Source organism: Microchirus variegatus (genome assembly GCF_963457635.1).
Source record: "Microchirus variegatus genome assembly, chromosome: 11".
NCBI lineage: Eukaryota > Metazoa > Chordata > Actinopteri > Pleuronectiformes > Soleidae > Microchirus > Microchirus variegatus.
The window spans coordinates 14,161,023-14,233,111 of record NC_139812.1 but is presented as its reverse complement, the minus strand read 5'-3'; the positions used below and the strand labels follow the sequence as shown (position 1 = coordinate 14,233,111).

The 72,089-nt window shown below is 43.0% G+C and overlaps 2 protein-coding genes across 2 annotated transcripts in view; both read left to right on the top strand.

The window, feature by feature from the left end:
* Positions 1 to 3,149, top strand: part of ate1 (arginyltransferase 1) — a 46,939-nt gene extending 43,790 nt beyond the window's left edge. The window contains exon 12 of the mRNA XM_083898194.1: positions 2,619 to 3,149. Within this exon, the coding sequence (XP_083754320.1) occupies positions 2,619 to 2,797 (179 nt within the window). The 3' untranslated portion in view covers positions 2,798 to 3,149. The remainder of the gene's footprint in view (positions 1 to 2,618) is intronic.
* Positions 3,150 to 31,829: 28,680 nt separating this feature from the next.
* fgfr2 (fibroblast growth factor receptor 2) lies at positions 31,830 to 69,081 on the top strand. The gene is made up of 18 exons (XM_083897527.1): positions 31,830 to 32,323; positions 34,122 to 34,378; positions 41,618 to 41,875; positions 42,110 to 42,184; positions 46,050 to 46,219; positions 48,627 to 48,750; positions 51,914 to 52,104; positions 52,406 to 52,544; positions 55,012 to 55,205; positions 55,936 to 56,075; positions 58,192 to 58,313; positions 59,146 to 59,256; positions 59,457 to 59,647; positions 60,204 to 60,326; positions 61,092 to 61,162; positions 64,621 to 64,758; positions 66,024 to 66,129; positions 67,393 to 69,081. The coding sequence occupies exons 2-18, from the start codon at positions 34,198 to 34,200 to the stop codon at positions 67,555 to 67,557; spliced, it is 2,499 nt and encodes an 832-aa protein (XP_083753653.1). The 5' UTR covers positions 31,830 to 32,323; positions 34,122 to 34,197; the 3' UTR covers positions 67,558 to 69,081.
* The last annotated feature ends 3,008 nt before the right edge of the window (positions 69,082 to 72,089 follow it).

Sequence of the window (72,089 nt, the reverse complement as noted above, 5' to 3'; positions counted from 1 at the left end):
CCCTCAGCGCTCCTCTTCCCCCTGATCCTTGAACCCTCGACCCAGAGGAGCTGTGACCTCAGAGAGGTGTGTCACTGAATGTCCGGTGGGCCTGACGGAAACGGGGTCTGGAGCTGCTCAAAACTGAGGAGGGAGCATGGATGGAGAACAGAGTGAATGGAGAAGAAAAGGAAAGTTGTTTATGTGACGAACGGATGTTTGGATTGACTGGAGTAAGAGAAGGAGAGAGAGCCAGAGAAAGGCTCTGCTTGGTTTTCGTGATAAGATTAATAGACCATCTTAAACCTACATGCTGCTATTTACTTTGCTCTGTACAACAGGCTGTGATGCTTTAGTGCAGTGTCACTTACTGGAGTGGACAGATTTGAAATACTGTTATAGTGGGCTGACACACTGATAAAAAACATGAGGAAGCAAATAGTGCTTAGAAAGACAATACTGACGGAAGCTCGAGTTATTTTAAGAAGCATTTAGCATTTAAATATTTCCACTTTCATCCCTTCCAGACACATTCATTCTTCGTGGACCAAAACTATGGTCAAGTCTTGTGGTGGTGGGAGGAACAAAACATGTGTATGTGTTTTAAAAGCCATTTCTCCACAGGCTGAGACTTAACATTCTGCTGGTTTTCTTCATTTAAATGTTTGCGTCGAGCATTCTTCAATTGTGTGACTCAGCAGAGAGTAGGTGGAGACATGGTGGTTAGGGCATTACTGCGGGGAGTGCAATACATAAAACATGAATTCACAGTGTATTTTGAAAATCTTGGTTGAAATAGAAAAAATGTCTTGATGTAGATGAGGGTTTTGAGGTCTATGGAGCCTCAGGGCTTTATGTTTGTCTCAGCTCGCTCTCTTTCCTTGAGCTTGCTCGAGGAGGTACATGTGATAACATCTGGTGGAAGAGAAAACACCATTTTACAGCTTTTCTCATCCATGTTTTTTTCTTCTTCTGTGATCACCAGGGATTTTGCACCACCCGGGTATTTTAGGAAATAGTAGAAAAATGTGCCTTTTCATTGGTAAGATTTCGTAGACGCTCACTTTTGAGAAACTCTGTTTTATTAATAATGACTTCACTCACTCTATAAGGAATGGCATTACTATCAAAAAAGCTATGTGAATATTCAACATTATTATCCATCATCAGACATAACTTTATCAGATGTAAATTCTTCACTCCAAGTAAACTAAGAAAAATAAACAGCAACATACAAGCTTGTGAAAGTAATGCAGGGCTCACATCATTTTGTGCTAAGAGGAGCAGTAAAAGAGATGCATTCATAGACCCTGGCAAAATGTCATCACTTCTTCGGGGGGGGGGGGGATCCTCATTATGTTCCGCTTACAGTAGAGTAGCTGCTACAAGATGCATTCCGGGAACCTCGTAAAATTCCACAATTTCTCCTCGCATACATGCAGTCCATTAACTAAATGATTGCTGCTGCTGCTGCTGCCACCTTGAAGGAACAGCTTGACCACAAATGAGGTAGTTATCAATGCAGTCTTTTGAATATTTTAAATACAATCATGCACAGTCACATTAACCGGTCAATGTTTTTTTACGATCAAATGAATAATTGTATAAATTCATGCCCGTTCCTGTTCAGTAAATGGCGAGTTTGGCGGGGTGAAGTTTGCCACAGTCTGGCCTGAAATGTATTTTCATCTGCTTCCCTTCATCTACTCCTGGATTGCCTCATGTAGAACAGTCTAAATGGATGAAATACTGTGTGTTTGTTAGTAGGTAATGTGTATTTTAGATGACACATGTTTTAAACATTTTGCAAAGGCTAAATGACAGACCAGACACCAGCTTTTGAATGCATTTTCAAGTATTTTTGTGGCGTATGTTTGTTAAGTTGGCTTAGGGCTGTGCAATAGCTGAATAACAGTTTATATTGCTGTATAATTTTCTTCAAAATCAATGGAATTATTTTATACTTTACAAACCTATTATGAAACATAACACATAATTGCAGTAAGTGTTTTTTTGTGAGATGTGTGAAATGTGTCTCTGTTTAAAAAGTTTTTTCTGTCTATGAAGAAATGTAAAACCACAGCTCACTGTGGTTTCACTCAGGAGCAAAACAGAATCTTTGGTTATCTGACATTTATCGCCAAGATGATCTGTTGGGTATCCTCGGCACCAACCGGGAGGGTTGTTTTAGGGTCATCATTTTTCATTTTTAGCCTTTTTTCCATCTCACTATTAAGAGGACCATTGTTTGGTTTCTAAACATGCACACTTTTGAGGTTAGCAGTGTTTTCAGTGGTCTGATGAGAGTTGGCAGTGTTTAACAAGATCTAAATGAGATGCTGATTTTTGAAAGCCAACAGGGAGCAAGACCCCATAAAGTAAGACCAGTAAACTGTTCTTGCACCACCGTGACTCCAGGTTTAGGGCGTCTTGGAATTGGTACAGTTTTTGTTTTTTTTGGGGGGGGGGGGGGGGCTTTCTGCTTCTCCAGCAGCTTCTCGGAATAATGGCGTACCACTGCCAAGTCACTCAGAGATTAACCCAAATGAGTGAGGGAAAATAAGGACAGTGTTTATTGTGCTTGACGTGTCTATTCTGGTCTTTATTATGTTCTCATGTGTGTGCCTGACTGTGTCCAGGAGATGCCCGAGGGCTGAAGGACGTCGGCAGAGCGCTGACGCTGTACAAGCGAGTCGTCATGCCCTACGCTGTCTACTCCCGCAAACGCAAGGGCTCCAGCGACGAGACGGAGGTACAGAAATATGCCAGCTTGGTTGGCCAGGACTGCGCTGAAAGAATCCTGCTTTACCGCTCTTAAACATACAAACTTCACACCACTGATACCTTTTTAATCCACAGCTCCCTCCCAGCATTTATCTGTGCGTCTCTCTTTCTGTACGTCTGTACATCCTTCTGATTGTCTGTGAAAAGTGCTTTCTGGTAGTCTCACCATGCATTACTCCTCATACATTACTCGTGTATCTTTGAGGAGTTCAAAGGAGTTCTTTCATTCGCTTACATCTTCAACATTTACATTGACACTCACCTGATTTACTTACCATGTTTGGATTTTTACCACATGATTTATGTAAAGCTGTTATATTTATATATCTTTTTTTTCTTTGAATATCGGCAGTTATTTTTTTGTTGAACCAAATAAAGGTGGTTGTATATTCCCTGCTTGGAGTTTGTGGCTTTCCTTTCACGTTTTCACAGCACCTACATTTGGACAGGTGAGTTACATTATCATTACTTAAAATGAGATATGCACACTCTAAATTGCATGTGTTGAATACACAAGCTTCAGAGGTTAAAAAGCTTGATCCCTGCTTTTCTGTGAAGAAGTGGCTGCTGTTTTCAGTGCTTTTAACACTCTTTAGATTCATTCTGCAAATGTTTATTTGTAACGAGCAGTGATGACTTCTCGCTCACTCATCTTCTGCCACTTTATCCTCCACATGAGGGCCACATATAGAGAGACAAACAACTACAACCACTCTCACACCTACGGCCAATTTGCCTCATCCCCAAATCTGTATGTTTTTGGACTGTGGGAGACAACTAGAGAACACATAGAAAACCCCATGCTTACACAGGTAGAATATGTAAACTCCATGTAAGTGTGCTAACCACTATGTGATGGTTTCTTTTCATCACAAATCAAACTTTTTTTGCACCCAAGCATGTAACTCGCATCACGCACATCGTGTAGTATAGCCCATTTTCACATAACATAACATGATGTAACCTGTACATTATTTCTCAAATAAAATTCACATGTAATGACTTGATTCATAATTAAATTGTCTTGCATGGATGCTTTTTTAAAAATATAAAAAGAACCCATGTGGGATTTGTGACTGCAATTTACTGTTCTGTTTGCTCTCATGCATGTACTTGTCGCCACATAATGATTTCACACTATTTGACTCATTTGCAGGTGGCGGTAAGAGGCAAAAGTAAATAATAAATAAATAAAAAATCACTTGTATTATCAGTTCAGTTTATACTGGGATATGATATGATAGCATCACTGGAAACTTCAACCATATAGTTGTATTTGTGGCCATTTCTGGAGTCCAGCAGCACTGGTTCAGGTAGAAAACAATCTTATGCATTATATTATGAGGATTTAAGTTGCATTCTTAAATTCCATCCTTGTATTTTTCAGTTGGGAGCCCCGGTGCTATTTGTTTTTCTGAGGCCCTGAAACTTTGTCCTGAGTGTTGGTCCTCCTTTTTAGGATTTCGCACACAGTGACCACGCGATGCAAGTAATCACGTAACTGCCGGTTGCACTGTGTGGCAATGTGGCAAAAGATCAGCAGCAGACTCAACAACAACAACAACAACAACAACAACAACAACATGACATTAGGGTGATCGTAATGGTGTGAAGATTTAAATAGCAGCCCTGCGTGTTCAAGTCTGCTCACGTTGACGTTATTTATTGGGTATTTAGCCAAGTTGAATGAACAGAGTAAACATCCTGCTCCTCAAGGTCCTTTTCTCTCAGTTGTTGGACAAATGCAGTCAGTGGTTAGAGTTACAGACTAACCACTGACCAGAAAGTGTCAGCTTGACCCGAGTCTAAGACTTGTATGCATGCAGCGTTCTGCTCTCCAGTGCCACACACTCAGCCGGCCCGCCTGTCCGATTGTGTGCCGACTGAGAGAGCCAGTCTCTCCAGTTTAAACTGAAGCTCGGTTTAAGAACAGCCCGTGTCCTCTGAAATAAGATAGATTGACAGGCTAATTCTCCAAGAAGGGAACACTGATGCTGGCTAGTGGCCCTGTTGGATTCACTGTCTCTCTCCCACATTAGGCATGCTTACCCTCTGACTTAATATGCACAAAGATAGACACTCACACACACATACACACCTGGCACTGTCACGACTAGTTAGTCTTGGTGGAGTAACGCTAAAGGACATGTGCCAGTACTGTGGTGGACCTCTTTCTGTCAAAAAGTACCCCCGGACCATTTTGGTTATTTTATGAGACCATAATACTGCAAAACACAGCATGGCACGGTTTGGACATTATGTCTCTGTGCTCGTAAATCGTATTAAATATGAGGTCTGCACTGACCATGCACTGCTGCCGAAGTACTGTTCAGCCAAATGTCAGCATGTAGAGGGATACAGGAGACCGGTGAGAAGGCTCTACTGTATGTTCATGTGGACATGAGACGCAGAAGTGGTTTAGATGCACGCTCTGGGTTTGTTTTTAGACCGAGTTGGTGCCAAAATGGGTGTGGTTTTGTCACACTGGAAAAATAAAGGGACTTCCAAAAAATGCCGTGAAAGGAGAGTATGACCCTGTAATAAGCATGGGATGGATCGCTGAATAGGCCGACCATGGCATCGGAAATGTTTGGAAAGTCGTAAAAGTCGTCGAGCGATGTAAAAAAAGACGAAAACAACCGCAACGAGACAGTCAACAAATAGATGTGAAATTACTATATAATACTATATAACAGAATGATGTTAAAGCAGTCTTCTATAAAGTACCTAAAAGGGATACTTGACTAAAAGTAGTAGTACAAAATATATTAAAGTATATCAAAAGTAATTTTCTGATCTAAAATGTACTTTAAGGTACGCACCAAGAAAAAGCAAAGGAAACACAATTTTTTTTGCATTTTTTATTATTTTATCTTATTTACTTAAGTGTGGTCGACCAAATGGTTGAGTAGTACCTTAAAGGGTTAAGTTTAAGTAAAAGTATTACAAATGGGAGGAGTTAGGATTGAGCCATGGTAGCTCAGTGGTAGGGTGAGTTGTCTTTCAAATGGAAGGCTGTTGGTTCAATTCCTGAGAGTCACAAAAGGGCTCAATGACCATTAAGAAATAAAGATTGGGTAAAGGGGGCCAAAACTGCTACACAGAGTGCAAACAAAAAATGTATGATAAAGAGACAAAATGGCAACAAAATTAGTGCAAATAATACTCACTGCATACTGCAAATAGTAATTAATGAACTATCCACTGGAAATCTTTGCGTCTCCGTTCAGTCACATACAGTACATGCCCCCACTCTTTCCTCCGCCTGCAATCCACCGCAGATGTATTGAGGCCAGATGAAAATGCCCAGGGACCCACACAGAGAAGAGGGCTTAGCGTGAAATACTGTGGGAAGGAAAAACACATCGGAACCTCAGGAAAAAAGGAACAAACATGGCGGCTGAGGTCCTCCACTTTTCCAGCAGAGATAATCTCTCTGCCTGTGGAATCATGTCAGGGAAATGTGGAATAACATCCCTCACTTGTTTACGTAATCCTCTCTGAATGTTAAATGCAGAGTAATATTTGCTTCTGGTGGTGAAAACGTGTGTAGAGGTAAAGCACGGCTGTGCAAGATTTGAGCTCCTTTAAGATGATTCATTTTCCCACATGGTCGTCAGAAATGGTGCCAGGGGGTTAAAATCTTTGCGTCATCCACCAGCATCCGCTAATCACATCTCCTGTATGTATGAGTGAGCTGAGACTCCACGTAGCATCTGATGAGGTTATTAACATGTCGCCGTCTTCCTGTTTGAAAAAAATAAAATAAAAAATGATATGGTTTGATCCCTGTCCTCTTGTGTCCTTCAGCGAGCTAATCTTTCTACAGTACATTCAAGCTTTGTTTCATTGTACTGGGGGACAGAATGTAAACACTGCCTCTGCCCACACTATGTGTGTGTGTGTGTGTGTGTGTATGTTTACTCTTGTATGCGTGGGCTGCTTGTTTGGATTGGCTTCCCCATAACAACAGTGTGAATTTATAAGTTTTTCTTTTTCTTTTTTTATTCAATGCTTATGCTCGTCTCTCCAGCGTGCATGTCTGTTGTTTGTTCCATCGTGATGTGGTTGTGTGTTATTGGTGCATGTTTGTACTGGCACCCACGCCAGGCCCCCCCCCCCCCCCCCCGGACCAGCGGAAGCTCCCAGGCCAGAGGAAGTGCCGGCCTCCTTTGTTAACTCGGTCCCCCCCCCCCGGATTAAATGTATCGTACCCTAAATGCAGGTCCTTTCTCCTGGGGATTATCTGAGAGACTGGGGGGGGGGGGTTTACTGGGACCCTGTCACCCAAATTCAACACGCCACCGCCAGACTGCTCCCTATCCGCCTTGCTAGGATACAGGACATTAGGGCAGGCTTTGTGCCTCTGGAGACAATACTAAAATGATTAGCCGGAGTTATTAAGGGAGCGTAGAAAATGCGTTTTGACATGGGGCTTCAAGTTGATCCAACTGGCTGTTGGACACGGTGAAAAGTATTAGGTTGTTGTGTACATACAGTGTGTTTAGTCCTTCTGAACTGGACTCACGTAGACAGTAGTTGATTTTTTTTTTCTTCCCCCCTTTCCCCAGATAGTTTCAATTCATTGCATTGTGTAATGCTGCTGTCAAAGTGGTGTACTGTATTCAAGGATATCTAGTGGCATAAATGTACTTTTCTTCACAGCTCTGGGGTTTGCACTGACGGTTGCTTTCTTTGCAACAAACAAACATCATTGTCTCCATCATGGAAGGCCCAGAGCCTGTTTACTGTGCAGTCTTAAATGTAAAGTCACTTTATACTACTGTCATTCAGAGGAAAACCTTTGTGACTATACACTATACCGTTCAAATGTTTGGGGTCACCGATACAACTTGTTTGTGTTTTCCGTTTAAAGTCACTCTTTTATTCATCAAAAGAGTTGCAAAATGAATAGAAAATATAGTCAACACATTGACAAGATTAGAAATAATGATTTTTATTCAAAATAATAAGACTTTTGACCCTTCAAACTTTGCTTTCATCAAAGAACCAGCTGTGCTAACATAATTGCACAAGGGTTTTCAAGGGTTTTCTAATCATCCAATAGCCTTCTAACGCGATTAGCAAACACAATGTACCATTAGAACACTGGAGAGAAATGGGCCTCTTTACACCTATGTACATATTCCATTAAAAACCAGACATTTAGAATAGCTACAATAGTTATTTGCCACATTAACAATGTATAGAGTGTATTTCTGATTCATTTAATGTTATATTCATTGAAAAAAAAAAAGTGTTTTTCCAGATGTAATTAAACTTTCATATAAGGACTTTAAAAATAAAAGTTTGACGCTCAATGTCATGACAACCGCGATACAGTATTTCATCAAAGATCAAAGATTTGGTAAAGTAAAAAACAAAAGTAAAAATAGGGCCCTTTCACTCCTCTAGCCTTTTTTTAGTGGCATGGAACTTTTTTCTTTCTTGTTTTCTGGTCACTCCAGCAAGTTACCAAAAATACTAATTCAAACCAGCTACAACAAAAAGGTCCCTTTTTTATTATTATTGCTGATGCGTTAGTGTTAATGACGTAATAACGCCATATAATATCACGTCTCTCACAGGGGGTAGTTTTCCACAGAACTGGCACGCTTTATGTCTGTAGTTGAACTCAGGTAAGGGTTTTATTGGGGGTGATTTTGTCACGTGAGAGAATGTTTACATGGGTTGTTAATGACAGCAGTGGGCTCATGGGGTTTAAACTGTAAAACGTGTTTTGTGGTAATTCGTCATTATAAATTCACAGTTTTCACCGTAAAGGTCAGTCGTATAAAAAAAACCCATCCCATGTCTCAGTGCTCCTCTGTCTCTCTCTCTCTCTCTCTCTCTCCTCTGTTTACCCTTCCCTGTGTTCCATTATCTCCTCTCCTGCTCCTCTGGCACAGGCTTGTTCATCTCTTTCTCCCGATGGCAGCCATACATATTCACTCTGGCATTAGAATACTAATGTGTCAGTGTGAATAGAGTAAAGCTGTCGGCTCGGTGGTGGGAGTTAGACCCACCTCTCAATATGTGCGCTGTCTCCTCTGGGGAATCTAAAGCTTTCTCCGCACGCTCTCACTCCTTCGCTCATGGAGCTCCTGCATGGAAACTTTCTCCTGTCCCCCTGTAGATTTGGATAATACATTTTTAGTTATGTTCAGATGTTCAGGTGGAGGTGGAGTCAATATCGAAAAACCACCTTAAATTTATATACATTTATGGCCTGGGAACGCGGCCAGAGTTCTAAATCGTCTGCCTGTTGAATGCTGCTGTTGTTGTCGAGGGGGGGGGAGTGCTTGGCATCGTCATGGCAACCTGCTGTTTTTAAGGTTTCAAAGGGGGGGAGAGGAGGGCTAACCTGTGGAGGAGAACAGAAAAAAATATGTCTCTATAATTAAGATTATAAAAATGCTGCATTCACTGCAGTGGGATGAGAGAAGCCGTGGCAGCAAAGCGGAGTCCTTTTCCACGCAGTTTTTCCACACCGTGTCATTAGTGGTGCTTTTCATTATGGGGTGTTGTACATGACACTAGTACACAGTGCAGTTTTTCATGCGTCCCGCATTTAAGTATTTTTATACATTTCCTTTGGAAATTCCTTGTAAATGTATATGGCGTTACTGTAATTGCCTTGGGCACGCAAGTATTCAGTCTTGTTTGGTTGCCCTTTGCACGATGCACCTCATCCCCCCCCACTTTTCTAACATTTCACCAGTGAAAAACATCGTCTTGTCTTCTACTTCATCATAACATATGGACGAGTATATTTTGAGCAACAAGTTATAGTGTAATTTGTGACTTAATTGCCCAAGTGTCTTAAAAGGGCTTTGTCGCTCTATATCACGAGGCGTAAAACACAGCGCGCTTGACACGCACATTAATATTTTCATTACGATATAGTGATGTGGAAAAGTTTTTCGAGAATATAAATATATAAATCATCCGTGGGCTGATTGCTCCACAGTTTGTTTGTTCCCCTTAAGTGTAATGCAGCTGTACCGCATCATTTTCTCCCCCATGCGTCTCCCAGAGTTAGAGAATCCTCCACACATGAGCAGCCATTCCTGATTAGCCACACATTTGAGAAATGTCTGAAATGCTTCATGCGCCTTGTCTCAGCTCAACTAGATGCCCGTACAGCGCTGATAAAGGCGCAGGGTCGGGGAGCTGAGGGTTTCAGAGGGGAGGCTCCGCATGCCGTGGGGGCCACTGTTTGTTTTTTTGGCGGCTGAAACCTTCAAATGCATGCCACTCTTTCTCCGAGAAATCAGATTGCACAACAAAAATAAGTCCAAGAAAGACCATCTGAACTCCTCTTGCTTGATAGTTGTTGCCTAATTCTGCTTTATACTGTAATGTGGAGCGGTTAGTGTGGATGGATGAAGAAAAGAAGGTCAGTCTGGCAAGAAGTTACGATTGGAGAAAAAGGTGTAGCAGCTTTTTTGGACTCCATATGCACTTTTTTACGAGCGCCTTTACGATGTTATTTAGTTTAAGTGGTTGTGTGCTCATAGCAGCCCCAGTTATGATGTAAATACACTGCAAAAGTAATATAACAACATGGTGATTAGATTTAAAAAAAAAAAAAAAAAACATTTTTTATGCTTTAACTTTCAGTTCCAAATGAACGCAGTAAAATGACGATGAAAATATAGGTGTGCTCTTAAAAAAACAAGGTCGAGAACGACGCGAAAATGCTGTGAGTTTGGGCAACACATGCCAACGCATCAGTATGAACCACAACTGTGTTAAATACTTTGGGTTGATGTGGTTTGCTTGGACAGTGTACGCGAAGGGGAGAATTTTACGTCTGGCTTTTGACTTTGTAGTCGCTGCATGGCGCCCGTAAATCGAACCAAATAAGGACCGTGGCCAGAAATCATGCTCGCTCCAAAAGCTGGAGTCTTTCAGCCATTATGGAGATAGAGGGAGAGATTCACTGATCCCAGAAATCCCTTGTGGAATACAGCCTGGCCTGCGCTCATTCAGCCACTGTGGACACTGGATCAGGGCCCACCAGTGGCTTGCAGGGATGATCAATCTCGCAGAACACAAACTGTTCCACACCAACACGGGTGTTGGATGTGCGTGAGTGTGCGGGCTTAAAGTCTTCTCTGAACATTTTATTGCTGACTATGCAAGATGCATGATTGGAAATTCACTGACAATTCCTTCATACCAGCACTCACCCAAGTCAAAATTTGGCCCCGGTAGATTTTTTTTACTGTTCTCGAAAGGCGTCTATAAGTCCAGGTCGCTGCGAAAACAAAGACATTGTAAACCAACACGTCTCTCAGCAGTGATTCAACAGGCGCTTGCTCAGGTCAGCATTTGAGGCCGCAGTGAAGAAAGTTGCTGGCAGACTGGATTTCTCAGAAAATATCCCCGTTGCTGGTTAGCAAGCCACACAATTCGGCTTTGGCCAGAGGACTTTGCTGAATGTGCAAGAAAAAGTAGGGGGATAGCAGATGAGAGAAATAGAAGAAAATACTGCGCTGCCATGCAAATTAAATGAAGAATGTGTATGTATGATTTTAATGTCACAAAAGGAAAGGATGAAAAATGGAGAGAAATAAACATCATCGGGCTGGCTGGGCCTCTTGTTTCATTTGGCGAATTGAGCCTCAGCACCATTACAGTCATTACCCAGGAATCCAGTCAGGGAAAAGAAAACCAGGCCTTTCCTTCCTATTTTTCCTCCACTTTTCATCTCTGTCACTGACTTTCTTGAACCTTAAACATTCTATATGTCTCTTTGCTCGTCTTTTGCGATTCTCTCCAGTCTGTTCCCTCTGTTGTCTGTTCCTCGAACTAACTCACTAAAAAACACCCGTACTGGACCCCAACAGGTTACAGAGCGACTCTTTTCTTCAGTCTGTTTGGGGTTAGAATAAATTCTGCATTTGGAAAGAACTTGAGATTCTTAAGTGCACCACTCTGAAAAAGCACCAGATAATTTTGGGTTAGTGTTTATGGTGTGTTCTGGAGGCCAATACTGTAATATGAAGAATAATATAACAAAAACCCGATCTCCAAGGCTGCAGGAAAGGAAGTGTTTCGGGCTCTGGTCACATTATTAGTGTTATTTTTCATTAAATGGGTTTCTTTCTGCTGGGAATGCGGAGCCCACATCGGTCTGTGGCCTCTGAGTTTTACTGTTCAATAAACAGAGCAGGGAAAGAAGATGGTCGACACCACACATGTCGAGAAACCAAGAAACTTCAGCACATGAATCAAAAAAACGTCCGGGCAGGAAAGCTCTCAAAAGCCTGGTGCCGCAGCTTTACCACACAGGATACAGCAGCTAGATGTTGACATGGGAGGATGATCATGGGTGATCGTGTTGGTGGTGTGAGGCTTTAATAATGACCTTTTGTGCCCCAAAGCTGGCAAAAATAAGATGTTCATTGTACACAAATGAAGCCAATAATAATTGGCTAGAAAGACACTAGATATAAAGACAGATAGAGACAGAGAAAGTCATGCATGACCCTGACCCTGTTCACCACACTGGAACCAGGTTGCTGTTGCAGCGGAAATTACCATCACAAACAAGACACTAAAAACTCACAAAGACATATTTATTATCCTTTCAAGATAACTCACCGTGTGACTCTTCCTTCTTCCAATGTGCATTTCTCCTGCTGTCTTTTTTCACTGTTTTAACCTGTGTGTGTGTGTGTGAGAGAGAAGCTGCCCCTTCATATCATCTTATCTCCTATATTCCTCCTAGTTATTTATTTCTTCGGTCAGGGTGAGCTGAATTCCTGGCCTACTAAAGTGACTTTCCATCATATGTGTAGAGAGACACTATACTGGACCCTTGCTGCTGGGTTAGTGCATCAGGGCAAATGGATCATTTCCTGAATTTCAAAAAATCATTAAAATTATTCCTTAAGAGGTTTGCAAATACTTTCGAGGGATCCTTGTTCAGGGCCTTGCCGACTATTATGATGGTAAATTTCAAGTCATACCGAGATACTTTTTGTTTTTGAGAAGAAAGTCAGATCACTGTCAAAGTGCATCAGGGCAAATGGAGAATTTCCTGAATTTCAAAAATTCATTAAAATTATTCCTTAAGAGATTTGCAAATATTTTCAACGGATCTTTGTTCAGGGCGATGCTGACAACTTTGATGGAAAATGTCAAGTCATTCCGAGATACTTTTTTTTTTGAGAAGAAAGCCAGCTCACTGTCAAAGTGCACTGAGTGACGTTACAGGACTACGGTCATTACGCTCCTGACAACAGCATCTGTGTCATTGTGCCAGGAGGAGGGTGGCATCAGTGTCCACTCTCCCTTGTGAGCACATTTAGCATGGTGCATTCTTCCCTTTTCAAAGAGTCTGAAGGACCATCGGTGAAGACAGAAAGAGACACTATTCATGACTGGATGAGGTGGAGTCACTGGGCGCCGTGCCCACTCTGTCTCTCCTACCCTCCTCTCCCACTGCTAAACTGACGAGAGGCAAGCGATGCTTTTGTCAGTGCTATTGATGAGTGGCAGGCCAGACTGACTTTTTTGTGGGGGAGGATGTAGTTGGAATGGGCGTGAGTATATCATGGTGTGGGGGTGATGGGTGTTGTCAGTCAGATGGACTGACAGGCAGACGGCCTTGTGGGAATGGCTGACACAGGCCATCCGGGGCCTTCACGGGCTAACATGGGGTCCTTTTATGGGTTTATCAAAACTGCTGACCCCCCATCACCCTGTGCACAGGAAACACTCTGACACATGAATGGAGAGATCATGTTAATAATGAGAGCGGGGCCTGGGACAAGAGTCAGGGTAGGGGTGAGTCGTGTGGAGCGGGGGGAGACGAGGACGCAGCGAGAAATTGTGCGTGAACTTTGTGGGGTTGAGATGGAGATTCTTTAAATATTCTATAATTCTACTGTTCATTTAACACAGTTTACAACCCTTCATGTAGTGAGTTAATGGCTTAGCAGCTACATTCTCACTCAAAAATCAGTGTTTATAGCTTGCACAGACACGGGAGATACTGCTGTTCTGCTGCCTAGTTTGGTAAATTACTGGATTTCAAACTCACAAAATAGCACATTTGAGCTCACTGATGGAGGCAACAGTGGATCAATAACTCTTCTGATGCCATGATGAAACACTGCTGATTTTCTCTTTGGACTCTGGTGCAGGGAGTAAGCAGTTCCCAAAGCGAAATAAACTTCAGTTTCCAGACACATAATGCTGGGTGGCATATATATTATTAAGATATTGTTGGGTGTGGGTTTTATTCGGCTGTTTTTTCTGTATTTTCAGTGAGGACAGCACGCACGGTGACATCAGAGCTTACATCATACAACCACACTTTAAAAATCCTGAAATTAAATAACATACTCCGAGGTGCTGCCAGTTTCACGAGTGAGAAGAGGTCCACTTCTTTTTCAGCGGCAATGGTGATTTGTTACAAGTCCAGTTTGAAGTTACTGTTACATAGCGTGATCTCCATTTTGAACCTTTAATCCAGCGGACAAACAAATGTTCCTGCTGTGTTGTTGTGATCTCCCTTGAAAACAGCCATTTATTGTTTCTTTCCTTCTTCCCAGCAGCGAAGTACAGTATTGGTAAACAGATCATGTAACACTGCAGCAGTAAAAGAAGCCGTCACAGACAGAACGGCTCAATGATAACAAGGATGGCAATAGTTAGTGAGAGGGAAGGGGAGATTTGCGAAGGGAACGCAAAGGGAGTGGGGGCATTTTGAAGCATTTCACAATAGTATGTGATGCTTGTTGTTGAGAAATTATGAGGTTACATGCGATGCATCTTGTCAAGCGGGGCCTGTGCTTGTCAAATTAAAAACCTCTGCAAATATTTATCGGGCAAAGATCTAATCTGTATCTGTCTTTGCGGTTAATTCCTCCAAAGATCTATGTACTTTAAATCCATTATTTATGGTAAACTCTCTCGCTTTTATCCACCTTCTATGTGGGCGTTTTACTAAACATATCTCACCCCTCAGACAGTTATGAGATTAACGTACGTCAAAGTCCGCATGGAGCTCAACATCAATCTCTCTTTCAAAGGTTTTGGGTCTGAACACATGTAGCTGACCTGTGACCACTGTGAGTGAAAGTGAGCTGCCATGGTTCTCTGCCCGTGTGTGTGTACACGTGTGTGTGTTTCTGGCTTCATTTAGTCTTGTCTGGATTTAAAGGCCAGGGCCCTTGTGTTCTGCGTTTGGGTGTCTGGGATTCAGCGTCGTCCTCTATCCAGGATGGTTTATTTATGACCTGAACCAAGCCTGGTCCGGCGGCCAGAGAGACAGAAGGAGAGAAGGGATCGTGTGCTGCATTAGCCTGGTGCATTCCTACGCACACACAAGACCTGACACACACACACACACACATACACATACACACACACACACACACACACAGTACAGATAAGGAGATGTGAATATTTCCCATGATCTCACATCAGAGACTGTGAGTACTAGGCTTTCCCTCCCGTCTAATATCTCCACTGTCTTAGAATGTGCTTTGAAGCTGCAATATAGTATTTACTATGGGATTCAACCTGCAGGTGGAATCGGAGCCATAATGTCTGATTTAGAGAACACTTGGGTCAGCATGATACATTACAGTGCTACCATTTTATGCACCGTTTGATTTGAACTTTGAGATGTTCTGATGGAGTTTCTGAGCCTTATCATACTTTCCACATCTGTCTGCGCGCTCACATGTCTGCAATGGTCCACGTGTCGTAAGTTTCATAATCCACCCATTTCTGCACTGGTCCGTTCAGACCCTACATGGACACCTCCGGTTTAAAGGAGACATATTATGCAAAATTAACTTTTTATTCATTTTATTACTTATATTTGGGGGACTATGAGCAAAGTGTGAAAAAAGATGACTCAGTCATGTTTTTGTCGTCCGCCTCAGCCTAAGTAAAGGAGATAAAACATGCGATGTTGACTTTGGCACGCAATCTGACGTCAGATTGTGCAAATTCCTGGAATTGTTGTCTGGCGGAGCTCCGCTTTGTCCCCTAAAAAACGCGAGAGAGCTGGCGAGGGCAACAGTATCAGGAAGAGCGGAAGTCCGCAAAGTGTTCTATGCTTGGCTGCACAGTGCAGCACAGAGTTCTACACAATATATATATATATATATATGATGGCAAATGATGACTTTTCCAAACTGCTGTTAGCTGCCGGGGCCTCAGTGACACTGACGTAATTTCCTGTGCCTCATTTGCATTTAAAGAGACAGGCACTCAAAACTGCATGTTCTGAACAGGGCTGTTTTGGCAGGGTGATTGAACTGCTTTGGTGCTTCATCTGACCAAAGCATGTCCATTAGGCCATTAGACATGTTCATTAGGACACCAGGGAACTAGGTTAACTTGTAGAAATAGGGTATAACATGAGTCCTTTGAGTTCTTGTGGACTGTACGTTCTGAGTCCAATTGGTAGTGCTCTCGCTTTGGTCAAAAGACACAACGAGGAAAAGGATAACCATGGACACTTGATTGAGGTTATGTGAGGAAGTCCGTCAGTACATACACACACACACAACTCACAAACAAATTAGGCTGATTTCCTGCCGAGAAGTAGCCGCTACTGAAATGGAATGTGATACTGAGCACATATGCGCGGAACGCTCTTTGATAACCAGTATGTACGCATTCGCGCAAATCCAAACCTGCTTTTCCAGGGATGCGTAATGCCTTCAGTATAACCTGACCCTTAGAGCTTTTTGTTAGATGCTGATGGTGCACAGATTTTCCTCAGTTGGTCTGAGGTTTCAGGCTCGTATGTCAAAGTCCTGCATTTTCTCATTGCTTTAACCTACCGAGGCCTCTTTATAGTCAGTTTGGATTAGAGAGCATACAGTTCAAAACCCGCCGTTCTTACGCTCTCTCTGTCTCTTCCCTCCCTGCTGTCTTTTCACCTTTTCCCCATTATGTGAAAGGCTCAGCTCCATCATACATCACTGCTCAAACATCCCTGTGTCAGTGAACTCCTTGAATACCAAAGACATCATATATAGTAGACACAGAAAAAAAAAAAAAAAAGAGTACGTTGTTGCTTTTGTGCAGTTTCAAAACGACACGGCAGCAAATCCGCGAGCTACTGCTGCTGGTTTTCCTGTGGTGGACATGTAACAGAGATGAGATGGGTAAGAGAGTGCTTCACTGCACCGCTCTCTTTTTTTTTTCACATTTTGCTCTTCCTTTTTTGTGGTTAAATGCTGCGGAAAATTGGACGGCCTGGCAAAGCAGAGGTAGATGTTTTTCCCCGAAGCAGAGTGCGGATGGAGCACATTCCAGAGGAAAGCTGTGTAAATCCCTCCATTGATTTGGTGCGAAACCTTCCTGACCTCTGGAATACATTAGCAGATTTTCCATGGAGGCCATGTGCACACAGCTCTTTTAGCTCAGCTGTCAGCCTATTCAGTCTCCGCACCAGCAACGGTCTGCCCGTGGCCCCCCACCCCCCCCCCCAAACACATCGCCCGGATATCAAAACCTAATTACGACTCTTCGCGTACCTGTGTACATGCAGTTCCCTTCATGAATATGCAGCACACATTTGACATTGTTACTCAATTTTTGAAAACCCACAAATGTTTCAAAAATGTCTTTAGGAACATGAAATACTCTTTAACCTTCACTTTCTTATAAAACCACATTGTCGAGCTCGATTTTAAACAAAAAAAGACAACTGCCTGTGATCAATTTTATGAATCCAGACCATATTTTTTTGTGTGATTCTAGAGATAAAAAGGATGTTTCATCTTCAATAAATTGAGTTTGATGGCTGGTTAACTGTATCTGCATCATTGTTTCTTTATTATATGTCTTAATAATTCCAATGTGTGTGTCTTTATGTGTTTGGAATGGAGGTCTGTGGCGGGTGTTGGTGCTTTCTTTACATCTTGCAGTCAGGAGGGGAATCGATTCATCCTTCCATCCCACTTGAAAAATGTAGGAGTTTCTATAGACTCTTTCACACTGAAATGACTAGGTATACTTGAGTTTTTTGCAAACTGCTAAAAATAAGGAAATTAAGACCGTTCCTGTTGCCAGTGTTTGGTCTATAGTGTGTTCACCCGTGCGTGAACTGTGACATCATGTATGCGCTGGAAACAGAATGAGTTGGAAGAGGAAAACACACCAACAACAAAGACCTCAGCTATAAAGTTATGTTGGTTTCTATTTTGCATCTTTTACTTTGGCCCCTTTTTAATCAGAAGATCTGATGATGAAATAAAAAAAATATCGAGTGCTGCTGCTGTGCCAAGTTTTAAAAACATTAGCTCCAAACATTAAAGGATAATGTGCGTCGCAGGATTGCACCGGAAATTGCGCTTTGCTTCCAAAAGTGAAACAAATCAAAAAGTTTTACCTTTCCACTAATGCTGGTCAGAGCTGAAGCCAGTTTCCCACTATGAAAAACGTGTTTTCTGACTCGTGGGAATGGTTTGTGTGTCAAGACTGGACCTATCGTGTAGTAAATATGTTTTAACGTAAGCTAAAACATCAAATAAAGCCGTAAATACAAAAATGAAACGTATTATTTTCACCCTGTTTAGTGGATGAATAATGTATTGGCATAACTGATAGTAAAAAACCAGTGTGGATGTGGACGCCAGGTTTTCCATTGTATCAGAGCCTTTGGACATGTGCTTTTCATAACATTGTAAGCTCATATAAAAGCTAACAGAGTGTTAATGGATTGAGCAAGTGGCCATTGACCTGGTATTGTGCTTATGTGTGTTTGGATGCATGCATCTTGTTTGGGGTGAGGGGTGCTGCTCTGGGTCAGGGGAACAGGCATCGTGGTCACAGGCCGCAAGGACTCACCAGGACCCCTGTGCCCCCCTCGGAGGAGGGGGGGGGTACACATGGTCCTTGACAGACTCCCTGACAGACCTCCGCACCACAGGCAAACACTTCACACACCAGCCTGGCAGCCTGACACCCAGATGGTAGCTGCTCGCTCGCTCGCTGTCTTGCCCTCCGCTTGCGTGAGGCAGATGAGATGAAATCAGCTCATCTGTCATCGGTGTGTTTTTCACTGATGAATGAGGACTCCGCAAAAAACCTCTGGGACTAATAATGTTATGGCTCGTTCTGCTCCTTTTATTCTTCTCCACTGTGTTCTGCACACCAGTATATTACTCTTCTCTATTTAACTGTAGCCTACTCTGGCTTATTTAACCAACCAATGACCTGATCTAATGAAGATATAGTGTTACTTCTGCCACGATCGGACTACTTCTTTGCAGGTTTTTGGTCCTCTTGTATCCAAGATTCTTCCTCTTGAGCGCATGCACTCTCATTTTCTGTGGGATGTTCATCGGCTGCTCTTGTCCATCCTTGCCGGCACAGCAACACATCATCATTGCCGACCCATTATCTCGCAGCTGACGTTTACACATGATGACCTCCCCCTGCTTTAATCAGTTCATGCTGATGTAAAGAGCGCGCTCCCCTGCGCCCCATATATTATCGTCGCATCCATCATTCTTTATCCTCCAAATCATCGACCACCATCACCTCTAGTGTCTCGACTCCAGGGGGATTTATTTAGCTGCTGCTCAGGCCAGAAGTCTTCAATCTCAATATCTCTTTGCTGTGTCTAAGTGCCAAGGATTTTATCAAGGCATTTAGTCTGAAGAATCTGTCAATAACTAATATTATAAATAACTCAGGGTATCCGCGGAGTCTTAAACAGTCCAATAATAAATCCAATAATTTGAATTTAAGGCCTTAAAATGTCTTAAATTCTCCTAAAATCTCATTAAAGGTCTTAAATACAGTTTTGAAAGGTCTAAAATTTTATTTAAAACATGCATAAACTTTAGTCTCGCTTTGAAATGTTTCTGTTTTTGAGATTGCGATAACATAACTACAACACGGAATTAAAGTAGGCCACCTGTGCTGCCTGGTGAGAATTTATCGATCACAACTTGCTAGTGTGCTATGCGCGCGCCGTGGCGTGTTACAGCTTAGCATAGCAGCGGAAAAAACTTAATGAAGCTAAACCGAATTGCAAGTTAAACCATTTGTGGCTCTAATTTTCCTTCATGTCATTTGTACTTTTTTGCCAGCATGGATTTGAAATGGTCTTGGTCTTCAAAAGTCTTAAATTTGACTTGTTGAAACCTGCAGAGACCTTGATTACTATTCTAGTCTATTGAGTTTATTATTGATCATGCTATAGGACAGGGGTCTCAATCTCAAATGACCTGGGGGTCAATGTGCATCTATTGTGGTCAAGAGTGGACCGGCATAGAGAACAAAAAAGTGGGGGAAAAAAAACAACTGTTCACAATATTGCATCATGATATCACATGTATACTTAATAACACTATTTATGATGCAAAATTAATGTATTAATATCAAAAATAGACATTTATTTTAAGTGACATAATAATAGTGTGGACAACTGTAATTAAAATTAAATAAGCCGTTTCGGCTGCTGCCATTCGTGGCTCGGGCCCTAACAAGTGTATCTATATATGTAATTGAATGTTGTTTATGATACATCTAATAATGGGATAATTATGACCAAATGTCTTTTTTATTACTGTAATAAAAAACATTGCTAGCAAACATATATTATATTCTATCACCTCGCTGGCAGCTGTGCCTCAGCTACACACTGCGTTTAAAATACGGTGAGGTCGTGGGCCATGTTTTCATTATAACTTGATATTAAGTGGGGGGCCGCATGTAATAGATTGGGGGGCCGCATGTGGCCCCCGGGCCGCCAGTTTGAGAACCCTGCTATAGGATATTCTTATCCTTATTCTTATGCTTTTTCTACTCATCTTTTTATATTCTGTCATACTGTTTCATTATACTTCATAGTACTGTACCGGCCTACTATAACCTTACATTAAGCTACAACTCAACAGCATACACACAGTATGTGACCAGTGCACTGATGCTATTCACACCTTTTTTTGCAGCTGTGTATAAACAGCGCCTCAGTCCAGATTAGCAAAATGGCTAACAACTGGGTTGAATACAGTGGACAGCAAGTAAAATACGCACAACTCCCACGCTGACACCACATGTGCAACTGATGTGAGAACATTATGAGGAGAATTTTTTTTTTTACTGCAGAATGAGTATTGCTCACTAAACGTCCAATCCGTTTACTTTTCACCTTCTTATAAATGTGTGAAAGATCAAAAGCTGCTGCTGTCACTTTATATATTTCATTAGGATTACATGCTGAATTATCGCAGTGTAAATATGATTTACATTTTTAAATAATGCAGTCACTTTGTTGTGGTATCTGAAGTTCAGACACCCAAAAACATGTTACACACATGTTGTGTGGGAACTTACTGCTAAAGGTTAAGGACTTTCACCAGCCACTGTTTGCACTTAAAAGGAGTTTGGTTGAAAAAAAAGAAAAAAAGTTGGCCTGTTTGTCATGCCATGTGTGAGCTAATCCCTTCTTTTTTTCTTTTTTTTTCCCTGAAAGAGTTTTCCGCCCTCTGGCTCCGTGCACCCTGGTTAATGTTTACACCCTGATTGATTTGGAGTAATGCAAGACAAACAACAAGTGATCGGCCTCAGAAGTGGCTCTGCTGCGCTCGGCGAGAGAACAATTTGGCTCCTCGGCTGGAAAGCAAAGCAGAGCCCAAAGGTGCTGTGTTTTCACGCCATCTTTGATTTATGGTTTGTCTTCAGCTGAACCTTTTAGTCAGGTTCCCCTTTCTCTCTTCTCCTCTCTTTCCCCCTCTTCCCGCCTATTCCCACTTAATTCATATTATTGGTATGCGTCCTCCATCTCCCATTTTTCTCTGCAGCTTTTTTTTGTCTGCTTTTACTTGTTTTTTTTACAGAGAAAGAAAGTTCTCTTCATACTTATACAATCCTAATCTAAACTGTGACCCCCCCACCACCACTTCTTTTTCTTTGCGTCAGGGTTAGAGTTCAGCCTACTCTTCCGCGACCTATCAACCCCACTGACAGCACCATATTGATGATCGGACTCAGTGTGACCTTTCAGTAAAATAACAGCCACAAAATATGAATTGTGTGTTTTTTTGTTATCGCTGCACTGCAACAGGAAGTACATATCAAATGGATATGACAGATAAATGGTTTTTATACATGACAATAGTTACCCCCTCCCCCTTGGCCCCTACGTTACCCTTTGCTCCTTTTCTCCTTCTCTCTATGTCCCCTCTGCCCTCTCTCTTCTTCCAGGTCTCCATTACTCCTCCTCCTCCTCCTCCCCCACCCTTCAGTCAGTATTCTGTGAGGGATCATGGGTAGTGTGTGCAGCATGGCCTCTTATTTATTGTCAGTGTGAATTACAGTGACATACTAAAGGAGTGACAGATCACGTTAGGTATCACAGAGGAGGGAAGGCCAGGCTCGGGTGGAGATGGGTGTTTTGGGAGTGTTTTTCCTGGACGGTGGGAGGTTCTCCTGTAACTTTACCTTGTATACAGCCAGAGGAAGAGACAGAAGCGGGGGGGGGGGGGACTTTCGCTGTGAAAATCACGATCTCAGGGCTCATGTAACAAGGTGTGTCTCCGTGACTTTCACACTTACAGTAATTACAAGCTGAGGGTTTTCCCACAGCGCTGCACTGGTTGTACATTTAAACACAGCAAACATCCTGATTCTATAGGGTGATAGATTATCTGTGTGGCTTGTCCAGGCTGACAAATTAATCCTCTTAGTCCTGGATTTTTACAGCCTATTAAATAACGTTCACCTGTAGTATAGTTGAACGAACCATTAGACTGGACTGTACAGTAACTCTGCTCTCAGTAGACAAGTAGACATATGTAACTCATCCCATGTTTACACCGTAAATATCAAACATATCTTATGAATGTACAATAAAATTCTTACGGTAAAACCCTTATAACCTTATAAAAACGAAATATATATGTGGTTATAATGGGATGTTAGTAAGTTATTGATTAATACACCATTTAAGGGTGCCATATGTAAGAATGCGGCTAAAAACGGTTACTACATTCAAATTCAAAATAATTTAATTTTAGGTTTTTGTTTTCTGACATAACTGGCAACCCGTGGTTGCTTGGCAGCTGAGACTCTAGTGACTCCAATGATTGGTAGACGGCGGTAGGTGGCGCCACATGCCAAAACATGATTTCAAAACATAAATATGATTTGCAGTCTGCAAAATATTTTTTTAAATGCAAATATTTTGGCTGTACTGTTGTTGTTGGTGAGTTCAGTTTGTTATATGAACATTATTCCTGAGTCTCTGTCACATATTAGGAGGATTTTATGGCCAGTTGCTTTAGATTTATTACATAATGCACCTTTAATTATGAGCTCAACTGTTTACAGATCAATAATAATCCAATATTGTATATCCAATATAGGTGCATTCAAACACATAACACATCTGTATAACATCTGGATCATTTTTGAATTGAAATACAGACATTAATGTGAGGAAACCACTGATGATGGGTGGAATCAGAGCCACTGATAAATAATTCAGGAAAAACAATTGTCTATCAAGTATTTATGTGTGGTGTTTTAAATGAAACTGAGTAAGAGAGAGTAATTAAAGCAGCGATGTAGTACTCTCTAACTAAACTAAAACTACACTTACAGACGTCATTTTCTCCCCTGCTCTGTGACCAAACTGCACTTTTCAACAAAAGCCACATTAACAGTTCCATAATTATTTTTGCTTAAAACTCGCTGCGCTGCTGAAACAGTTCTTCATGTCTGCGTTGTCCCACTTTTCCTCCATTATTTGATCATGATTGATGAAATGTTATGTACTAACGGGGGCCCCAGAACTGCTAAGTGCTTTGAAAGGATGTGTAGCATTCATTTATTTGTACGGTGCAGAATGAGACAAGAGCAAGTTTATATGTGAAGACAGATTTTTAAAGTCGTTTTTTTTTTTTCCAGCAATAGTCAATAGCTCTTTTGTCTTGAGGTACATTTAGTTCTGCAGAACAGTCTATCCAGGTGCCTTCATGAGTGCTTAGTTATTTTATAGGCCTTGGAGGTTTTTTTTTTTTTTTTTTTTAATCCTCCTGCTTTGCACAGCTCAGGGTTTCCGACCATTGCTGTGGGCAAGAGGGAGGGAGAAATACAAACCAGTCGATGCTGAGAGATGGGTTTTTCTGGGGGGCGCCATTGCTCAAGAGCATGATTAGGACTTGCAAGTGCAGAACGATGCGGTAGACAACAATGTAAATCTCCCAGTCTGTTTTCCGGAGTTGGGCATGCTGCAACCTGAAGCTTTGAGTAAAGCCAGCTTTGCTCACAGTCACTTTTCTGTTACTGAGTACGGGAAACTTTGTAATCATCGAGGTGGAAAAAATGCACAAATGCAGTGAGACACGTTTTTTTTTTTTTTTTTTGAAGTTTGGTCATTTTTTGCACATACACAAGGATTATTTGCCAGGACGCAGAGCACAGACGTGTTAAACAACTCTGTCACTCTCCCTCTCTTCTTGTATCTATCTGTCGATGTAGTGCAGAGGCTGCAGGAGTTGTGGAAAGGTCAGGGCCCTGGTGAGGAGGTGACTCCTCAGGAGACCGCTCAGCTCAAATTAGGCCTCAGATTGCCGTTCACGGTCAAAATAGTTAACCTCAGCTCACCTCATTGTCCCTTAAGAAAACATATGTTTTGCCTCAGTGCCCGAGTCTCATTTTTTAACAAACTGTCCCATTCACGCAAGAGCCACTGACACAGATCTAAACATCACCTGAATAAACACTTATGTGCCCTCAATAACACACAACACGTGATGCCCGTGGACACGTTTCTTTAATTAACAGAACTGCAGTTGCCGGATGAATCAACAGAATCAAATATTGTTTATTGCTCCCATAACTTTAGAATATTGTATGATCCTGCCTCTGGACAGGGCCTTGTGTGTAGGGACACAAGAGAAACAATAAACAGAGTTAAAACTGGGAGCAGGGAATGGAAAGGAGCACAAAGCCAAGGTCACTTCTATAACTGTTGCCCATGGAGTGATTTAGGTGATGTGGCCAGCAGGTTTGTCCAATCACAGATGAGCAGACTGAGTTAGGGTGGTATGGTAGAGGTGTTGAGAGCCTTGGCGGTAATGACTTGCTGATGACATCAGGACATAGAGCAGAGTCTTTTCTCAGCCTGGGGGTTAAAGGGCAGACAGCCCATTCCCTGACCCAGTGATTTATTCCCTGGGCCTCCCTCAATCTATTAACACAATAAAAGCTACATATATGCTTGGAATGCATGACACTCTCTGAGGTGGGCACTTTAGGGCGAAATACTTTCTGTAAGTTTCTTCACCCCTTGCTTTGTCACTTACTTTTGCGACAACACACATTTCATCAGTCAGGATCAGGACTGCGTTCGTCTTCTAAAGCTGTAAAAGACTCGCAGTAGAAAGCACCTGCCTTCCAAAAGCGAGTGAAAGTCTTTCAGAAGCCTCCACTGCCACGAGGGCTCGACCTCCAAAATAGCATCACTTCTCTTGATAGCGCCGGGTCGTCGCGCCGTTGTCGAGAATCGTCGATTACATGCAAGACAAAGCGCACATTCTGCTATTCGTGGGGAAAGATTTGGCTCCGAACACTGTGAAATATTTAACCTGACTTCCTGCTGCTTCGGGGCGAGGAGTAGTACAGGATTACTGTAGTCAGCATTAATATCTAATCCTCGCTGACACTGGGTGAGCAGAAAATTATATACATTTCAACCAAAGTAATACAATAAGTAGCAATAAGTATTTGGAGAAAGTGCTGCTGCATGTTGCCATGACGAGCACCACCCAACCCTTATTTAAAAATCATCATTTCAGTGGTGAGTGTCACTCAAGAAACAATTCTTAAATAAACTATTAGGTGTTAAAATGTATTTTTCTGCCAACGGAAGGTTCCAGATTAGCTCTTTCCAAAAAGTTTGTTGCTTTTACACCACGATTTTAAGAAATGATTGCCTGGTTGCCGTCTCCAGGTCTAAATATCGTCGTCAGTGAAAATTGCTCAGAAGGTGCTGGACTCATCCGTCCATCTGTCAGTGTCTTCTTCGTGGCATCTATTCTCAACACGTAGAATAGAAGGTTTGGTGGTTTTTCAAAACGTTGAGTGAAACTAAATGTGCAGGTTTCTCTAACTAATCTGCAAGCACTATCTAAAAGTACTAACCCTCAAACATCTACTTAGTTCATAGTTCCTATGGTGGAAACTCACAGTTTGTTCGTCTTATTCCTAAACGAGAGGGCACACATCTTTGCCAAGGCTGCACAGTTTCCCACAGTGTCAAAACACTCAAATCCAGACCACCACTAACATCTAATGATTTCTTCTTCGGGCCATAACCTACATAATCTCCAGAAAATTAAATTTAAATCTGTCCTTAGCTTTTTGAGTTACTCTGCTCACAAACACGAACAAAAACCAAATCTACTTGGAACGGTTCATTCCTTTTTTTCTTCTTCTTCTAAACGATGAACTTGTGCAGGGGAAAACTTTGGTCAGATATTTAAACGAAGTCTTTAAAAGACTGCAAGAATTGCAAAAATAGACATGATCTTTTTGTTTTTTCAAAGTCTTTACTGCTGGTAGGAACAGTGAGGATTGAGCAGTGGGTCACTGCGCAGTAATGAATCTCAGGTGCAGCAATGACATAAGGCTCCGTCAGCTTGAAGAGAAAAACAAACCGAACTTCAGCAGTGTCAGCACAAGCCTGAGTCCTGACTAATAATGTGTCCGTGTGTGCGTGTGCGTGCACACGTGTTTGTGTAAAACGCTCGTGTTTGAAAGACGAATTATGAAAAGGAGGCCTAAAGACAGTGATGAGAGAACTCTGTGTTGAACCGTAAAAAAAACCCAACCTTTCTCCGTTTTTTATATGGACTTATAAAGTTGTCAGTTCCTCTCACTCAGCATTTCTCCGTGTCTCTGCCTTGAAAGAAAACTCTCGTGTTATTTTTTATTAGTGAGAGCTGGTGCCAGTCAGGTGGGAGGGAAAGCAGACATTTTCATCAAAAGTTGCACATGCAACACTGCAGCGTGCCTCCTGTTCCTGCTCCGGTGCTGTTTCCCATTGCAACTTGAGGGAGTTTGAAACGACCCTAACTCCCAGTTCCAAGTTGGAAACATCCAACCCCTCCTTCGCCGTGTGCCTCGCTGAGCTACATTTGCGAGCTGAGTCTGCAGGCATCCCAGCTATTCCAAACACTCTGAAGTAGTGAGGTGGAAACGTGAGGAATCTGAGTGACTGACCGTCTCCACTCCCCCTCCATCCACTCCCTCTCTATCCCTGCACTCTGTTACCTGCTGAGGGGGAGGAGACGACAGGGGAGGCCTGCTTCTCTGGACGAGGTTATTATGGTGTATCAGTGACACTAAGGAGGAAGACCTGCTGACTTATGGAGTGATGCCTCCTAGGCTTTAGAAGAAGAGGGACTCTGCTGTGCGAGATGGCTCATGCTGCTTGGTGTGGGAGCACAAAGAACTGGCCTCTTAGTGGACACAAAGAGGTCTCTCTCTCTCTCTCTGCATAGTTTCTCATTTTAAAACCTATTTTTTTGTTCTGCATTTCTCTTCCTCGCTAACCCAGCACCGAAAACCTTCTTCTCACACTTTTCTGTCAGGGCTCGTTTATGACGCCACATGGCTGCAGAGCAGCTATATGGTTTGAATTAGACCCCTAGGCATGCATCTACTTCTTATTTCTCCATAAAGCCTCCCCACCCCCTACCACACACACACACACACACACACACATACACACACATAGCACAACGCATTTGTTTCATATTTTGCGCAGGATATGACTCACCTTACGTTTGATGTTTTAATTATATAGTGTCAGTGATATATTGAGAGAAAAGGGGGGGGGGAAAGTCTCTTGGCATAGTGACGTTACAATAACATCGCGCTGCCATTCATGCTTAACCGCAGCACCCTCAAGGAAGAAAAGGGAGAACAAGTCTGTTTTGTGCTCTGTGATTCTTAACAGTGAATAACTTAGTTAGACTTTTGCAGCATTTCGAAGGATAGAGCGAGGGAGGGAGGGGTTTGCAGTTGTGGCTCAGTCCACTGTAGATTGTCTTCGTGCCTCTGCAGTAAGAAAGAAAAGTGCCATATAACAGTTCATTGACTCCAGGAGAGGCGTTCACTACAACCACTGCTTATAGTCGCACTCATGCACTGACGGGATTAGTTGTGATGACTTTGACTTGGCTTAAAATAGCCTCATCCCCATCTGACCTTGTGTTTGGAGCAATTAAATTCCTCGTTAACACAAATCCTAACCCCCCTCCAATCTCACAGATTACATACTTTTCCGTCCTTGTTGAAACTGGACCATGATTAGGTTCCAAACGAGACGCCTTTAACTTAAAGTGAAAACAACCATCTCCTGTTAAACTTTGAAGTATAAGCAAAAAAGGGGCACTTTAATATGAGTCAATTATTATTTGGTCTGTGGACAAAGAAGTAGCAGCTCACTGGTGATTAGCTCAACTGCATGTTTCATTTGCATAACAGCAGGAGGTTTGCTTTAATGGCAGCTGAGTGGCTCAAAGTAAACGTCATTCACAGTTTCAATCATCACACCGATGATAAAGAGGAAAACTTTCACTCTGATGTCTCCTCCGTCTCGCCGTCCCTCCTGATGACTCCTATCAACAATAATGAGGACTCAACGTGTTCATCTGCGGCGATGGAGACCTATGCTTCGTCACCTTCTCTTCCTCATTCCAAACCCGGCGGTTGCCGGTGCAGCAGGATGAAGGAAGTGTGAAGACGAAAGAAAAGATTGCAGATGAAGAGAGACAATGACAGGTTGACAGATACCACAGTGTGCGGGGCATTGAGTCCGCAGAGTTCTCAGTCAAAGGAGCCCATGAGACTCTGCTTAGTGAAGTTTCTTTCACTCCTCGGATGCCCGAGCAGTTGAAAATAAATTGGGCAATTGTAAATAGATTCAGAAAAGAGAGGGAGAAACAGCGGGGCGTCATTTGTGCCACTCTCGAAAAAAAAAAAACGAACCTCGAACCTCGAACCCTTTCCTTCCTCACCTCTCGCGCTCTCTTTATTTCCAGCCAACCTGTCAGCTCCACTGTTATCTGATGGCTTCACCGAGATGGGAGCGACGAGGAAAAACAGAAGGAGAAACCCTCCATTCACAGGTCAAACCTTTGCCTCAGAAAATCAAAAAAGAGAAATAAAAAAAGATCTTGTTAGTGTCTCTTTTCAAAATGAATGGAAGCTTTTTTCCCTCTCTTGAGTACAAAAAAAAAAAAGGACCCAGGCAATGGGACTGGAGATCAGAGTCTTGCCTGTGTCTCCTTCTGAACACTTGAACGCCTGAACCAATGTAGGAGACAGCTTGAAGCAGTGGGGGATAAGCTGCAGGAGGCCCGGCTTCAGTCTCCCTCTGGATAGCAGATCTGTTCCTTTTTTTTTCCCCTTTTAGAAAAGTTCCCATATCTGCAACATTGCACAATCAAAATTAGTTTAAATCTTGAGTTCTTTTTCTTGTCTGTTTTTTGCTCCCCTGCCTTTATTCTCTAGCCCCAGGATCCATGGCCTTTTTTAAATTATCTGTGACAAACTCTACATTCAAAACCTCAGTCAGTGCAATCACAGATAGAAGTTCATATATATAAGATATTAAACATCCACTTTCTCTGTTATGTTGCTTTTCATTATAAGTGTTTGGGCCATTTCATTTTGTAACTGGGAAACTATTTAAATCTGTATTTAAGTCTTTATATATTATAGTACATCTTGTTTTTGATGACAAAGAAGACATATTGCTTGTATTTTCTCTTCTTTAAACGACAAGACCATAACGATAAATCTAGTCTAAGCGATCTTGTTGATCTACAGTATGTGTTCATTTTAGAGAATGACACTTGAGAGTGACGACACTCACCATCTGACACACTTGTAAAAGTGGAACTCGGACGGTTCCATGTGTCCTCGAGGAGAAATCATGCCTGTTTCTCATCAGAGGAATTTAATGAACTGTGTACTTTCACAATTATACTTACTATAGTTAAATGTCTGGAATGTAACATATTTAGAGGCGGATTGTGGTTTGTTATATGAAACACACTAGTTTTGCTGTTGTTATTCATAAGCAAACGTACAGTTTTTAAACGTGTCATTACTGAAAAACACTCTGAAAAACACTCAAAAATCTCTGATTTGTGATTCGAGTCCACCTTTTTGAAAAGCAGTTTGAAAGACAGTGGAACAAATACAAGTGTAAAGATTGAAAAGTCTATAAATATTAACGATTTAGTTTCTATTGTGTTTCCGTAGAACTGGATATGTGCAGAAATATGACTATATATGCAGAGCCGGACAGTAACGGAGTACATTTACTTGAGTACAGTACTTAAGTACAATTTTGAGGGATCTGTACTTTTTTGGGGAGTACTCATGACTCTATTCAAGTACATTTGAGAGACAAATATTGTATTCTTTACTCCACTACATTTCTATACATAACCGTGAGAACCCATTACTTCTTCTTCTTCTTCTAAAAAAAAAAAACCCTCCATGGTCAGATTTAGTTGAGAGAAAAAACCATGGAGGAAACAAGATGTCACACATACCGCACAGTTGTCACACTGAGCCTTTGTTTTTATGTTCTTGAGTATGCTGTGTGTTTAGAGGTGCATTATGTAATAAATCTAAAGCAACTGGCCATAAAATCCTCCTAATTTGTCACAGAGACTCAGGAATAATGTTCATATAACAAACTGAACTCACCAACAACAACAGTACAGTCTAAATATTAGCTTTACTTTTTTATTTCAGACTGCAAATCATGTTTATGTTTTGAAATCATGTTTTGGCATGTGGTGCCAACTACCGCCATCATTGCAGTCAGTAGAGTCTCAACTGCCGAGCAACCATGGGTTGCCAGTTATGTCAGAAAACGAAACCTAAAAGACCACGGTATTTTGAATTTGAATGTAGTAACCGTTTTTGGCCACATTCTTACATATAGCACCTTTAACACAGTCGGGGTTCAAATGTGGACGCACAAAATCCATTAAAACTCTAGCAGAGGTTTGTCAGAGTAATCCTATTGTGCTGTTGCCTTGTGGGCAAGTGAGACATCAATTCCTTTTACATTTTTCAAAGTATTAAAGGTGCCATATGTAAGAATGTGGCCAAAAACGGTTACTACATTTTAGATTTAGGTTTCATTTAGGTGGCGCCACATGCCAAAACATGATTTCAAAACAAAATATATTTTTTAATGCAAATATTTTGGCTGTACTGTTGTTTTTGGTGAGTTCAGTTTGTTATATGAACATTATTCCTGAGTCTCTGTGACATATTAGGAGGATTTTATGGCCTGTTGCTTTAGATTTATTATATAACGCACCTTTAACATTAACATTTTTCATAACTCTATGTAGGACGTTTCTATATGTAAATGTAATCACTGTGGCAGTAGTAATGCAATATTTAGAACATTTACTCCTGTAATCTTGATACTCATGTACTTTTAAAAACAAGTACTTCAGTACTATTACTTAAGTAGATATCTGACTATAGTACTTTTACTTGTACTTGAGTGAAATTCAGCAAGGGGTATCTGTACTTTTACTCAAGTAATGAAGCTGTGTACTCTGTCCGCCTCTGTATATATCACATTATACTACATAATCCTGCACCACAACCCTGTATGAAAGTTTGTGCCTGGTTTACGTGCGTGTCCTCCCTGCACATGTCATCCCTCGGACACTAGAGGGCGCTGTTACCGCTGTCTGACAGAGCAGAGCTGGGGCCCACGCAGGTTTGACTTGAGTGGGATGTTGAACGCAAGCGCGCAGGAGGAGGCAGGACACGCAGCTCCGGCGCTCGGTTTGCAGGAAGCAGCTCGAGTTACACTGGGTGGGGGGAACTCGGGGGAGGTGGGATGACACCCACTGGAGTGAAGGAGGAGGGAAGTGTGTGGAGACGTAAGGAGGAGGAAAAAAAAAAGAAAAAAACAAGCGAGTAAACCTGACAAAGCGTCTGAGAAACAGTGCGAGAAGAACCGTCGGCGGAAGAGAGAGAGAGGAGAGACACGAAAGACGCACTTTCCAGCTGAGGATCGCACATTGATGGATTCTACTTGGCTTTTTGCATCGGACTAAACGATCCCCGTGTACATTTTGACGTGTTGCTCTGCCTCATCAGTCGCTACAAACTTTCTTTGTAGTTGTCAAGTGCGCTGCTCGGGGGAAAACTGGGCATGTTTTGCGCCCTGGAAGAAACTTGGTGACGGGGAGGAAAGTTTCAGTTGGCGGGGGGAGGAGGACACAGCAGTATGGTTTTTCCGAGCTGTTTCGAAGGATAACGTTGTGTTGACTCGGATTTCTTTGCGTGGCGCTGGAGTGGACTACACTGGAATAAAGTCCTAATCTCTGAGTCGATGCCGGTTGATTGTGGATTAGAAAGAAGGCAAAGGCAGCGCCTCGCAGATTGTTTTTTGGTGCGCTGTGGAGTTGGAGACATTCCTCCTTCAGGATTCAGCTCATGCTCTCTCCTCCCTTATCTGTGCATGTCAAAACAGAAAGCTTTACGCTTTTAGTCCTCCCTGGTAAGCAGCATTTTATTTCTCTTTTTACGATAAAGCTCAGCTGGGAAAAGTTTCAGAACTTCCTCACACACACACACACACATTTCTGTCATGACACAAAGATTACATGGTAGTAGACGATTTAAGGACTTATAATATAATTAACACTATTTGTTTCCAATGCGTCCATATAGTACTTTATAAAAATGAGTAATCCAATAGTTTTAATATACAGCACATCAAACACACAAGCATTGTGCGTAATTCCCTCCCGCATTAATCCAAATGAGTGAATCCAAACCCGGTCCTTGTTTGTTTTACTCACACAGCACCTTGCCCCATCACTTTAGCACCCATTAACAAGTGTCCTGGTTATTTATTACTTCGCTTAATTTTCTACATCGCATTTATGGAGCCAATTATCCCCGTGACCGCAGTTGTTTTTTCACTGCTTGGTGCCGGAGCCCCTAAATCACCGAGCTGCTTCAAATGGAGCCCCCATTGTGGGAAAACTGATTTGAATTTCAATGGGAATGAAATCAGTGCCAAAAAAAGAGAGAAAAAAAGTCATTCAAAGGCTGCGTTTAAATGAAGGCTGGAGCAAAGTCCCTCATGTGTCCACATGGGCACTTTATTTTAACTTGAAAACATGTTTTTTTCTTTTCTTCTGTTTGTTTGTTTACTCTGATGTTTATGTATGCATTTCTATTCTCAAGCCCCAGAAGATCACTTACTTTGAAATGATGCGGAGATTTCTGGGTAAATCTCTCCTCTCGTGCTGCTGCAGGATTTCTTCTTCTTTTTTTTAAATCCGCAGATCACTGGATCCCACAGAGTCTGAATCGTGATTTTTTTCATTGACGATTCATAATGTCTCGCGCTGTCGTCACGCATGCACTAAAGTAAAACCCGCGGTGCCTTTGTAGGTAAAAAAAAAATAAAAAAAATCCTCGAATCAGCTCGTCATCTCGTGCGTGTGTCAATCGTCCGTGTGTCCCGCCGTGGGTGAGTGAATGTCTGCATTCGCATGTTTTCAGGTTTCACTGTCTACGAGTGAAATTACACGTTAAAAACCAATCGATTATGTGCATCTGGGGGCAGGGGGGGGGGGCGCAGAGAAGCGTGACTTGTCCAAACCTCCAGAGGTTTTACGCGCAGATGTCTGTCTCTGTCTCTGTGCGTCTGTGTGAATGACAGTGTGTGTGTGTGTGTGTGTCCCAATATTGCGAAACTGCATTTTAATTAAAGCCTTGCTTGTCTGAAAATAAAGCCACGAAAACGTTGTGTAGGCATGGATAGATTGGTGCTGCAGCAGCAGCAGCGCGGGGCAACAGGTTTGTGGTGCATCTGTTGCATCGTGAATAATAATAAAAAAAACACACACCAAAACATGTTGCAAGAAACTGGTGCAACTCTGACTGATCTGCTGTCTGTGTACTCTATTGTGTAGATTTTTGAGGGGGAATACCAGAAAATAATTACATAAAAAGTCTTACAGATCTAGAGTTTCTCTTAATTTGTTTATATAAACACAACTCAATGCATATAATGACACATGAAAGGTAAAAGGAGATGCACCACTGCGGTCGTGTGCAGTGTGTGACTTTGTCTCACAGCTTCGGTATGTCTGTGGCACGGCTTGTTTGACAGCATTTTGAAGCACACACTGTTGAGTCTCTGTTGCCTTTCGACCGATTCCTTTTCCAGTTTCACTCTGTCAAAATGAAAGCAAAGAGCCAAAGTCACACACTGATGTATTTCATATTTTTTTATTTTTCTCTTTTCTGTCACCCCTCATCTTGTCTTCCTGTCCTCACAGCCCAGGTGATCGGGTGAATTCCAGCGGGTGACAGGCCGACACCGGCTGCAGTTGATGGTTGGGTGGACTCCCTCAGATGGGATCAGTGTCCAGGGGGAGGTGGAGAAGGGGAGTATGGGGAGCGCTGGCCCCCGCTAACAGGATGGCCTCGTGGGCCTGGTTGCTGGCCGCGGTCCTGCTGTCCCTGTTGACGGTCAGCGTGGCCCGGCCGCCCCTCACCGCCACCAAGGAGGAGGAGGCGACTCTGGAACCTGAAGGTGAGCAGCAGGGGGACTGGAAGAGGGGTGGAGATGTGTGTGTGTGTGTGTGTGTGTATGGAGGGGGGGGGGGGGATATAGCCATTTGTTGTGTTTGTTTTTAGCGAGCAGGTGTAAGTCTGTCAAGCGTGTGACCCACCCAAACCCCCACTGATCTGACTTAATGAAAAGGTTTTGACAGTTTTATTTGAAGACATTAGTAACAACAACACCAACAACAACAACAAAACAACATAATACATTGTGCATAAGCGTCTAAAAGTCTTCACCTCTGTCTTTTTAAACATCACTAACAATCCAATCAGTCCAACGAGACTTTGTTTTCCATTGAACTAGAAGAACAGACGGGAAACATCTAACCTTGGCATGGCTGTTTTTGCTCCCTATGAAACGTGTGATTCACACCTTTTTGTGTGTGTGTGTGTGTGTTTAATGTTTTTCTTTCGGATGTCTGTGGTACTTGAGTGTTAGAGGCAGGTTTGTGACCCGTGTGTGTGTGTGTGGAAAGGACAAGGGAGAGCTGTGAACGTGGGTGGGACATTGTTTTCGTTACCATCTCTCTAATAATAATGCCCCGTTCGCCTTGAAAGACACACAAAGAGAGAGAGAGAAAGGAAAAAAAAAAAGAGGATTCAGATTTTTGCTTTGCAAAAACAGCCTCTGCTCCATTATTCCCAAAGTTTATGGTTTAAAGTTAAGTTTTTAAGCTGCCTTTTACTTATTCTTTTTTTTTTTTTTGAGGCTTCTCCATTTTCTGTCTCCAGTCTTGGAGTCTGTAGACGAGCTAATTAGAGTTGTTGTGATGGATGGTAACTCGCATTCCAAAGCCTTTTGTTCACAGGCTTTAATCAGCATACTAATTGTAAGTTAGGGCAACAGCAGGGCATCACTTTTTAAGCCACCTCCCCTCTTCTTCTTCTTCTTCTTCTGTTTCTACACACACACACACACACACACATACTCTGTACCTTGTCTTGCCCTTTGACCCTAGGGGTCAGGTAACTTTGGAACCTACCTTGATGAGAGGCCGTGTGAGATCGGCTCTCCTCTTCAGCTTATGTTTTTGTTGTGCTGTCTCAGACTGCTTGGCTCCACACTGATGTGCGTCCAGAGCCCCGTGTGGGTCAGACAGCTATATAGAAGACACACACACACACACAAACGTTTTATACAATCCAAGAGAGTTCTAAGAGGATTTGCACATATTTGACTTCTCCTTTTGATAGAGAGATTACACGGTGCTGGGCAGCAGTGAAGTCATGTGACTGGAGGATTGAGTGGCTAGACCCAGAGGGGTCACCTGATGAGAGATCAACAGGGCAGAGAGGATCTGGTCTGCTTCTGTTTCCCCGTCAACCCTAGATTTTGAGTATTATACCGCAACCTTGTGTGCGGTTGAACTTGTGTCCATACCCTTCGGTTTATTGCCGTTGTCACCTGTAGGGCATACATGTCAGGGAGACAGCATGGCTGGACCCGCCCTCTCTGTCCAAATAACACCCCCTACAGAGATGTTAAGGATTTCCAAGGCCTGTCTGCCCTGCAGCATCTGTCGCACTGTTGCCGACGTGTGGGTTTAGTAATTGCTGTGTGGATTAATCAGCTTGCATATCAATGTTGTCTCTATAGAGCCTACGCCTGCACCCCTGGTGGCTCCTGCTCGTATGTTTACCTGTGGCTGCTGTAATAGAAGAAGTAGAGCAAGCGCGCGAGCGCGGAGGCCTCCACAACAGAGCTATTGTTGTTGCCGTACCCACTTCAGTATCTATGGGAGTGTTTACCTTGTCTGAGCGCTCGCCATTTGCACAGTAATTAAAATACTATGACTGAGGTGACTAACAATCACAGCACACTGTGTGTGTGTGTGTGTGTGTGTGTGTGTGTGTGTGTAACATTTTCTGCCCTGTGGTCTGTTGTGGCCCCTCTTTGCATATAATGTGGAATAAATGTGGCACCAGACACACTGGAGTGCAGGCTGAACGTGAGTGCAGCCAACAAAAGTCAGCTCGTGGTTTGGCTGTGCTCTACTGTTCTCCTTGCCAAATTCTGCTCTTCAAAAAAAAAAAAAAAAAAGCTCTGATCATCATACACTTCAAAAACAGTTAAGTAAATAAAGGCTACATTATGTGTCAAGGATGAGTCTTTCATGCTCAGACAGACACATGGAAAGGAGAGATGTTTGCCAGCACAAGGCTTTTTATTTCCTTGGCACTGTAGGAATTTAATTGCTCTCTTGGCATCCCCGTGCAACATTTCTACGTCAACTTTTCACCAGCACGCTGTATCTTCTTTAATTAGATGCTTAATTACCTCACGATAAACAGTATTTACAGCGATGAGGACTATATGCTACTAATTCAAGTGACGGTAAATGTTTGTGTGTGTGTGTGTGAAGGTGTCATAAGACGCTGCAGGCATATTATCTTCCTATAACACTGTGATACAGTATCTACACAGTAGGAGCACAGCTGTAAAAGTGTAAAAGTGTCAGCTTGCGAGCTAATGACATGGTGTGTTTATGGATGTGTGTGTGTGTGTGTGTGTGAGAGAGAGAGAGAGACCAGTGATGGCAATGGAACTGAACTCCAAGCAAATGTAGTGTGTCGGCTGGTGGTTGGGGCCAGAGGGGAGGGGGTAGCTGGTCTGAATATATGGCTTTCACACAATGACTTTTATTAGCCTGTCGTTTGCTGGTGATAATCTTGAAAGTTCAAGTGTGCCTGTGTGTGTGTGTGTGTGTGTTTCTCTGTGTGTGTGTGTGTGTCTCACACCTGTCTGATAAGAGGATGTGAAGAGCTGCTGCCTGTGCCAGCTTGTGCCTCCGGTCTCAGTGGACAGCAGTCCGCTGTATACAGACAGAATACGACGGGGGACAGAAAGGAATTTAATAAGTCTGCTGTGACAAATGTGCAGGAGGATCTCGGGGCACAGGAGGAAACGCGTGGAATAAAACAATAGACATTGTTTTGGCAACAAGGCTCTCGATGCTTCTGTTTCCTAGTTAAACTATTATGAAAAATGAGTTTCAATAGAACCTTAGATCTGTTTCCATGTATGCTTACTGTACATAGCATTGCCTTGCTTAGGTTCATCGTCCTGAATGATTTCCTGCATCCAGCTTCTTTCTGTGCAACCGCAGTAATCGGCTGAAAAGTAATCAATCACTGTTTTGACAATAACAAATGTTTTTTGGCTCCATCTTCTGCAGTGATTTTCTCTTTGAGGTTTGGGATTTTGTTAGATGTCCCTAAAAGGTTCTTGATACTCAGTTGCATACAGGTTTGTAGATTATTATCCGGGGTTGTTTCAAAACCACACAGTCTAAATAATTGATGAGTAATCAATAATGTAAACAATCCATACCTGCAGCCTTTGTGTTTGCACTGATCCGAATTTAGATTTTTAAGATGAATCTGAACAAGTCGGAGTAAAGTTTACCATCGAGCGTCACTCGCAACAGAGCTTCGACCCCGAGAGATTTCTTTTTTTTGAAGATGAGGATCCCCAAAGGTCGGGTGGGGTTCAGAGAATGACTGAATGAGGGGTGAAGGGCTGGACATACCGGAGCGACCGTTGCCATGGACAGCAGCAGGAGCCAGTTCATGGAGCTGCTCCTTTGTCCCCCCTCCAAAAAAAAAGAAGAAAAAACTAAGGAGGGATTTAAATGTGAAAGGACATTAGAAAAGAGGGAGAGACAAAAACAGGGGAGAAAAGTCCTGGGATGTGGCTCCGTGAGAAGAACACAGAGGAAAGAAAAGAGGCATAAAGAAGGGATAAGAGATGGTGTGATCTAGCTGTATGTGTGTGTTTATTTGTGTATGTGTATGCTTGTTTTTGTTACTGCTTTAGGATCTTTTCTGGTGTAAAAACACTGATTTTTTTTTCCTCATGAGAACCAAAGACCGGTCCTAATGAGGCAGATCCTTATTGCAGAGGCTCTGGTTAAAGTTAGGATAAGGATTGTGGTTATGTGGTTATTGCTTAGGGTTTGGTCCTGGGTATGTTTTTAGTGTCTCAGAGAAGGTATTTAAAAGTTAAAATGATCAGAATGCTATAAGGAGGAGATGGCAGCGCACACACACATGCTGAATATGTTGTAAAAAATAAAAACTCCAGGCTTATTGCAAATGTAAACTGGCTCTCGTCGATAGAGGACAGAAGGACAGACAGACGTAGAGGAGACATGGTGAGAATTACTTGCTGCAGACTCTCGGGTTGCAAGACTAATTATTGCCAGCCAAGACTGAGTGAACCAGAAACGGAGAGATGGCGAGGAGTGGACGGCCTGAATCTATGACACCTGATAGACACTTGTAATAGCTGTAAGAGTAAAAGACGTGGAGAGAGAGAGAAAAAAAAGAAAAGAGACAGAAATCGTTTTTGAAATGGAGATGCGCTTCGGGAGAAGAGAGTCAAAAATGATAGCGATGATGAAGGAGGTCGGGCACATGAGAGAGAAAGCTGTTTGATTGATATTGGGCAAGTGTGTAGGTGTGTGTGAGTGTGTGTAGGTGTGTGTGTGTGAGATGCAGAGGCTCACACTCCCTCCTGTGGAGCCGGGAGATATAACTTTGTCGAGATTAAAAATCTGCAGTGAAGTGTTTCAGAACACTTTCCTGGACTGTTGTAAACTCTCAAAGTAGAGTGTGTGTGTCAGTGTTTGTATCTCCTGGTGTGTGTGTGTATGTGTGTGTGTGTGTGTAGTAATACATGCTTTTATAAGGTGTAACCACATTTTCTCAGTACGCCTGTGCTGTGTGATCACGGGACACAGGTTTCCCATGAACAATTGGGCATGTCAACAGGTTTGGTAAGGGTCAGGGTTAGGTCAGCGGGGTCAGCAGGGCGGGGGGTGGGGGATATGTGTGTGGGGGGGGGGGGGGAGAAAGGGGGCAAAGCAGAAGGGGAGGTGAAGGAGGGAAATGAAGGAGCAGCAGGGGGAAGTCGACTTGATGGAGAAGGACAGATGGACACAGCAGAGATAAGAAAATGATGAAGGCAGAAGTAACACATGCATGCTTTTCTTTAATCAGATGCACCATTTGGACTTATTTCCGTCTTTCCTTTATACTTATTTTCCCGTCTTAGTTTTCCTCCCCTTCCATCTCTTCCACTTCCTCAGACCGTCTTGTAGTCTGTGAGTTTTATCTTTCTATGAAGTTTCCCTCTTTTTTTCTTCCATGTGCTGACAGATAGTGCGGTCGGCTTGTGTGTGTGTGTGTGTGTGTGTGTGTGTGTGTTTGTGCGTATGTACATTCCAGGTGTTTTGTTGCTTTGCCTACCTCATTTAGGGGCCCCTGTGTTGAAGTTGTCCATACCTGTTAGATTCCGAGTAGACTCTACCTACACTGCTTCATATGTACTATGTCAAATCTTGAATAAACAATAAAGGAAAAGGTGGAGCCTGTTGTAATAATAATAATAATAATAACAATAACATCAAAGGCCTCCGGTGTGGAAAACCATGTCGTAAAAAGGTACCGGACACAGCTCTCATCAATCAGCATAAGGGCTCCACCTCTTCTCAGACCACACACTCAGTGCTGGGTGGTGAGGGAGGGGTTAATCATTTCTGGATTGAAGGGAAGAGAGAGAGCGAGAGAGAAAAAAAAGACAATACGGGAACTGTACCTGTGTATCTTCTTGCCCAGGGGGAATGTTTAGAGGCTTGCACACATGCCTTGAATGCTGGTTTGTGGAGGGATGACTTTCCCTTCCTGTTGAAGCGAGTGTGTGTGTGTGTGTGTACTCTTTATATTTTACATCCATACACAGAGCAGCAGCAGCAGCATATAATCATTGAAAAGTTACGAAAGTGAGGTACAGGAAAGGCCTCTGTAATTACGCCTATCAGCCTTCTGCCAAAAAAAAAAACAAACCTTGATCACTTCATCACTTTTCCACTGTTGCACATTTTCCTCTTTTTTTTGTTACTCATTTTCTTAAGTTACCTCAAAAGTAAACACACACACTGTCTGTGTACTGCAGGACAGAGAGAAACTTCATTTCTTTTCCCATATGGTTGCAAGGCTTTATGGGATTTAAATGATTTACCTTTTGAGAGTGGATGTACATATACGTTTAATGCATGGATTGTGCGAGTGAGAGAGCAAGAGTATCTGTAAAAATGTGCCTCAGGCTAACTGGAATTAGGTTGTCTATATATCGTAGAGAGCAACTTGTATTTCAGGCAGGTTTTCTTCCCCCTTTTAACTCAACATCTAGTCGCAGTCTAGAGTTTTTTTTTTGTTTACGGATAAAATCCAACCTGACTCTTGCACTTTTACCTTTAATACATTGCACACCCACCCCCATTCTTTCTGTGGTGTTGTACAAGTTAGAGAACGAGGTGTACACGCATGCACTCCCAGGCGGACTTGGATTGTCTCCCAGAAGTGAAGGTTTTTATGCGCTTTGGAGTCGAGCAGAATTTCTTGCTCGCTGCCTTGGCCAGCAGATCCAGCAGAGCTGGGGTTGTAGATCCTCCATGGCCATGTTTTGAAAGAAAACGCAGAAGGGAGAAATGGAAAACAGAAGAGTCAGGCTGCAGCCAGGTCAAGGTTTTCGAAGCTTAGGCGCTGAGTCAAAACCAGAGAAAAGCTAAAGAAGAAGTAGAAAGAGCGCCCCCACCCTTCCCCCTTCCCCTCCCTGACAAGTGCTTCCGTCCTGGACCTTTCTGGCTGCTTTCCTTTCTGATGGACAGACACACTGAGTTTCATTCCCCTTTTTTTGTACTGCTCCTACTCACACACACACACACACACTGGCTGCTTGGCATCTTTGTAAAAAAAAAAAGGTAGGGGTGGATGTGGGGTTAGTGGTTGTCAATGCATCTCGCAAAGCATTGATTTATCTTTTTTTTCTCCATGTGCTGCTTTGGCCGTGACTGCATGCTCTGAATCTATAAGCACCAATCACACTGCACATTTCATAGCAGAACAGTGGTATTTTCCAATAGCACAATTTCAAATAACTGACTGGAGTTTGTGGTAACATTTTGGTGTGACATTTAAAAAAGTGGGCCTTCTCTTTTCTGTATTGCTCCGTCTGTATAAGTTGATATAATTGCATCCATTGGGGGTTTTGTGGTGTTTTTGTTTCTTACACTATTATGGCTTGTTTCTTCCTCTCCCACTTCTCTTTCCTCTTCCTGTGCACCCTCCTCCTCCTCCTCCTCCAATCCGACCTTTCCCTTCTCTCCCCCTGACTTCAACCCCCTCCCCCCCATCCGCTCTGCAGACGCATCGAACAAATACCAAATTTCTAAGCCCACGGTGTGCTCAGTGCACCCAGGGGAGGTGCTGAAGCTGAGCTGCCCTCTGCCAGCGACGGGGACCATCACCTGGACCAAAGATGGCAGCTCTCTGGGCACCAACAACCGCACGGTGATAGAGCAGGAGGTGCTGCAGATTCGTGACGCCACGCCTAAGGATTCGGGCCTGTACGCCTGCACCAGCGTTGGCAAAGACACGGTCTGCTTCATAGTGAATGTCACAGGTGAGTCAGGGATCAGGCAGGAGAGAGGAGCTCAGGGCGGGGACAGGGAGTTTGGCGACGGCGAATTATCCAGGTTGTGGCCATGGCACGGATGATGTGATCAGGGATAAACATCCTGACTCTGGGGGTGTTGTGTACAGTAACAGTAGCACACGTCTGCATGCAATACTGTATGTGTGTGTGTGGGGAGGGGGGTTGCAGAAGGGTGGCAGTAACCGTGGTTACTCTGTGCAGATGCCATCTCGTCGGGGGATGATGAGGACGATACAGAGCGGTCAGAGGACACTGGGGCAGACGGTGAGCAGATAAGTAAGTATGGGGCAGAAGAATTGGAGGGATGAATGAGTTGTGTTATGCTAAACGTCATCGCTAACTCCCAAAAAATCTGCACATTTCAGTGTAAACAAGCCTGCACTTTCTATATTGTGATGGTGTTCTATAGTTATGTATAGTGCATGCTTTTTTCTGTCAGTTTTTACTCCGTTATGCACATTGTGTCCTGGTAATGCTTAAAGCCAAACTCATACAAAGACTTAACCCCGAGAGCAACATTCTGTTTGTTTATGATTAATGCAGCAGCGATGGTCTTTAATCTTTTGGGGTCGGTAGGAGACAGCTGTAAGCAACACCAGAATTCATATCAGCTCTGCCCTGCACCTACATCTTTGCTATTCTACACCTTAGCATTCCTTTCCAGGGCCTATGCCGCAAGACTTTGGGGTGTGTGTTGTATAGTGTATGCGAGTGAGTGTGTATGTGTGTCTCTAAAGCTCCAGGGAATACAGAGATTCCTGACATTCCTGCTGCCAGTGTCTCTCAGGTAGTCAGGCTTCTTGGAGCCAACCAGCCGTCCAGTCAGCTGGGCTCATCCATTTTGAAAGACACCCATCTGGACCTAGTTACCCACCCGATGGGCTTGTGTATAATAGCTTGCCTGTGTGTGTTTGTGTGTGTGTGTGTTTGTGAGAAATAGAAAGTTTGTCTGTTGAGATGTGGGTGAGTCTGTGTGTGTGTGTGTATGTAGCCACGTGCACACGTGCGTGCATGCACATACACATAAGAGCTGAAGTAAAGATGAGGGCTTCCACATCTTGTTAAAATTCTCCACACACATTTCGTCTCACCCCGAGTCCTCCTCCTCCTCCTCCTCCATTTTTGGGCTGACTGTAATTACCTGAAATCCATTAAATATGGGGGGGAAGTGGAAAAAATGGGGGGAAAAGGGAAAAGATCCAGGCATTTGGTGGTAATAAGATGTTTGAAAACAAAGGGAAAGCTGTTCTGGCAGTACAATATATCACTGTGTGTTTCGAGAGATTCTAAATTCTAAATTATTATTAAAAGAAAAGGGGACAAGAGAAGAGGAGAGGCAACAGAGGCAGAAGGAGGGGGTTTGTTGGATCAACACCAGCACTACTCTGAGCATGGCGTGGAGCCTTGGCCTCAGGCCGAGCGCTGGAGTAAGGAAGGAGGGTGCATGTAGGCGTGGGAGGGAATGAGAGCGGAGACTGTGGGGAGTAGCTTTATATTTGTGGAGCGCTCAGAATGGGGCTGGGCATCAGGCCACTGTGCAACAGAGGATTTTGATTTGACTTTGTATAGAAGAAGGAACAACATAAATGGGTGAAAAAAGTTGAAGAGCGAGAGAGAGAGAGAGAGAGAGAGAGAGAGGGAGAGAGAGAGAGAGAGAGAGAGAGAGAGAGAGAGAGAATCCAGGGTGTTTGTCCATCGTCAGCAGTGGGTGGTGTAATTGCAGGAGACATGGGAGAGCCTCTCCAGGAATCTGTGAGGGTGGGCAGGTGGAGGGAGATACTGCTGATGCAATGACGAAGATCCACTTGTAGCTTTGCTGTCTGTGATTAATCCTGTTGTAGGAAGTGTGTGCTGTTGATTCATTGTTGTTAACGTCGCCCTTCAATCAGTATGCTGAAAGCAGGGGCTTTTAATATACATGTTGGTTTGACTGAAATTGTACACTCTTAGATATAAAAGTGCGAAGTAGAACCATATAAGGTTCTTCGGCTTGTCTTCATAGGAGAACCCTTTTTGGCTCCAGGTGGAACCTTTATAAAAAAGTTCTAACCTTTTTGGAGGGTTCCACCAAAAATCCTTTATCCAGGAAAGGGGTTTTAAAGGGTTCTCAGGATCATTAGTGTTACCAAGAACCATTGAAAAACCCTTTCTTCGGGAAGCAAATGGTTCCAGGTAGAACCTCAGTCCTTGTAGAAGAACACTTTCTGGGAACACTTATTTCTAAGAGTGTACTAAATACAATCTCTCAAAGTTGGATTAACGCACCCAGTTAAAGCGGCTGGGAGTCAATTTACTATTGCATGAACAGTATATGTTTAGCTGGACCCAAACTGGCCTGGGTGCTCTGCACAAGATTTCAGTATTTAGAAGTTAATGGGTGGTAAAAAAAAAGAGAGATTATTTCTTGCTTACTTGTTTGAAATACGTGGGGCTTAGCTGGAAAAAAGCCAACACCAAGTACTTTTTGTTGTTGCATTCATTAAAAATGCAGTATTCTTATATTGTGATTCATAGCATGTAATTGCGTTGTTACGCCTTCACAGAGAAATGGTGAAGGGGAATATGTCACTGCTTTCAGTGGTGGGTTAAATTCTCCAGTGCAGAGAGAAAAAAAAAGTATTGACTCATGGTGCTGGGGTTAGATAACCTCAGCTCACCCCAGGCCAGCTTAGGATAAACAGCCGTGAGTGGAGATCCGGATGCACGGGGCTTTGGGGGTAGCAGGGGTTCCTGGAGGCCTTCAGCAGTTTGGGCCAGTGAAAGTTTGACTTCATCTGGTGAGAGGTCTGAGGGTCGTCTCGTTTGAAGTGTTGCCCCTCCGGACTGAGAGCATGGGAAAATGCACCGCTCACCTTTCATGTCCAAACCCCATCCTTCGCCCTGGCTGCCAATATGGGGTTATGGGTCATTTCAGGGAGACTCGGCTTGTGACGAGCCCGTCTCTAACTAATCTGTCACTGTCTGAAAGGATGGAATGCTGACAGGATGAGTGCATGGAGAGGAACAGAGGGGAATGAGAGGTGAAGAAGCCGGAAGAGCGGCAGAGATAGTGAGAGTAAGGAGGAGGACGAAGAAATGGGGGTGGGGGGGAGGGTGCCTAATTATAGTTTGAGCACTTACTGTATGCATCCATTCAGGAAGCACTGTTTACTGACTTTACTATCCAAGTATGTGTGACTTGTCCGGTTGTGCATGCCAGAGAAAACGATGGGAGGTGTCAGATGTGTAGACTCGACTGATGGCAAAACATTTGAGTATTTGAAACAAATACTCTCCAGGGGCATAAACATATGAGTGAGGGGTCCTACTACAATCTGTCGTGGTCTTATCTGCGGGTATCTCTTCTGTTGCATGCACTCGTGCTATGCACTGAGAAAGTAATGGTGTGGAAGACCATTTGGGTTGTTGTTTGACTTTTTCTTCCCCTCTGAGCCCCATCTGCTTAGGCAATCACTCTCCCAGGTGCAGAGAGAAGGGGCGGAATGGGGTTGGGGGGGTGGGGGCTCGGGAGGAAAATCCAGCTGACTGAGACTGAGAAATGGGGAGGGAAAAAAAGGGAACCCGGCAATGGACAAAACACAGGGAAGGCAAGCAGGAATGGTCGCAGTGTGGCACTGATAAAGCAGGAATGATTGGGGGGAAAAGGACGTTTTTGCTGACCACTCTGGAATCCTTTGTTGAACGTGACGTTCGAATCCCCCCCGTGCACGTAATGATTTTCCAAGGGTGATAAGCATCCCTGCCTCTGCTGTCCGTATCAGGCCAAGTGACGGATAAACAGGGAGCTTTAGTAATTGGAGGAAGTTGGGGGGGGGGGGATAAAAAAAAAACTGCTAAGTGGAATGAGATGAAATTGAATGTGATGGTCTAGTTACCCTCTTGGAAACGCCCAGGCACATTCTCCCCCCTCTGCAACAGCTCGCTAAGCCTGCTGGGAGAGTGTATGTTTTTATTTAACCGTGTGAGCTCTGGGTTGTGTTATGCAGACGGCAGACCAAGTTGGAAGAAGGGGCGGGGGGGGGGGGGGGGCTGGCTTTTGAGACTGGGAATGCTAAGAATCAGTCACACTTCCATGTATACTGTATTTGAAAGCGAGTGATCAGGAAAACTTCCACTGACGCCAGTTCCTCTCTGTTCGTAGGTGCGCCGTATTGGACCTCATCGGCGAAGATGGAGAAGAAGCTGCATGCGGTGCCAGCTGCCAACACAGTCAAGTTCCGCTGTGCTGCAGGAGGCAATCCCAAGCCCAAGATGCGCTGGCTAAAAAACAGCAGGCCTTTCCGCCAAGAAGACCGCATGGGAGGGTATAAGGTAAGATAAACAGTAATACATCACTCTTTTTTATTACAAATGTCAACTCCCTGCCTTCTCCCTGGCTTTGTGCTGTTCCTTTGCTACAGTGCTTCTGGCTCGTTTGTGAATGTGTTTACAAGGGATGTCAAGACCTCTTCTCCCAATCATTCTCTCGCTGTCCTTTTACCCCTTTTCCACCCTTCACTGGAGAGACGGGAGGAGCACAGACAGAGGAAACGAGGGCAGGGTTTCTGGTGTGAAATTGGAATTGTTCATCCGTGTGCCTCCTCTCAACAGGATACTTTGCAGAGCTTCTCACTGTAACTCGAAATGGTTCCTTAACCCCAACAATTAGAAACCTAAGCCCGGGACTTAAGGGTTAAATGCTCCCAGACAGTAACGTATAGAGAAAGTAGGTAGCGTCAGAGTTGAAATTAGTTAAGAATGCTGAGGTAACTCAATCAGGGAGAACTGGTCCCACTGGCTTATCTTGGAAACTAGTATGAGATTCGCGCATGTGATTCTGTTGTTATGAAATGTGATTTACAAACACTTTTATTGAGCTGATTAAAGATTAAACTGGTGGAGCTTGATGTGCTGTTACACATGTAATGCTCTGTTTATATATAAAGTAAACCATGAATCTATGAATTAATATCCATACATTTAATAATTTATATAAGAAGGACCAGAAATAAAGATTATTTTAATGGCCAGAACTTTATTTACATGCTGATTGAAAACATGGACTGGGTTGATTTACAGTACAGTTGTGAATATCTGATTCTCATTGGTCATGGGGAAGTAAAGCCCATTTTGTTTTGTTTTATTTCCTCTTTGTATAGAAAAGCCACAGCTACTCTGAATATGCGAAATTCCTCCCATGTGACAGAGTCTATTTGGATTGCGTTCGACTTATTTTGCTTCTAAATTCCTCTTTGTCTCTCAAAACAAGAGTTTACTGTGAAAGCTGCAGTCGTGCTGATGGAGTGGAATAACAGTTTAAACAGACAGTAATGGAATTAATTTATGAAAGATTCCATTGATGCTGAAGGGATCTGAGACTCCTGGTTAATAGCAGATAGTTTATGAGGAAACACATCTCCCTGTCAGGAGAGTTAAGCAGATTATGTTGATGTAGGTGCTAATGTCGTTTCTGTTTGGCTTTTAGCGGGCTTGTTACAGCGTTGACAAAAAACAGCCATTGGCGTGACGGAAATGATACAGTCAGACTGTCAAATGTAATGTGGGCAGCTCATTTCTCTCTTTTTGTCAACAAGCGTTGGACAAAAGCTGTACCTGAGCCCAGCCCTGTGGCTTAATCTCTCCTTTGTAGGAAATGTAGGTCTGCACAAGCTGTGGCTGTGCTCTCCCTTCAGTCTGCAGACTGTAACACCTTTGTTAGCTCACACCTGTGGATTTCACATACAGGTGAAAACATCTTTTTTTGTTTTTATTTCTAACAATAATTTCTGATAATTGTTTGAAAACAGAGAGGTGTACTTTACTTCTTAAGCAAAAAAAGAGAAGATTCAGTTTCAGGGAACTGTGAAGATCTTTATATTTGTACATGTTTCACCTTTGTGAGAAAATTGCAACCAATTAAGTTTTTATCAAAGTCTCAAAACAACATTATTTCAAGGAATAAAATAACTATATGCATGCATTGCAGTCAATGTACAGAATCCTCATCGCTCACTGTTAAATGGACAAATTGATCCCTGTTACAAGGGCTACATCCAGTGTCCCCTTGTGTCTGTCCTAAGCCCGGATAAATGGGTGAGTTGCACCAGGAAGGGCATCCAGTGTAAAAATCCCTGCCAAAGTGTGTGGATCATCTGCTGTGGCGAACCCTAGAGAGGAGGAAGCAGAAAACTAATTTTATCATCTAATGCATTGGTTCTCAAAGTGCGGCCCGTGAGCCAATGGCGGCCCGCAGAGACATTTCTGGTGGCCCGCAATGAATTACAGTTGATAGTTTTAATCCAGGAGCCACTAAGCTTGTTAAATGTTTATTGGACATTACTGGATACAGACCAATAAGTGTAAACTGTAGAACTGCAATCTGGTCATTAAAATTATTACAAATGGGATTTCTTTCTGGTTTTTTTTCTTTTTTGTTTTTTTTGGCTGCCCTCAGTCCAATGTTGGGTTCCTAAATTGGCCCTCAGGTATCAAAACTTTGAGAGCCCCTGATCTAATGTCATCAGACTTTATATTGTTTTCGAGCACAATCAGCTCTCCTCTTTCACTCCTGCAGCCAACTCTCCTGTCTGCAGCATCTTATCACATTTCCCACTTTCACCACCAGCTTTTTGTGTCTGTTAATTGTTTTTTTTTAACCCCCATTAAGCAGCTGTATTTACTGGCGCGTACGTGTATTTTGTGTGTTTGTTGTTTCTAATCCGCTGCCATTTGTATACAGGTGCGTAGCCAGCACTGGACCTTGATCATGGAGAGCGTGGTGCCGTCGGACAAGGGCAACTACACCTGTCTGGTGGAGAACGAGTTCGGAGCCATCAACCACACGTACACCCTGGATGTCGTAGGTTAGTAGTAGCAACAACCCCCTGAAAAAAAAAAAAAAAAACACGCTCTCCAAGCACACCTGTGAGGCCAGATGAGTAGGAGGAGGAGGTGGGGGATGGAAGAAGGGGACGACAGCTGAAAGAGTTCTCACAGTCGGAGAGGTGTGCGTATTGTTGGATTGCCCAGGTGCGCGCCGTGGATGCAGGTGCAGGTCAAGCATTGCTGCCAAGTGTGTGGAAGCTTAACGCGGGTCAATGAGTAGTTTGTATGTACTGTCGTCTTTATTAACTTATATAATATTATGTTATTTTATTAAACCCAGTGTTCATATGAGCTCAAATAACAATCAGTGTTATAAACCACCAAGTATTATATTTTGAAAATACCAATTATTTCATGCAAATTATAAAAATAAATGCTTTTCCTTTGAAAATTGCTGATCTGTGGAATATTTTTCCACTATGACGTCCTGTAATGACTTTTGTATGACACATTGAGTAATTAGGAGCTACTTAACTGTGGATCATACTGGTCCTAAACCATAGCAGGTGAATGTTTTGTATCCCTCTTTGAGGACATGGTGCTGAGGTCAGTGCTATCACAGCGAGTTCAGATCCACCTCAGTCAACCCCTCACACTGACCTTTGAAGCACAGCAGTGTTTTTCTGCTCAGTTTGAGGATAAACAATAAACAGTGGGGTCAGCAAAAAAGGGGGGTAAAGGTAGTCATTGATCAATTGATGTTTGTGCAAGAACTTTGCCCTGAATTCAATGCAGATCCCCTTTCGAGCCCCCCCACTCGAGCCCCCCCCCCCACTCGAATACAAGCGGTCGGTACACATCGCAGTTTATCTGACACAGATAGTCTTCTAAAGGCTGGTCAATAACCCGCTGATAACCTGGACACACATGCAGCTGCAGCATTTTGATCCTCAGAAGGAACGCTCTGTGGCCAGTGATCAGCGTGTTTGTATGTGGAATAATTCTCAGACTGTCTCCATTGTCCTGAGCAGACTTACTGTAATTACACACTTCTGTTTTGATTAGTGTCTCCATAGTAATAAGGAGTATTATTTTCATTTGATCAGATGGAGATTGAATACCTGAGGGTTTTTACACCATGAGCATACACTCACACACACTTGCTCCCTAACACAGGCCCCCTGCTCTGCTCCCCTCTTGAGTTAGCTAAAGCTCTACTTCAGACTGCACATTTCTGTTTTTTTGTTCTGTTTTATTGCAGAGCAGTAAACCCCCTCCACGTCTGGCTCCACAGCCACTGCACCCTGCAACCTCTTGCTTCATTTTCTTCCATTATAGTGGGTGGACAGGGGGGGAAACAGAGAGAAAAGGAGGGGGGCACAGAGACAGAAAAGGCTGTTCTTATCAGTCTTTTTTTTTTCCCCCAAGTGACCTGCAGGATCAGTCATTTCGAGGAACTACCCATTTCTGGTTCAAACTGGTCTCTGGAGATTGGAGAGACACATGGCAAATATACACATATATTGGCTTTCTCAGTCATAACTGTGCCACCCATGCAACTATGCGGCACGCTGTCATTTGCTCCATGCCATCCTGTGCCACGAAGTGTCCTTCCTGTTCCTTTATGATCCCTGCGTGCCCAGCCACCAGGTTACCCAGAGTTCGCCGGTCTTGCATGGAGCACCATGGAATGCCCATGGTTCGCTTCCTCACACTTCTTTCTGCCTTTGTCCCACTGCTGCTACCATCAAATTACTCAGCTAATGACTTCATTGATAAATGGATTAAGTTTTGAAACGGGTCACTGGATTTTGGTCACAGCAAAAACAGGAGAAGCTACTGCACACACACATAGGAACAATAGCCTCGGTCCTGCGAGCCTTTTTCTGTCACCGTTCCCCTCGTTTTAATGCTGCAGGCCGAGAGGACAACCGTTTTTCATTTCCTTCTTATACTGTTTCTCTTTTCCCAAACACAACTCTTTTGTGTCTGTCCAATTGGTCATACAAGAACATCCATGCACTTGCGTGTTTGTTTTAACAAGAATTACTTCACAAACTTTTCCTTTTTATCTGTGCTACTCCATAATCCCGACTCTGTTTTCAGAGACGCTGCTTCTCCTCTGAGCATTTAGATGCATTAGAGTATAATGAAGTTGTTGTTATTATTATTGTTGTTTTTATCAGACTGTACTCTGCAGGCGTTAGTACTGGATGAGAGAGTGATCTCTTTCCCTTTTTTGCGTTCAGGAAAGATGGGGATGGTGACAGGGCCTGTGTATGATGGACAAATAAAAAGAGCCAATAAACAAGGCCAGCCCTAGGAATGCTGTGGGGGGTGGGAATCATCTGATCTGACAGAGTTCAGATAGATGGAGGAGGAAGACAAACAGGCACGGATGAGGTCTCTACGCCTAGTTTCTGCACTCTCCATCTGTTGATCCCCATTCCTCCCTTAACTCTCCCTCCTCATTCTTTTTTTTCTCCTTTTCTTACCCCCTCCTTCTAAAAACCCAGCCTCACCAATTGACCATCCCCCCCCTCGGCCATACACACACATGAATGCACAACTGAATCCACTGCACCTACCTTAAGGCTTTGTTTTGGAAAAGCAGGGAATTGCTCAAGCCTGAGTGATGTCATTTTGTGTGTGTGTGTGTGTGTGTGTGTGTGTCAGTAGTGTGGGGGGTTGGTGGTCTCCTCAGTGTGGTTGTGAAGGCTGGCTAGTGTTTTGAAAGGGGGCATTGTTCAGAAGGTCTCGCTGTGTTTGGATTCGCTGGCCAAATGTTTGCTTGTAAAAGAACGTAGATAGCTGGAATACGTGGGGGGGCGATATGAAGGTGTTTCTCAAGACTGGCACGCAGTTGAACTTATATGCAACACATACACCTCACCTAAGTCCTCCTCCATCTCCTGCAGTTGTTTTTTTGTCGGTAAAAGCCCCCCCGACTCTCTGTTTTGCATTAAATGCTTCAGATAAGAAATGATATTACCTGTCAGGGTTGCTGGGAAACATTAGCACTAATAGTAAATGTCGCTCTGCTTTTGCAAAGATAAGCTCTCACACCCTTTATGCAACATTTAAATTGTGAATTGCGAAACACCTTTTTTTCTTCTGTATGTTCCGTGATAAAACAAAATCAGGTATGATTGTTTGCAAACACAAACATTTTCCTTTCCCCCCCCCCCCCCCACCACACAGAACGTTCTCCACACCGGCCTATTCTCCAAGCTGGCCTCCCGGCCAACACAACAGTTCATCTCGGGGAAGATGCCCGCTTTGTCTGCAAGGTCTACAGCGACGCACAACCTCACATCCAGTGGCTGAAACACATCACTCAGAACGGCAGTCGCTATGGACCAGATGGGCACCCCTATGTCCGAGTGCTAAAGGTACATTCACCTTCCTTCCTCTCTTAGTTTATCCTTTTAGAATCAAATCCTGTCCTGTTTTTTTCAGGTGTTTCGGATACATTTCAAATCTCTTATTGTGTTAGAAAGTAATCATTCATTTCCCTCCTTATGAACGGAGAGGTCTTCTCCCTGCTGGCTTTTGGTGGTCATTCCTGCTGTCTCCTTCTTCTCTCCTGCAGATACACATGCAGTAGCCGTAGCCATGATGTTTGTTTGCATGTCTGTCATGTATGATAACATGCTGTTGGAAATGTTCAATATGTGTATGTGTGGATTGCAGCGTTCAGGCATTAACAGCTCGGACGTGGAGGTGCTCACCCTCACCAACGTGACACAGGACGATGCTGGAGAGTATATCTGTAAAGTCTCCAATTATTTAGGCCAAGCCAACCAGTCAGGCTGGCTGACTGTCATCCCAGGTAACCCTTGAGACCTGACCCCCCATCTACCTTCCCTCCCCTACCTCCTACATCCCGGTGTGGTTTCTGTGGGCCTCATCCCTGACCTGCTGTGCTGTGGTGATCCCACTGGTGGTCTCTTGGTGTTCCTGGTGCTCACAGACCTTCTCCTCATCACCTAATGTCAGACCTTTGTGTTTCAGCTGCTCCCTCCACTGCTGAGACTGGTGCAGCCATGGAAGCACTGGTCTTACCTGCACACTTAAAAAACACTGGGCGTGTCACAGCTAGTGTTTCATTGTCATCTCTTACTCATGCTGTGTCAAGACGGTGTATAGTGTTGCAGGACAGTGCTCTCCATGCTTTGTTTGTTTGTTTGTGTGTGTGTTTGTGGAATAGACTGGTGTCTCTTAGCAGGTTCTGTTGGTGATGGGAACCTTTTGGATTTTTTTTATGTTTGTGTTTATGCACTCCCATTTCCCTATGTTTTGGTGGTGTACTGGGCTCTATCTGTGTTTTTGTTTATGAAGCCTCCTCCTCCTACCCACCCATGAAAAGTCCCATGATCCTTTGCTCTAGATGGAAACCCCACGAAGGACGTCACCCAGCTCCTCTTATTTCTCTCCTGGTGTTTTGGGTCTCATTTTTTTTCTCTCTCTCTCTCTGTTCTCCCTCATCTTTCTCTGTGACTCAACCTCCCCTGTTTCTACTTCTTTCACCCTTTTTTCCCTAATTTTTTCCTACCTCCTCCTCTTCTCCTCTCCCAGACCGCAGGTGTTAACACCACAGATAAGGAGATAGAAGTTCTCTACTTGCCCAATGTGACATTTGAAGATGCTGGGGAGTATACTTGCTTGGCGGGTAATTCTATTGGGATCTCATATCACACTGCTTGGTTGACGGTGCTTCCAGGTATATACACTTGTATACTGTCCTTTCCTTTTACTCACTGTTGTCAAAGTCTGGATTGTGCAATTTTCAGTCAAAGACAAATTCTCCCAACAGCACACTGCTCAAATACTGCAGCAAAGGACATAAATAATATATGACCATATAATAAATATTATATATCTACAATTTCTGGTTTGGCGACTGATTCAAAGTTGAAGATTTATTGTTAACCCTTAGAGGAAAGTGAAGCTTCCAGAGAAGCTCAAGTGTCTGAAAACCCAAAGAACAGGGGAGAGTTTGTCTCCTGACTTTTTTTTTCTTGCTGTAACGTATCTCCTTCGGGGAACATCTTTCAGTGCCACACTTTAGTTCTGCATGTCAAAGAATTCTGTGTTTTTCACTTGTGTTTCACTCTTACCTCAACGTTTCTCCTCCCCCGTTTTTCCTGGCTTTGATAATTGCCTACTTTCAAGATCCTTATTTCTTTTTGAAATAAAGATCGAAAGCTAAAGCCCAACGCGAGTTTCCAGTTGGGCTTGGCTTTCGCAATTATCAGGGCCGTAAATCTGCTCTTCTGCACGGCGAATCCCGTGCGTGTGAGTGTTTGTCGATGTGTGTGTTCTCATTTTTCATCTCGTTTTATCCTATTTTTGTCCGTCGCTGTATGTCTGCTCTGTAATTATGCATACCGAAGGATCAAATACATAGAGCTCAGTTTTAGAGCTCAGAGATTGCGGCGCAAGTTCAGTCCAGGCGAAACAGTTTAACGCTTGTGTGCGAGTTCTATCCAACAGTGGAGCGAGCGTTAATGAGATTGATGAGAGTAGATGCAGGGCACGGTTCAACCCTTTCTTAATATTGTTATAATAGTTTTGTTTTTTTCCTGTAAACTGTACACCTTAGTGATCACAGGCAAGCCATTTCCTGTGAGTGTAATATTTAATATTTATTGCACCACTGGCGCCATCAGCCCTGTGGCTTCCCTGTGTGTGCTTTGGGTTTTGGACCAGCAGATATGAAGTAGAGAGGAGAAAGGCTCCTATATGCAGATTCACCTCCAGCTGGCTGTGCTGCACAAGAGCCTTGATTTTTTTATGTGTGTGTGTGTGTGTGGAGGCCAGTGCTTTATAGTGCACGCCTATACACACATGCATAAATATAAACTCATCTCATTTCCTCGACAGGAAGTTCAGGCCTTATACAAGCACGAAGGACACTACTGTCCCTTGTTAGTGATCTGAAGTGAAGCAGATATTGTTCTGCTGACTGTGGGTTTGTGTTGATGCGTGTGCGTCTCAAACGTTAGTATAGACATATGTAGGCCTGGCTGTTGGGTGAGTTTAGATTATTAATCCCTGCACAAGCCTGTTTGGTAAAAAAAAAAGTAGGTGTGCTAGCAGAAGAAGAGGGAGGAGAAAGCTATAAAATCATTTAGGTTTAGTTTGCCGATCTCCAAAACATCTGTCTTATGTTTGTCTTTCCGATACTTGTGTACGTCTACTCAAACGAAGAATGTCCTTATGTGTTACACACTCACTATGTGAGTTTTTTTTCCCCTCTGACCTCAGTCTCACTTCTCTTCCTTTATTTTCCTCAGCCCTTGAGCAAACGCCAGGGCCCTTCTCCCCAGATTATGTGGAGATTGCGATATACTGTGCCGGCGTGTTCCTCATTGCCTGCATGGTAGGCATCGTGGTGGTGTGTCGCATGAGGAACACGGCAAAGAAGCCGGACTTTGGAGGCCAACCGGCTGTTCACAAACTGAGCAAGCAGATCCCTCTGCGCCGCCAGGTAACAGAAAGTAGATAAAGAGTTCTAAAGGCATCTAACACCCCTAGAGGAGAGAAATACACTGTAGACATTCTACAGAAACACAATGACAGACAATAATAATAATATAATATATAATAATATAGTAGTAGGTTAATACTGATATATATATATTATAAAATATTTATTTTTTGTAGACTTTAAAACATACTATCAGATAGATTTTTATATTCAAATAACTGTACCCTGTAAAACTACAACTTTATTAAATAATTAAGAAGGCATGCATTTCTGAGCAAGTTTGCACTGCTGCCTTAACATTAAAGCCAGAGCTTTTTTTTCCCTGTGTATGAGCCATGCTTTTCCCTCAGTGCTCAAAAAGGTGATAAGTATTGGATTACAATCTGCGGAGAGACATGATTCCTGTGTCAAGGTAAGGTTAGGGTGGAGATGAGACCTGAGGACAAAGACAAGATCAAGTGATGCCTTTGCCAAAGTTGTGAATGTCGATTATGTCTGAATGATCTAATGAACGCTGGCCTCGAGGCAGACTCTACAATAATGTCTTTAAGGATATGCTGCATATTTTCATTGTTCTATTATTTACCAACGAGGCCGCTCAATGCAATACATTTCACACCATCAATCAAACATTCACACATGAACTCAAACTCCTCTAGTGATGTCTTGGAGCTTTAGCTGATCAGTGAACCCAGACTGTGGTGATCAGCCAATGTTTTTTTCCCTGTAGGTGTCGGCAGACTCGAGCTCTTCCATGAACTCTAGTACTCCGTTGGTACGCATCACAACACGTCGGAGTTCTGCACACGATGAACCAATCCCTGAGTATGACCTTCCCGAGGATCCGCGCTGGGAGTTTTCCCGAGACAGGTGAGGCTCGTCATTCATCATGTGCTTAAAGTCTTGGTCCTGTGACATTGTAACTTATTTTACAGTGCAACTTTTGAAGAAAACAAGGTTTATGTATTCTGCTGGTGCTAGTTTTGTATTAATAATATTAATAATGATGCAGCTATTACCACAAAATACATAATGTGAATCTGATTGAACATAAAAAAAACCCTCTTTAAAATGCTGCTCCTCTTTCATCTGAAAATCAAAGTGTTTTTTTTATTTTTTTAATGATAACACATTGAGGATTCAAGGCCTGCATAGGACTTTGACAGTTATGCATGACAGCTTTCAGCGCTACACTCTTGACCTTGGCGATGGTGGATCAGTGGTAGAGCAGGTTGTTGTGGTTGTGGGTTTCATTTCTGTCTCCGCTAGTCTACATGCTGATGTGTCCATGGGCAAGACACTTAACCCCATGTTGCCCCTGATGGCTGTGAACATCGTCTTTTAAAACCTACCTTACCTTTGTCCTCAGTGCCTGTCTTTGGCTTAAATTGTGCATTTCAGTAGTCAATAACACCAATATTACAACACAGTGAGCTCCCATTAACTCTGAAAGACAGCAGGCAACGAAGACTAAAATGGGTGTGGCCCTGTAGTAAAATGACCTGAACTTGTTGTCCGCCCCCCCCCCCCCCCGCCTCATCATTACAACCTCTGCTGCATCACACTCTCACTCACTCTATATTCACACATACACACATGCTTCTGATGATGAGGAATGAAGCGCTGGTAATTAGTGGTTAGCACTCAGCAGCTTTCATCTGCATGTTTGGGCGAGAAGAGTTAGCTCAGCTTCATACCAGAGGAATTATCACCACCGAGGATTCCGTTAGTCACAGTTGCTGCAGCCAGCGATAAGCTTCAGGGTGGATTTAATAGGACAGTAAAGGTTAAAGTTGTTTCATACCCACTTGAGGCCTTTGGTTTTGAAAGAAAGCGGCGGGAGAAAGAAAAAGTAGTGTCTGTCTTTTGTTAAAATGGTTGTAAAAATATTTTTTTATCATCTCTCATCAACTCTGCTGATGTAATGCTGGACCCTCTGTGTACATACAGAACAGCATTCTGCAGAAGAGGTTCAATATTAATTAATGAACCAACCAGAGAGGGTGAGAGCTGGGTCTTTCTGTTTGGGTCTATTTATGTCTTGCCTGTCATCCCAGCACCTGAGGGATCATGTTGGGCCCGGAGAAGGCTGAGGAAAGGAATGCTAATGTTTGCAGTTTGCATGGAGGGGAAAAAAACAACATTGATTTTGTGTGGCTGGATCAATAGAATGGTTTCTATTGAGCATGGTGAGGCTGCGTGGACAGACCCAGCATTGTGTTACTATGACAGGGCGCCGGCCTCGGGGCTCTTAGTCTTTGCAGTGTCCAGTGTGATTGTTGACATAGCCAGGATACAAGGCCTTAAGAATGGGACAAACACCTGTCACTCAAAGGACAACCACACCAGTGTACACAAGTTGAGGGGTCAGGATTTGATTATCGTTGTGTGAAAGTATAATTTCTTCACTATATATTAATGTAGTTTGGTTTAACACAACAGCTATTGTGTTACATTAAAATAGCACTTAAATTTCCATCTGGTTCTGTATTCAGACCCACCTGTATGGTACCACAACGCCAGCATTCCATCCTCAGGCTAAGCTACGCCCTGGGTAATGACTTGTAAAGAGTGTGTATTGGAACATGCCAAGGCAGGGTAAACGGTTTATAAATAAGTGCCACTCACTGGCTTTATCAGGTGATTATCATTGCCATGTCTGCCTGCCTTACTGCCCTGGCACGGGCTACAGTCACAGCGCCAATAAAGCACTCTCACAGACACAATCTGATTGTAACAGAGGGAGCGATGTAGAAGAAAAAGACAGGGTGAGGTTTAGAAACTGGCGTGGTGCCTGGTTTCATTCCCTCTGTCTCTCTCATTCTCTATCTAACCTGTTTATTTCTGCACAGGGAGGGAATTAATGCCACAGTCAAATCAGGTCAGTGGGGTTTTAGGTTGTGTTTCAACAGCTTATCAGTGTCCTGTCTGTTTTTTTTTTCTTGTTTCCCCTTTCTCTCTCTTTGCTGCTGTGTGGTGGCTGCAGGTTGACCCTGGGCAAGCCCCTTGGGGAAGGCTGCTTTGGCCAAGTTGTAATGGCAGAGGCCCTGGGCATCGATAAGGACAAACCCAAGGAAGCAGTAACTGTCGCCGTCAAGATGTTGAAAGGTAAGTCGTTCTCCTGCAGGTGCACAATCACACTGAGATTGTTATAGTAAATGCATTGCTTGTGTTTCAAATCTGACCACTTGGAAAAGAGACATACTGCTTACATTATGTCTCGGGAGCGACCCGGCTATATTTTATAGGTGATTTATGCTCTAGTGAATGTTCAGCAAAGGGCAAGGTGGAGCCAGGGGCTTCCATTATTATTTGTTATTGGTGGCTGCTGAGTGACGGCTGGGGGGGGGGGGGAGGCGAGTGGGGTAGTGGGCTGGTTGGATCTCAGTCAGCACTCGCACAAAGAGGCAAGTCACTTTAGTAGCACTGGAGTGATTAATGAAAGCAGCGGGAGGGGATCTAGGTTGGTTTGGGATGAGCGGTTAGATCAGGTACCGCAGCAGGCTATTTGACCTACAATGACAATGGAAATCAGCTCTTTTGAACCACTTCAGGTAAAGGTAACGGTGAAGAGGAATGCAGGCAATGCCATTCCAACCTCCTGGATACTCCGATGGCTCAATCAGTCCCATGAAAAAGTAGCCTGTGCGGCAGATAATGAATCTAGATTGAGCGTCTTTAATTCCTCCTCCTCCACCCTCCCCTCGGCAGTGAAAGGATGCCTCTGTAGTCTGTGCGAGGAGCTGCCCTCGCTGCCGTAACTTTAGCCCACATTGTCTGTCACTTATTCAGATGCACCTACAAAACGAGGTGTTGTCTGGCTGAGCAGCCCCAGGAATCCAGAGTTAAAGGTTTAAAGGGTTACGACGGGGCCTGATGTGTTTGTTTTGTCGAGTTTATTTTTTTGACAACCTTCCATCCATCTTCCTCTGCTCCCTAGATGACGCCACTGAGAAAGACCTGTCTGACCTGGTGTCGGAGATGGAGATGATGAAGATGATCGGCAAACACAAGAACATCATTAATCTTTTGGGGGCCTGTACACAAGATGGTGAGTAGCACACGTTTGTCATTGTTTGAAAACAGTATTCTGTGTTTTTAAAAATCTCATCATTCATGATGAGAGGTTCCTCTTCTGTATGGATTTCTTTTTTATTCACCCTTGACTTTGTTCAGGTTCACTTGTCTCTTAAAAAGAATATTTATGAGAACGTTCAACAAACGGTAACGTGAGTCTTTTCTCCTCTGCAGGACCCCTCTATGTGATAGTGGAGTACGCCTCCAAAGGCAACCTAAGGGAGTACTTACGAGCCCGACGGCCTCCGGGCATGGAATACTCGTACGATATCGCCCGTGTCTCTGACGAACAGCTCACTTTCAAAGATCTGGTCTCCTGCACTTACCAGGTGGCACGGGGCATGGAGTACCTAGCATCACAGAAGGTTAGAGGAGACACACGCATCAGTATCTCTTCTAGCTTTGTGCATCACTTTGGGAACGGTGCCTCTTAAAAAAACCGCTCCAACCCTCTTGCCCAGTCACCATGTTGTTTCTCATTCCAACAACAACAAAAGCCCCACTGTGTGGATACGTTATGACGTTTTTCACAATGTGGGGGTACAGGCCAAACTCGACCTCACGCTCCCTCTCACAGTTGGAATGTGACACACACACACACATACACACACACATAAGCAGACATGGCCATATACAGTATGTGGCAAAGAATGTAAGGAATCTTTACTTATCCCGACATGTTCGTATTGTAACACTGAGATTTCTGCGCGATTCTCGCACCGCAAACATTTCAACACCATCCCAATGTCAGTGCACACCTGTTTCTCGGTTGATTTATTTAATCCAATGAGGTAACTGTCTTTTTCTTCTCTTCCCCTCACTTTTTCCATTCTGTGACTCCCCGTTTTGTCCACTCTTTTTTTTTTTTTTACACCCTCCCCCTACAATCCTCACTCTCAATCCTCACTCTCTCCATCCCAGTGTATTCACAGAGACCTGGCTGCCAGGAACGTCCTGGTCACAGAAAGCAACGTCATGAAGATTGCTGACTTTGGCCTGGCCAGGGATGTCCATAACATTGACTACTATAAAAAGACGACTAATGTGAGTCCTCAACCTGTGTGCTGCTCATTGAGAGATGGACACTTTGACGGAGAGCAATGGTTTTAAGAGCTGCAGCGTCAGATTAGGCCACCAATTATTCTCTTTTCTCAACATCCCTCCCTTCCCTCATCTTTCTGCTTCACTCAGTCCCTCTGCCGGTGTCTTGGCAGGAGGCGAGGGTTCCCATGCTGCCTGTAGAGCAGTATTGCCTCCACATCATCTCTTAAAATGCATGGCTGCGTTTTTCGTCATCATGCTGAGAACTATCTCACAACAACAACAACAACAACATATTTTATGTCTGTTTTTTTCCCCCCTTAAACCTACAGTCTAAAAGGAGCAGAGCAATTATAAACATGTAGTAGGTGCACATTAATAATTATGCACTTTGTGGTTAGCTGGTTGTCCATTAGCGATGCCATTTCACCGTCATTCTGATAAGATTGTTCATGCCCTCAGGCTAACACACAGATATTAATCAAGGTTGCCTTGAGAGTTGTACTTTTAGTTTCCCCACTTAGTGTTTTAATAGCACATAGAGATAATCTCTCTTTGTCTGGGACCATGTTTATCAGCTCTTTTACTTTAACAATCTAAATGCTCCTCTGGGAAATCCTCCTCCCGGGCAGTCGCTACAGTTCTTGTGGCCTTGTGTCGTATTCCCCAGGCTTTTCCACGAGTAATTATATCTTGTAGCATTCAATTATTTCAGGCTAAATAAACTTTTTTCTCCCCCCCCCCCACCTTACCTGTGTGCTTCCTCAGGGTCGTCTCCCGGTGAAATGGATGGCTCCAGAAGCGCTGTTTGACCGGGTCTACACACACCAGAGTGATGTGTAAGTATTTAATATACATTTATTACATTATATTGAAAAAAAAGAAAAGGAAAAGAAAAGTTGAACCTCAAAAGTTTTTTGAGGTTTACTTTGGAATCCAGCCCTCAGATTCAGACGGTTCTTTTTTTAAGAGGACAGGAGAAGGGACTTGGTGATGTGTTTTGCTGCAGTGCTGGTAAGAGTTACATGGTTGACATGGTTTGGAAGGCTAGTGTTGGCCAGTCTGTGGCAAAAGTGAGGATTTCATGCTAGACTTGTAGTCAATGCCGTGTTACTAATCTGACTGGCTTCAAAGGGCCCTGGAAGAAACCCAGAGCCCACCAGCACCTCCTCTCCCACTGCTCTCCCATCCCTCGCTCCTCCAACTTAGGTCAGAAGTCTCCCCTCCCTTTGGGCCTCCACACTCCCCTCTGAATGCAACAATACTGCAGTCGTCCAGCCTGGGTCTTATCCACTCAACGTCCCCACCCCCTTAAACCTCGTGCCTGCCATCCCATCTTCACTCTTCTGTCCTCAGTCAGCAACGCTTTGAACATGTGGCTCATCGTTTTTAGTGATGATCAAAATAGCACCTCCCCCTCCCTCTTTTCACCCATCGTTCTTAATTTCATTCATCTGGTATGTGATTTGCTGACCCGTCTCTATCCCTCTCTCTCTCTTTTTTACTTGAAGAGAACTCATGCTAGAAACAGAACAAAGGGAGACCATCCCTCTCTATTTGGTGTTTGAGTCTTATGCGTTCTGACAGTGTTGTTTGAAGTTTTCTCTTCAGACACTGGCGGCAGAAAGTGCATGTGGCAATTAGATAAATGCCTTGGATGTTGACCCCTAGGAAAGGACATTGTGTGTGTGTGTGTACTTGTATTTGTTACTTGTTATTTAGGACCTTTTTTGTATTTGTTACTTGTTATTTAGCACCTTTTTTTGCTGTAAAAACACTGACCTTGTCAGGACCAGTAGTCCTCATGGGGACCAAAACCTGGGCCTCATGAGGCAGATCCTCATATCTGATGATCTGGTTAAGTTTGGATCTAAGATTTGAATTGTGGTGAGTATAAGGTTAGGGTTTAGGTAGGCATGAACTGTTATACAAGGAGGAATATCTGTGCAAACCTCTGTGTGTGTGTGTGTGAGAGAGAGCGAGACATTACTAGCACACGAACATACAGCATGGAGCAATCCTCCACTTAAAGACTTGGATACAGAATCGCTTTGTGTATATGAATTTGTGCACATAAATAAAATGTGCACATACACTTGACGCCCTTCATGTTCCATTGCACAGCCTCAATCAATAATGTGGAGGAGCCCCTGGGGCAGAATGGAGGGGGGCATACATTCGCTACTGAAGCCCATTTTAGCAGCTCACTGCTAATTATGTTTCATCACTCACTTATAGTAATTGGCTTTTTCATATTTGGACGACATATTACACGACGTCTTTTTTTGTCAAATTTTGGACGGCATAAAAAAGTATAACTTTTTTTTGTCAAATTTTGGACGACATACTATACTATGACTTTTTTGTCAAATGTCGGACCAAAAATTTTTTTCAAAAAAAGTGTCCCATTTTAGACGATAATAGTATAGTATGACGTTTTTGTCAAATTTTGGACCCAATTTTTTTTAGTCAAGTATAACTTTTCAACTTTTTGCAAATTTCCTTTTCAAAAAAATGGTGCAATTCCGGGCAACATAGTATAGTATGACGTTTTTGTCAAATTTTGGACCAAAACTTTTTTCTTCTAAAAAAATGTCAACTTTTGGACCAAAAGTTAGAAAAAAAAAAAAAAGTAAAAGGTTGGACGACATAGTATCGTATTACGTTTTTTTCAAATTTTGGACGACATAGTATAGTGTGACTTTTTTGTCCAATTTTGGACAAAAACATTTTTTTCAAAAAATGTGTCAAATGTTGGACAACATACAAAAGTATGACTTTTTTCTCAAATTTTGGACGACATACAAACATATGACTTTTTTGTGATTTTTTTTGGACATCATACTAAACTATGACATTTTGGTGATATTTTGGATGACAGGAAAAGGAGGATGAAGAGAGGTGTTGGGGCGATGCAGGACTGGTGTGCTTACTCTGTAACATCACCAGATGCACACGCAATCCATACATGACATCAGATTAAATTAATACATGAATTCCAATGAAACTCGCCCCCTTGTTTTGACAAATGGGCCCTGGGGATTCTGCTGTCGCTGGTGTTGTTAAAGAGTTATAACACAAGCCTAGAGAGGTGTAGTCATGGTCAGGGTAAGTGGTGGGTGGTGTAATTCCCTCATCACATGGAAAAGAAATTTATTTGGCTCTTGCTCTTACACCTCGTTTCAGGACCACTGCACATGTTTTGAGTGGATATCTGACATTCATATCCTTGTTGCGTCTGGTCAATATCATAAACTTAAGCAACAGACAACCTACCGTCTATCTGCATGAGATATGAACCTAACAAGATTCCAATGCCAATACAAACAATACAGACAATGTGAATAAGGTCAACTGTCAGCTCTGTGAAAGTGACCCGGAGCATGTTGGCATGTGTGTTTATTTGTTAAGTCACGGTTTGTTGAAGGTGGACACAAACCTGCACCATCCAACGCAGTGACATCCACTGAGAGACAGTTACAAAGTAGCACAGAAAGGAGAGATGAGTGTGTCAACAAAGTGTAGAGATACGACTCAGAGATAGGAGGAAAGAGTCCCAAACCTGGGACTGGTTGTGTAAACAGATGGAGGAACTGATAAACAGCCGACCTGCCTGTCCATGCCTCCTTGTCTGTTTGGACCACTAACATGGCCTGTGGCTGTCTTAATTGTGAATTTTCGCAAACTGCACGTTTGTCTATTACAAATGTTTCCATGCATTATAATACAGACTTTAGTGTGGACACTATTAGGGCATAATTCATTTCAAATACTCTACAGCTGTTAAATAAACATACAGCGCAGATGGCAGAGGAGGGAATCAGTCGCATGGAATTGCTGACAGTTAAATACCGGATATTGTGAGGAGGAAGTAGTTAATAGTTAATATTCACTAGCCATTGCTGGACCCCTCCGGCCTCTTTTGTCTGCTGTGGGTGGTCTTCTGTTTGTTTTGGTGTGGTGGGACTGGACAATGGCAGCCTGTGCAACCGGCCAGCCGGGCACAAAAGCCATCATTGAGATCAGGGCCAAAGTGGCACAGGCAGCGGGTTTGCGCCACAAGCCACCGGACGGCAGAAAGAGGGCATTGACACCATTGCTGTCACAGAGTTGAAGTTGTTTCCAAACTTTGGTTCAGTGTCTTTCTGTAAATTATCTGTGGGTTAAAGGAAAGTGACACTGCTTTGGGCCCAAAGTTACGTATTATTAGTTACACTGGGAGTACGAACAAAGTGGCATTCCTTCTCATATCATGACAAGATTATTCATGTATATATCCATGTTTCTCTTTGACCAGGTGGTCGTTTGGGGTGCTGATGTGGGAGATCTTCACCCTCGGGGGCTCACCCTACCCTGGCATACCTGTTGAAGAGCTCTTCAAGTTGCTGAAAGAGGGCCATCGCATGGACAAGCCTGGAAATTGCACCAATGAGCTGTAAGTTTTGCTTTTCTTTTAATGCCAAACCGGCATCTTCTCCAAAGGAGCTGATTTCAAAAATGGATTTGCTCTATCTAACAGCGTGACTCAGCCTTATTCCAGTCTCTATCGATCCATGACTCTGGGGCACTGTGTCCACTCTGTCAGGCGTCTGCACAGCTGTGACTGGCTGATATCAGTGTCCTCATTCACAATGAGTCCTCCTCAGTCAGTGGATAGTGGAACAGTTCACACTGGAGAACAAAGTAGAGAGCAAAGGCACACGCACGCGCGCGCACAAACTTTATAGTACTTAAACATTCTAAAGCACTGCGGAGCACGTTTGTGATCACAAGCAGCTCCTCAAAATGTAAGAAAATTATATTTATTAATTTACAGGGCCAATTCCTATCTTAACCTTCAAGCTCAACCATTAATCTTAACTGGCCCTCAAAACCAAGTGGTGAGGGTTATTTTGTCACTTAGAAATGGGACACTCCTTAAATGCAGATACGTCTTCAGACTGTGGGGGGCAGAATAACGCGAAAGCTGCGTCCAGTCTGTCAACTCCATAAAGAAGAAGAAGAACACATTTACGTCACTATTATTTATTACGATCCGTTTGTCAGTCAAGTTATTAGGTTGTCAGTTAGTTATAAGATGATACTCAAATACAAATACCACAACCACGGACATATTCAGCTGACAGTTACCACACACCACGGCTTATTGAAAAGTAAACGATAGCAAACAATCGCGTGTCCGCACCGGCCGGCTATTGACAAAAGATCGTAATATAAAAATAATTGTTACGCAACAATGACGTCAGTAATCCATAATATCTGCTTAAACTAAGATAATACAATGGTTTTCATAATTTTTATATCTCTATTAACAAAGAAAAGACTTAATTTGTAGCACACTCGTTTCGCTGCTTTCGGCGCCATCTTTGTTATGTGAAGACACGCAATGCATTCTGGGTAGCCCTTTCTCCCAAGGGTGGTCTCGGAAAATTTCAATATTGAGGGCGATACAGCCCTTAAACTTGCCCCTCAACTTCATTTTTCTGAGAATCGGGACAGCACTTGCACTAGAGGGAGTGCACATTTTTGAGATAGAGGGTTAAGCAAGGAATTGGAATTCACCCATATTCTTTTAGAAACTTGAAAATGAGTTGACTGAGCAGTGACACAGGTTGAGATTGGAATAACTAACTACACACATTTACACTGTTCTCGTTCCCTTCCGTGTTGACTAATCATAATTTTCCCTCGCTCCCTCAGGTACATGATGATGAAAGACTGCTGGCATGCCATCTCATCCCAGAGACCCACTTTCAAGCAGCTAGTCGAGGATCTGGACAGAATCCTCACCCTCAACACTAATGAGGTGAGTGTCATTGTCCTTCACGCACACTCTTATTCCATAAAGTTTCAAAAATTCCGGGTGGTCAGGAAACACACTACATGAACAGTATAATTTCCTGGCGATATCCAGTGTTTCATGACAGTAAAATCGAAGAATATGTTACATTCCTACACACAGTTACACAGTTCGTCCTTCCAAACCAAATTACACGCTGTCCAGTGTCTGCCTGGTTCAACAGAACTTAAAGCTGAAAGTTTTAGGAGCATTGACAGCAATTTTGTTGACACGGGGACTAAATGGTGACCAAAGACATGGTCAGATCTCTTGATCTAGGCTGAGCACTGCACCCCAACAAAGTTACCCAATCCTCTCATCCATTCCTTCGCTCCCTGTAATGGCCTGCGTTTCTCTCCATCCCCCTTCTTGTCTTGTTTAATATCCGCGTGCCAATGTGAAAAGAGGCCGTCGATGGAAAGCTGTCAAAACTCGTCTGCTGAGGAGCTGGAGCTTTGGATATTTATGCCAAAAACCCAACATTGAGTTTGAACATTTGAAATAGAATAAAGCAGCCTTTGCTTGGCCCCCCCACCACCACCCCTCCCTTTCCTTTGCCTCAAACCGCTGGCAGATGTGGTCGTTTTCAGTAATGTGAGCCTTCTCGTGTTGAGCTGGGAAAATGGAAGCCAGTGCTAATTTTCAACAAAACCCCAAGAACTCTTCTTCCTCACAGTTATTACCAATAACAGCCAGGAAAGACATAATCTTCGTCCAGCACTGCATCCTGCCAGTGCCTTTATTTTTTTTATTTTTTTTTTACCAACCCTCTTTTACCAGTCACGTCAGAGCAGATGTCAGGTTTGTTTGGACTGAACTTGGTGATGTTGTAAAAGCTAAGGTGCCGTAGGTCTCTTCCTCTTTTACCCAACGTCACCACAGAATAAGACCAAAACTAAATCAACCAACTTCTGATTTTTTATACCTGCAAGTACAAATATCTAGGAGATACGATTTGTTTTCTGCTGTGTTTCCTAAATACAGTCAGTGTGATTATGTGTGATTTAAATGAATAACATAATAGAGGTTATACTCTCCTACACCTCTCTTCTCCTCCTCTGGAAAGTCCCTGTTCTTGTTGACTGACTGTCAGCACTATATTTATATTCGCTCGCTTGCTCTACGACTTTCACCTTACGCCTTGGAATATTCCCCCCCCCCCTTTTTTGTAATATACGAGCTTGTGTCTGGGTGTAAATGATCTCATTCAAACCATCTCTGTGTTCACAGGAGTATCTGGACTTGTGCGCCCCAACAGAGCAGTATTCCCCCAGCTTCCCAGACACACGCAGCTCGTGCTCCTCCAGTGACGACTCCGTGTTTTCCCACGACCCCTTACCAGACGAGCCCTGCCTCCCCAAGTACCAGCACATCAATGGAAATGTTAAAACATGAGCCACGCACCTTCCCCTCTCTACCCCAGCTCGGTCAGCCCCTCTCTTACCCTTCGAAATGTCCTAAACACACACACACACACACACACACACACACACACACACACACAGCCAGACTTCTTCTCCATCATCAACTCAACCTCCTGCCCCTCCTCATAATCCCTCTGGCTCTCAATGGACTGACGGAGAGCCCCAGAAGGGTCTGGGCTGGTGGCAGCGCTGCTGTCACACACTCTTACTGCCATGTGCTCACACACAAACACACACACACACACACTACACACACTACATGTTCACATGAGGTCTTAAATGAGAGGACAGGGACCCTGCAAGAGGCTGTTTCTTTACTGACTGAACGGACCGGCATTCACCGCGGGGGTGGATCCTCTTCCTCTCCCTTCATGTACATACTCAAGACTTTGAATTTCGGGGTTTCATGTTTGTAACCAGAGAGGCATTACGTGTTTGGGCGATCCCATTCCAGTGGCTGGCATTTTGAGACTTTTGTTTGCTCCTGGAGGAATGTATGGATCCGTGTGAACTGAAAAAAACAAGGGACGAGAAGAGGACGATGTATAGGAAAAAAAAAGGACTCGGGAGACGGAGCTCCGACTAACAAAACAGAGGAATAGGAAGAGAGCACATATAGGAACTACTCTCCTGTTTATTTTGTAATATTGATGCATTTCTTTTTCAATTCTCTTGATAAAACTTCCCAATTATTCTGGAGAGAGAAAAAATACACAGTATAATGTATAGTGCTGGGTATATTTGTAAATATATTCAAATATGTATAAATATATATTATATATTTACAGTGAATTATTTTTTGTATGGACTCTGAAATACCGCCCCCCCCCATCCCACCCGACCCTACGCTGTGTTTGAGGCAGGAATGGTAACAGGTTATGTGTACTATATTTCTCTTCACACACACACACACACGGAAAACACACTCACCTACACAAACACCTGTCTTACTCTCATTCAGTAACACAGTCGAGTATTGGCTTTCAGGGACTGAGGTAGCATGTTAATTTATTGACTTATTTGTTTTTGAAATTATTCAAAAAAAAAAAAAGTTTTGAAAAAAAAAGAACAAAAACTATGTGGCAGAGATGATTACATTAATGATGCTGACAATACAGAAATAATCCATTAAATCTATGGTAATTTAAAATGATCTTTCAACAGTAACAGAAAAAAAAGATATTTTTAGGTTTGAAAGATCCAGGTTTTGTAAGTTTTATATATGAATGTGAATTTAAGTTAAATTTTTTAATAAGTGTACATTTTATAGTCAGCTAATCCCTTTCTAATGTAGATATTGATGCCATTTCTATCCAGTCGTTTGACTCTTTCTTAGCTTTGCTTTAGGAAACGAGGTTGATTTCTGGACATTCATGTATGGTTAAAAGAATTCTTTTTCAAAACCTACAAACAATCCGCTCCCTCATTTAGACTTAAATATAGACTCCAAATTTACTTGACAGAATTGAAAGCTGAAAAACAAAGTATTAAATCATTCAAGTGTTTTTTTTTTTTTTTTTTTTACTGGACCAACTTAAAGATGTTTTTTGCAAGTGTTTATGTCACATTTGCGAAATAAATGATGGAAAAAACTGATTCTTGTCCTAATCTGTGGTTTTATTGAAAGAATGAAGTTGTGCAGTGACGGGGCAGAGAGGCTGTTTACTCCCATATGCTGAAAGAATGTGTGTTATACTTCTACTCCATATGGGTGGAGACGCTCAGCCATCATTCTTTTTTTCCTTGCTGTGCTTCGGAGAAAGTATTTTGTTTGTATGATTTCAGTGTAAACTTACTATTCGAGAAGAGGGATTTTCCACCATGTCTGCAATTAATTCAGAAAAATGAATCTGCTGGGTCTCAATAAGTGGGCACAGCTTGTTTTTCAGACAAGATTTTTCAGGTTTTTTTTTTTTTTTTTTCAATAACAGGCCATGTCTTCATAAAAACAAAACAAAAAAAAAACGGTTAGGCTCAGCACAAATAGAGTAAATGTGATTGAGTTGTTATGCTAGCGTGGCTGTGTGTGTGTGTGTGTGTGTCTCAATCTGTCAGACTTAGATCAGACAACGAGTCTTTGTAAGTCTCCTGGCAGACTAACAGGAGCTCTGATTAGCTGATTGATTCCCTTTTTTCTCTTATTACAACGGATTTAATTCAGCAGAGTGAGCGGCTGATTTATCTGATTTGACGTTAAGTTAATCAAAGATGATCTATCGGCTCGTGTGATTTACGGTGGCAGCCGTTGATGTGCTCGTGTTGAGTAAAGGTGCAAACGTACAGCGCGGCGGTGGTAGAGACACACAGAGGTCAGGACATTACACAGATTAATGTACTGGAAATTTTAGTTGATTAAAAGGGAATAATTAAAAGTTAAAATCACATTGGTAAACAAACTCACATTACAATATTTAGGAAAAAGGATTGCCAAAAATAACCCTAACCCCAAGTCTATAGAATATGTTGCTGTGTAAACTAAAGCAATGCCATGTGTTCTGGGAAAACTGGGTGTATCAAGTTTAAAGTGTTAAGTGTTCTTCAACATAAATCTGGATCCCCTCTAGCACCAAGCTTCAACTTGTCCTGAATAAACATACAGTCTTCCTCCAATAGACGTGCCCCCTCATGTCTCCGGAACCTGAAAAAGGGCTTGGAGGGAAAAGTTACTCGGAAAACATTCCTCTTATTCCATAGAATAAGGAGGAAGAAAACAGCTACAGACCTGGGGGATTGGAGGGGGGATTGGAAAGAAAGAGTGGCAGGATAAACCACAGCTCCACACACCCTCATTAAAGGGGGGGGGAGAGCGGAGAGAAAGGCAGCCGGATATCCTTACTGGCTATTGCACACTTTTATCAGAACGGCTGTCTATTGTGCTGTAGGCTGACGGCGCACACACGCACACACACAAGGAGGCGAGAACTACAAGGAGGTGAAATAGAGGATTAGATTGTTTCATCTTGACAAAATACCTCCTGTGCTGTCAATGCTTTTATGTGAAAAAAAGAAGAAAAAAACACCATCTCACTTTGTACTATAACAGACCTAACTTTGAAGAGATTTGTTATCACTTCTGGTTACATGCCGATAATGATGTAGTGGTGAATAAACAGATGGGTTACCTATGACCTCAGTCATTCGTCAGTCTAATGAGTCCAATTTAAGACAGAGAAGCCTATATTTTGGCTGTTTTTGCTCCAGCAATTCTCATTCATCTTTATCACATTAATAATATATAATGCTATGTTTGAAAAATTTAATTTAGATTATGAACATTTTAGTCGACCCATTGAGCAAATTATACTGTGTTGCATTTGGCACTGCTTTACAATGTATGAAATGTATATTAACCGACTAAATAAGTGCACTTGGTGGGCATAACAGTTTTAACAGTTTTGGTGGGCATAACATAACAAAGGCCTCCAGATGTTTTTACCGCCATGCAAATGCCCAAAGGACACATGGGGCAGTGATACTTTCACCAGGCTCGTACACACAAGGACATGTTCAAAGCAGACCTAGACCGGAAGTTCCAATTAACACTGTTTTTTTAACAGCAGATCTTCTGAACAGCAGATCCTCCTGCTCCGGGCACTAGTCCGGGCACATCCGGTTGCGTACATAGAACCGCAGAAGAAGAATAACTTTCATTGTGGAGGTGTTTCACGAGCGACCGTGTCTTCTGACTCTATTTTTAAACAGTGAAAAACAATGTTTTGATAATGAGTAGCAGTGGGGGGAGCTGCGCTTCTGAGAGCTGGTGTGCTAATTATGTCACTTCCAGGTATTGGCCAATCACAACACACTCTGTCTTCTGGGTGTGAGATTTCAGTCTGAAACACTGTGGCTGAGGACAGCGTCAGTAAGGAGAGATTTCTATCTGCTCGTTTACAGAAACTAGGAGTTTTTTGACCATAGAAACAAGTTAATGTATGTATAAGTAGACCTCCATAACTAATATACATACATATATGTGCCACAGGACCACTCTATGTGAGCTTTAAGATAATGCGGAAATTTTTTATGTCGTTTTGGCTTTTTGTCTACACAGAATTTTATTTTTTAAAATAAGAGTTTTGGAAGTCCTAAAATGCCTTTTTTTTGGTCCTAGAATGGAAAAATCTCAAAATGCCAATCATGTGTACAAGCAATACACTAGTTTGGGAGAATGATGATGTCATAGCTCCACCTCTCTCTTCCTGTTACATCTGCTGTGTTGTTGTCTTGTTCTTGGTCTACTTGCTTTATGTTAACTATTATGCTCTTTCCTTCAGTCCCTCTGACTTGGTTCGTTCACATCTTCTTCTACATTTATCTTTCAGCCTTACAGCGTCACATACAGGCTTGGCATGTGTACTGCAGCGTCTACAGTCGTTCTGGGGTGTCTCTGTGGATGAAAACATTCATTAAGAGAATGCCATATGAAAAAAAAACAGAAGAAAAAAAAAGATTGTATAGGGAAAGTTCTGTTTTCATGGGGATAAGGCCTTACCCTCTGGTGAC

What these genes read in the sequence shown, in the direction of transcription:
- fgfr2 (XM_083897527.1), top strand. Translation starts at nt 34,198, where the DNA reads ATGGGATCAGTGTCCAGGGGGAGGTGGAGAAGGGGAGTATGGGGAGCG. An exon ending in ACCGCATGGGAGGGTATAAG is followed by an intron (nt 46,220 to 48,626) that starts GTAAGATAAACA and finishes ATTTGTATACAG; the next exon opens with GTGCGTAGCCAGCACTGGAC. An exon ending in AGATCCCTCTGCGCCGCCAG is followed by an intron (nt 55,206 to 55,935) that starts GTAACAGAAAGT and finishes TTTTCCCTGTAG; the next exon opens with GTGTCGGCAGACTCGAGCTC.